Below are 72089 nucleotides of genomic sequence, written 5' to 3' on the forward strand. Positions count from 1 at the left end.
AGCCAGCACCGCTGCTCAGGGTTGCTGCCCCTGCACCTAGGAGCCGGACATGCTGGCTGCCACACAGAGCCAGGGCAGGCTGGGAGACTGGGCAGGCAGGGAGTCTTCCTTAGCCCCGCTGGCTGGACTTTTAGCGGCCCGGTTAGCAGTGCTGACCAGAGCCGTCAAGAGTCCCTTTTCAACCAGGTGTTCTGGTTGAAAACCGGATGCCTGGAAAACCTAGTTGCCCAGCAGCCTTAGTATAAACTGGCACCAGGTCTGTCTGCACGTCACAGCCTCCTCTTCCCTAACTTCATCCTCTTACACCCACTTGTACCACACTTTGCACCGTGTTCACAACCAGCCTTTGTTGTGGTGCTTGTTGGAGCTGGGGAGGGTACAAAGGTCTGGGCCCTGCTCTGCGAATATGCCCCCACAGGGGTGGTTGGGGCATGACGCGGCTCCGCTAGGGAGGGGTCTGAGCAGGCTGAGGGGAAGAGACCCGACATGCCCGCTGCGGGGCGGGGGGTGCGGGGCGGCGGGTACCGACCAGGCAGCACGCAGACTCCACCGCCAAGGCTGCGGGCGGGACACCAAGAACCTGGTGGTACGTGGCCGGGCTCTCCCCGTCCCCGCCCCAGGTCACGCGCAACAGGCGGCTCCGCCCGACCCCACCCGCCGCAGGCGAACGTGGCAGCAGGAGGTGGCGACTCGTGCCCAGGCGCGGCCATTTTGGATGCGGGAAGCGAGCGGCGGCACGGGGCAGGCAGGCAGCGCCAGGGAAGTGGCGCCCGAGGCCCGGCCACGGAGGAACCCGCAGCGAGGTGAGGAAGGATGGGAGAAGCCGCCGCCAGGCCGGACAGCGCGCGCGGGAGCTGCCCGGCCCCGAGGAGTGTGAGCAGAGCCGCCGGCGGGAGAGCGAGACGTGGCAACCCGGACCGGCGGCGGGCGGCATTGCGCATGTGCGGTGCTGCCCCAAGTCTCATGGGAGTTGTAGGCCCTGCACTGAGTCTGCGCCCCGTTCCTCGCGCTCTGACCCCTGCTCTGGGAGGCTGCCTGCGCGGGGGCTGGGGGCGGTGCTTCTTCTCCGGCGGCCGCGTCAGAGCCGGCAGCGGGGTCACGCAGCGTCGCGGGCCCGTTGCTACCGTTACGGGGGGCTTGTTTTACGGGGTCCTTCCCGCCGCAGGGCGGAGCTGCGCTGTAGGCAGCGCTAGGGAGTCTGGCAGCGGGGGCGCAGCCTGGGATCGGGGGGCGCTTCTGCGAAATGAACCGAAGTGAAACAGCAGCCTCGATTGTTTGACTAGTGTGTGCAAGGCCCCGAGAGATCGTCACGCCTCTGGGAGCTGTGGTGGCCGGCTCAGGAAGGCCTCCCTAGGTGGGTTTGCACTCGGGTTACCTTGGCAGGAGTTGTTTCTTTCCTGCATGGGGGGAGGAATAACTTTGAAAAACAAACCAATGCAAGCTTGGAGTCTGAAGGGGGCTTTTCTAGCAGGGCGTGAAATTCACTGCAAATGTTGCAGGTGGACGTTTGCAGCCTTGTTTTTACTGCCTGTGTAACCTGCTGTCACAGAGAATAACCTAGTATCCTAAATCCCAACGTTGGGTGGCTTTTTTTAAATTTAAAAATTGAGGGATTTTTATGAAAATTAATTAATTTACATTAATCATTTGTGCTATAGTGTCTCTGATCTAGATTGTAAACTCATTGGGACAGAGGCCAGCTCTTCGGTCTGATATTTCCTGCCTGTCCCTCTGGTATGTGAAGTCTTGTTGCTATAGTGATGATTAAATGTTAAATACTCATAGCAAATGTTTAGAAAACAGCTGGGCCGTGGGGTAGTCTGATCAATATCATCCATACTAGAAAAGTGAGAAAAGGACTGGTATAGAAAAACTCAAGAAGTTCTGATTTTGGTTTAACTCTTCCTCGGGCTTTGAACATGTCAGCGAGCATCCTTTCTTGCTGTTGACTGCATGTGCATGGTCTTTCCTGTGCCCACGTGGCACTTCATTTACATCAGCAAGGCTCTGTAACCTGAGGGGCCTGCCCATCTGCATTAAAAAAATGTGTGGGATCCTCTTCTGTCAAATGGAACTAACATCATTTGCTTAGCTTCTTCAGAAGGCTGGTCAAGATTAATTACTCAATTATAATACCTGACCTTTTGTTGAAGAAGCCACCCCATTGATTGGCAGATGGGTATCACAGCATGTTCTGATAGTTGCTGTTATCTTTTTTGTGTTGCCCAAGAATGAGCTGAGTGCCACAAAAGAGAAAGATAGGGTGGCAGAGCTTGAGTCTTTACCCCAGTACCTGTGAGCTGTTTCTGTTCTGTGGCCTTTAATGAGGTTGGCTGTCTGAGGTAAATAGGATGGATTTTATTGAGTCAGCTCCCCGCTTTATACGCAGATGAAACAATATGTTTACAGTATGTATAGGGTGGTATGAATCTGATGTCCTTCAGCTTTCCCTAGCCACACTGATCCTTTCCTCTACCCACACACTCCCATCCCCAAACTAACCTGGTGCCCATCTTGCCTGGGAAATAATGGTTTAATATCTATAAAAGACTTAGGCTATGTCTGCACTACCACTTATGAATAAAGCCAACCCCGAGAGACATAAGTTATACTGACCTAAGCACTGGAGTGGACAGCACTATGCTGACGGGAGAGCTTCTCCCATTGATATAGCGCAACTGCTGTAAGCTCTCTAGTCCAGCCATAGCCTTAGAAGGTGAAAAGGGCTACAGTTCATAAATGAGTATTATTTATATCTGTGCCTATATATCCCTTAATTAGAATGTGTATATTCAGGATGGCTGCTCATTTGGGGATGCCTCCTAGCAGTTAATTGGCCATGCATGAGGACAACTGCTGCTTAATCAGGAGATTATCAACAAAAATTCTACTTAATGAGCCTAACCAGTGCTTTAGGTGTTAACCCATATTACCTTTTCACACCTAGTTATAGAAACATTGCCTGTTACATATTAAAAAAAGTATTAAATAACATTTGAGTCTGGTATTTTAATTGATTACTGAGCTTATTCACTTCTCAGGTTAAGCCTGAGCCTCTCAAGATAATTCTACTGTGCTTTGTCTGTTAATGTGGATGTCTACTCAACTGTGGAAATCTGCTTGTTAACGGTTAACTGTTAAACAGCACCACTGCAAACTGTGATTCAGTTCTAGAAATTGACTTTATCCTTGTCAATTTTGGGTAGTCTTCATTTGTAAGTAGTTCATCCTTAACTATCAATTCCCATATTTTTGGGACATAACCTGAAAATGATTTTAAATTAAGATTATAGTCAGAAAAACAAATATATACATTATTTGGTTTCACATTTTTCAGTTACTTCACATAGCTTTTGATTTTTAAAAGTAAACTTTTTCTGATTGCCAACTCAGCAAGCTCAACTTTTGATCTCTAAAATGAAACTTCTTTTCTGCTTCTAACATAATCACCAATTAAAAAAAAAAAGTTGTGCAGTCAGAATTTATGATCTGATTTTTCTTAAGTGCTGAATATCCACACATCCTGCTGAAGCAAATGAGAGTTGTGGGTACTTTACACCTTGGAAAATCAAGCTGTTAACTGACAATTTGGGGGAAAAGGCTAACAACTGACTAGAATTCAGCTCCCTCTTCCTTGGCTGTATTGGCTCTGCACTCGGAATAAAGTAAATACAGGTCTGTCGCATCTTACGCGCATTTAACATGCGCGATTTCAACTTTATGCGGTCGGCAAAAACAAAAAAAGAGAAAAACAACAATTTTAATACTATACCTGTAGTGCGGGCGATTTCGCCCGCCATTGAATTCAATGGGGTTTTGGTTATACGCGGTTTTCGCTTTACGCGCTAACCGCGGAACGGAACCCCCGCGTAAGATGAGACAGACCTGTAGTTACACCTCAAAGAGGCACAGACCTTGTCTGTACTAAGTATTCTTCTTGTTAAAAGCTCCCATGATTGCTCTAGTACTGGTGCAGCTCTAACATTGCTGGACACAGTGGTAGCATTAGTATAGACCAGTTTTTTTTTCTCACCCCCACCCCCTTGTCATTTAGTAACCTAACCCTGCTGAGTTTTATATTAAACCCTTCTGAAAACTTGATCTATATTAATGGAACTTTTTAGTGGCAAATTTAAAAAAAAAAATCTCTGTGAATGTGCTACTTTTATGATATTAATTTAGTTTAATAAACACACTTTAATGTAATCGTACAGAATGCACTCAAGTTTGGGTTTTTTCCAAATTTGGTGACATGACCAGACTCATGAAATGAACTTTTAGTCACAAACCACTAGATGGCAGGAGCACAATTTCTTTTGGGCTAATTACACATTTGCTTGACTCTGCTTGTAATTCTTTGTCTCCTGGATTTTATATTTTTGGACTGGTTTGTGGGGCTTGTATTAGGTCAACTTTGACATAGGAAGTATAGGTTTTGTGGGTTATGTTCAGAATTTTTTTTTTAATCATCTGAGAAAAGGCAGCAGTAGGTGTGTGGAGGAAGTGACTAGAGGCATTTCTACACTGCAAATACCTCCCCCCCCCCCCCCCCGCTAACCCATACCAGCTGACTCGGGCTCCCCAGGCTTGGGCTGCAGGGCTGTTTCGTTGTAGTGTAGACTTCCAGGCCTGTGCTCAAGCCCAAGCCTGGAAGTCTATATGACAGTGAAACAACCCCTTAGCCTGAGATCTGTGAGGTGAAGTCAACTGGCGTAGGCCAGCCGCGGGTGTCTAATTGCAATGTAGACATACCCTAAAATAGACTTTACTAACTTGCATTAAGGACTGGGTAATCCACTGCTGATTGAATGTTCTTGTGGTAAATAAAGATGAAAATACCACAATGCACGTTGCTAATATATTTGGATAAACATTTTATTTTTGGTAGTAGGTTATAATGTAGTATGTTGTGTAGAAGCAGTGATGTCTTAGGAAGAGAGACTTCACTGTAGGGCTCTATAAATATGTAAAACTAAATCTTTGCTTGGAAGTGGGGTTTAACCTTCAAGGATTACTTGCTGAGAATTATGGGTTTGTGGATTGGAGCAGCGAGGAGAAAGAGAGGTTTTTCTGTAGATAAATAACTTTAATATGAGGTTGGGAGTAATAGTAAAGACAAAGGCCACTGCCAAAGCTGGTAGAGACTAAGGATTTGGGGCCTGATCCTGATAGGCACTTTACCTCTGCATTTTTCTTCAGGACATTTTTCAGCAGCTTAGTTGTGTGGTGACTAGTCTTCAAACCTTATTTGCCCTCTTTTGGTTTCTCTTACTCTTCCATACCTGCTTTCTTTTAATTCTCTAGAATTATATCTAAGGGCCTCATTCTCCACTGTCTTGCTCCTTTCATAATCGCTTACACCTGTGCAAACTGAGAGTGGATACTTTTAATTTGGAAGCATGTTATACTTGCAGTGTTGCCAATTCTTGTGGTGTTTCTTTACCATGAGCTTTGTGATATTTGGGTGCTTTTCAGTTTCCTATGATCTCACAGTTCCTGGCTTAAAAACTCATGACATTTGCCCTTATTCATAATGGCTTGATGGGTGGTATGTGTGTGTAGGAGGCAGACTGAGGGAGGTGAGGGAATAGAGGTTGGCAGAGGAAAAACATGAAGGGTAGGATACTCTAAAGGAATAAGAGGCGAAAAAGTGGAGGTAGGTGAACTTAAGGTTTGGAGACTGTAGGTGAGCGTGGAAGGGTGAGGGGAAGATTGTGTGGATTAGGAGGCAAGCAAGATGGAGTGGGGAAGGATACAGGCTACTGATAGTGGGGGTTGGGAGATGGAGAAGGGGTTAAGAAGGGGTAAGGAGACGTTCCCCTCTGAACTGCCAGTGGCGAAGCATATATATATATATATATATATATATATATAAAACTTGAAATGCTCTTACACACTTTGGGGCAGGCAGCTTCCCCTCAACGACTCAAGAACTAGAAGGCAAACTTAAAATCACAAAATATATTTTTTAGTCATGATTTTTAGGGGCATACCTATGATATGTGAACCCTTAGGGTAGGCAGTGCTGTTGCCCACTTGGCACTCATTCCACATAAATGTAACTAACTATATAGAATGCATGGTAGTGGAGAATCAAGATGATAGATTTCTATTTAAGTATCCTGTTTACACCTTATTTTCTAGATTAGATTGTTTGTTCCTTAGCTCTTGAGCCTATAATCATTCTGGAAAATATATGTAGTAAACCACTGAGAAAGTTCCACGTGGAACCTGTTCAGTCATTCCATGTGGACACTGTGTGTGTGTGTGTGTGTGTGTGTGTGTGTGTAAATATATTTAGGGGAGAAAAAAACTCCCTATCAACAGCATTTACTCACAGCATTATCTGAAATACTTCTGTTTAATGAATGTGTTATGGAGAGGAGTCCGGTGGCACCTTAAAGACTAACAGATTTATTTGGGCATAAACTTTCATGGGTAAAAAACCTACTTCTTCAGATGCATTTGTGTTATGGAGAGTTGCTCAAATAGCTTATGTGTTTTAGTCTTTTTGACCAATGACTTCTTTACTAGTCTTACTCCTGGGGGGAATTCTGTGCCACTACACAATGCAGAATTTGCACAGAATTAATGTTCTGGGCAGAATTTCATTTTTTCCTGCAGAATTGTTGCTGCTGGCTGCCCCAGCAGAGCCTAACTCGCAGTGAACCTGCACAGGTGGACTACAGTTCCCAGGTTTGCTGGCCCCACTTGGTCACCTGGTGTGGCTGAGTCCCCTCCCTGTGCAGCAGTTGCCAGAGGTGGCAAACTGCACTCCTCAGGGAGAGGCAGGAGCAACAGCTGAGAGTTGCAGGGAGGGGCCACTGCTTTCCAGGAGGGGAGACTGAGAGTAAAAGGGGAGGGTCTTGCAGGGGGACTAGGTGACTAGGGTTACTAGGTCCAGGTTTTCCCAGACATTGCCTCTTTTTTGATCAGGGTGGATTTGATTTAAATCATTAATCAGGAAGACTCGATTTAATAATGGTTTTCTATATAAAAGTGCATTCTTGTTGGTTGTTGTAACCTTAATACATATTCTCCACAACTCAGAGATAGATGTAGATTTCATTTTTAGAAGGTACACACTATACGTTTTTAAACAGTGATTTATTTTGTAAACTTTTCAGACTAGTTTTACAGCTATATCAGAAAACGAATGATTGTTTGGTTAACTGAAGCAGATAGTTCACCTCCCAATAACTTCATAAATATCTTAATCATTGATATTTGGAGGATATTCTTGCCAGGCTGCATTAGGAGGAGAACATCACCAGACATTTAAATTGTTTTATTTAACTAAAACAACAATGTTAAATATTCTGGATTTTTTTCTTCAGCAGCAAACATATAGTATTTTAACAAAACAAGCATATATCCCTCGCTTCTCACATTTATCTCCAGACTTCTTTTCCTTGTCCAGATCTATTACACCAGTGGTTCTCAAACTGGGGCCGCCGCTTGTGTAGGGAAAGCCCCTGGCGGGCCGGGCCGGTTTGTTTACCTGCCGGGTCCGCAGGTTCGGCCGATCGCGGCTCCCACTGGCCGCGGTTCGCCGCTCCAGGCCAATGGGGGCTGCGGGAAGCGGCGGCCAGCAAATCCCTTGTCCCGCGCCGCTTTCCACAGCCCCCATTGGCCTGGAGCGGCGAACCGCGGCCAGTGGGAGCCACGATCGGCCGAACCTGCGGACCCGGCAGGTAAACAAACCGGCCCGGCCCGCCAGGGGCTTTCCCTACACAAGCGGCGGCCCCAGTTTGAGAACCCTGTATTACGCCCCCAACAATCTTCTATTCATTGAACTTTTTGAAACTTTGCACTTTTAGAGAGAGGTAAGGGATTGACTCTGTGTACGCAATTTTGCAGAGGGACAATACGGTTGAGGTCTGTTATTTCTCATCTCTATATTTTATTTATTTATTTATTTAAAACATTTTTGCTGTTAACAAGCGTGTTACCTCTGGAGACACAAATCCACAGTTTGAGAACTGCAAAACTAAGCATCTCTGATGGTGTCTGCTAGGCTGAGCCCCATTGAGTAGATAGAAAGATTAACCTAAATAATCTATACAGAAGCCTGTAGAACCCCATAAAATTGGGTCCCTAATCCATGAACTATTGGAACTCATTTACAAAACTTTTCTTCAGCATTACATGAATATATTGTTTCATACTATAGAATTAGAATTTATAATCCCTATTCCATGATGAGATATTTTTGAGCTATAATGTATCTTAATTAAAACTATCTTTAGATTGCTTTTTTCCTCAAAAAGCATTTTATCAAAGAAATCCGATTTAAATTAAAAAAAATCTGATTTATTTATTTATTTTTAAAATCGTTGATTTTTATCCACTTTGTTTTTGATCCTCCACCCTCTGTCCAGGCAGATTTTTCTAATAAGAGACAATGTCCGGGTTTCTTGCAGAGCAGATGTTGCAGCTCAGAAAGAGCCCTGATTGGTCTGCTTTGCGATTGGTCCCTCCCCTGCATCCACATTTGATTGGTCCCTTGCAGCTGCTGGATCCTGCCCACCCAGGCCTTGGCTCCCAGCCCTGGGCAGGGGGAGAGCCCTGCAGGGAGGCACTGACTGACAGACTTGCTCTATGTTCTGGGTCTGCGCCAGCCTCCCTGCCACTGTGACAGGGGGTGACACTGCCCCCCATCTCAAGATTGAGGCCCCACGTACTCACTCCAGCACCCGCCAAATCCCCCCTCCCAGTACAAACACCCCTCCAGCACCCCGCAACTGTACCCCCCCCCCTCCAACTCTCCCCTCACCCATAGTGAAAGGCAGTGTCCTTTATTTGGAAACTGGAAATATGGTAACTCTTCGGGGGGTAGGGTAAAAACATGAGAATAGACTAAAAGACTGGAAGGGTAGAGTTTTCAAAAATAATTGAAACTGGTATGATATTGTGTTGTTTTGACAAATAACGTACGCAGAATTTTAAAATGTGCTCAGAATTTTTCATTTTATTTTGGTGCAGAATTCCCTTAGGAGTAAACTTGTCTGCTAGGACCTGAATTGAGAATTTCTTGTTTGCTCAAGAATAACTAATGTCTTCACAGCCGTAAAAACAATATTGGATTTTTGGCAGGTAATTGAAGGAAGAAGAGCTTTAGGAATGTTTTTATTGTGAAATATAAACTTGTGCTGGTAGCTTTTTAAAAACATGCTATTAAAAACAAATCCTTCAGCCCAGGTAAGTTTAATGGAAGGCCCTACCCAATGCTGTTCCAATGCAGGGGACTGGGGTGGATGCAGAGATTCTGCGGACAGGATCCATACCCCTACAGGCTGCAGAATGCTGCTTCAGAAGTCCTTCATCTGTTCTTGAATGGAGAGAGGTTTTGAGCTGGGGAGGAAAGGGGCTGGCTTGTAGGCAGTAGATCTAATGGCATATGGGGAATTCCCCCCATGTTGTGGGACCTCAGCCATGAAGAGTACTGCATAGTGGACATGGAATGGATCTGTTGCCTTTCTGTAACTTGGCTCAAGTATTCCATCTCCCTCCTTGTCACCTGAACCTTTTGTGCAAAGCCTTCTGTTTGTGTTTTCCAGGGGCGACAGAACTGTTCCTTGTATAATTTAAACTTTCATTTATTCTCAGGAGCTTTACAGTTCACCTGTGAGCATATGTCAGAATTGACTGTTGCTATACCTTCTCTTATCTGTATGTCTGTTTGTGTGTGTATATGAAGGTATATATTTTACCTTCCTCAAGAATAACAAGGTAACAAGAATGTGAACATTTTTAGTGTTAAATCAGTAGCTGACTATTTAGGCTTTTTTACATGGAATATGACTTTTTACTAGGAGGAAAAAAACCCTGTAATTTTCTAAGTGGAAGTCTCTATATGTGTATTGTATTGCATTTTTAGCACATTTTCTAAGACCTTCCCAGTGTGCCTTGTTAAAGGAATATGCTGGCAGAGCTTGATAGCTCCTGACGTAATGGATATTATGGACAATTCTTATCAAGACTCAGTCTATTTGTTATACATATAATGAGTTCACATGGGATTTGTATTTCATTATAGCTACCTTAGGAAACATTCTTCCAAGAAGCAAATAATAACTACCGGTACCTGGTTTACCAGACTTGAGAGACAAGACATTATTATTATTATTATTATTTTATTTTAATTACCTTTGTACTGTAGAATACAAATCAGAAATGGGAGAAAAGGAAAGTTGAGAATTTATTTGCATGTTTTTCTCCCATCTCTCTCTCCTGCTTCCCACACATTTTGTGCTACCTTTTTAATAATAAGGTATTTTTAAGCAAGGGTATGGTTTCATGTTTCTTGCAATAAAATGGATTTTCCAGTGTTTTAGCATGATGAAAGACACTCCTATCCTCTACTGATCCTGGTGGTGAAAGAAAACCAGTTTGTCATTCAGTATTAATCTTTGATGCTCTCATTAGATTAGTGAGGAAGAGATAGTGTGGTCTCATAGGGCTTGTCTGTTTTGGTAAACATCAACTGCTGCAGCTAAATCATTATAAAAATCCATCTGGTTACACCGGGGGTAACCCCCTAGTGTAGACACACTGAATCTGCTTTAAATTGTGCTTAAGCTTAATGCAGTAAGTCACTTTAAGTGCAATTTAAAACTGTTTTCCATTGTGTCAGCATTAGGGACTTGCACTGGTATAACAACATAGATTTTTATATTCAATTAGTTACATCAGCACAAGTTGAATATAAACAAGGTCATAGTTAAAGCAGAGGACAAGGACTCAGGATTTCCTGGGTTTTGTTCCCAGATGTGCCAATGGTTTCCTTTGTGACCTTTGGCAAGTCACTTGAATTTACAGAATTGCTACCACAACTTCTTTTGAAGTAAGTTGATGTGCTCAGCACCCTGTTGAAAACAGGTGCGCAGTCTGAGTGCTTTAGTTTATCTATCTGTAAAATGGCAATACGTACATCTGCTTTGTGTGGATTTTGTGAGGTTTAGTGTTTTGTAACCAGGGCCGGCTCCAGGCACCAGCTTAACAAGCAGGTGCTTGGGGCGGCCAAGGGAGAGGGGCGGCACCTGCGGCAATTTGGGGGCGGCAGGTCCCTCGCTCCCTCTAGGAGTGAAGGACCTGCCGCTGAACTGCTGCTGCCGATCGCGGCTTTTTTTTTTTTTTTTCCCCAATTGCCGCCGCTGATCACGATCGCGGCTTTTTTTATTTTTTGCTTGGGGCGGCAGAAATGCTGGAGCCGGCCCTGTTTGTAACATATTTCATATCCTTAAATGAAAGGTGTTTTAGAAGTAAGGATTTCAGAGAGAAGTTTTGAATTTGAAACATTGTCTCTATAGTATAAGGTGGGAAAAGAATATTACTGTATAGATGTGCGTGACACTGAGTAAATGGTTTGTCTAGGGCTCCTCAAAAGACTTGTTTTGGAACTGGTATTTGAACTGTCCTGGGCTCCTAAACCAGCATCTAGTCCACTATAGCATGCTCCTTTCTTTGTAATTCAGTTTGAAATAATTTTGTCTTATTTCTCAATACAGATTTTGTTTCTCTGCAGTTTGTTGTAGCTGAAGAAAAATGATGGAAGAGAGTGGAATAGAGACGACCCCACCTGGCACTCCCCCGCCAAGCACAGCAGGGGCAGTAGCTGCTGGTATCACCATTGCTGCCACCACCACACCTGTCTCATTAGGTATAAGAGGCTTCCAAGCAACTGGGTTTTGCTTGTTCATGTGTTTGAAGCATAGCAATTAGTCCAAGTGAAAGCAAAATTATAATCAGTATAATTGCAGTGCACTTCTCCAGACTAAACTGAAGAACTTAATTTCTTCCTTAATCCCAGTAGTGTGCTCCTTAAATGACTTGGTGCATCTTTTTAAGAATATGGCTTTTTAAACTTACACTTCTATAAGAAATTATGTGGGTGTATGTCTAGGGTTTTTATGGAGGAGTGGGTGCGGAAGATAGAGGCTTTGACTGCTGTGTAGGGAATAGTAATAGAGTTGACTAGCACTGTAGATAATCTGAAGATTTTGCAGGATCATGTGGGGAAATAACCTGCTCACTTGACCTGATTTTTCTAGTGTGTGCACCATTTTCTGTAGACCATATTTCCGCCCTTTTGGGTGCATATGCAGTCACAATTGTGCAACCTCAGAGTAACATCTGACCTTCCAGTTGAAACTTTTAGACTCTAGTGTACTTTCCAGTAGTTGTTTTGCCTCTGAATTACTAAAAAGCATAAAAAGTAATGAGTTATTTTTGTAAAGATTTTGAATTCACACAGGGATCAGAACTGTTGAGAAAGATGGTATCATTTTTACATAGGCACTCTTCTCTTAATAGCAGTTGGTGCCGTGGGGTATGCAATAATGTTGACGTGAGAACGTTAATTTAAGCATTTCCTAACTCTTCCCTTCACCCCCGCCACCTTATATCATTAAAGTATTCTTTTCTTGTTAATTTGCATTATTATGTATCTTAAACTCAAAGTACTCTCTACACTTTATACTGCCATCACACACAGCAATCATTTCACAGTACCGAAAGGTAACCGCTACTGAGGTGAAATGTGGAAGCTGTTAACAGTGTACAGCAGTACTACCCAAGAGTTTAGCCCAGGAAGTATAGCAGAATACATCATACCTGTCTAGTTAAAACTTAGGTGAAATTAAGGTAGTTGGAATTTAATAACTCAAGGTGGAATCTAGCTAAAGTCTTACAGAATCTGTAATGAACATTTCTTCCAGTAGCACAATTCCTCCTAATACCATGTTGGAGTGTTAACTGAGTAGTGACTCAGAAAGAAGATTGTCACCTATTGAACTGGCAACACGTGAGGCCACTTTTGGAAGTCTCCATTCAAATACTGATCCATCCTGCTGCTGTCTAGCTTGATATCTGATGGGGGTCACAGTGGAAGATGGGGCATCACTTACTTTTTTGGTGAAAGTTTACTTGTAACTGGAATCATTACTTCATACAACTAGGTTTTGAACTCAAACTTATTTTTTGGGGAAAAGCTTTAGGTATCTTATTCAGATATTTTGTAAAGAATTTTAAAGCTATGATAACTTTTTATTAAAGTGCCTTTTCTTTTTTCTGTTTTTTCCCCTCCTAGCTTTGTCCAGTTCTCTCACTGCTCCAGACATATCCCCTCTCCCATCTTTCCCTCCTCAATCATTCTCCACACCTCTACCACCCCTAGTGTCTTCACTTCCTCCTATGAGGTCGTCCGCGCCTTTGCCATTTGTGCCTTCTGCAACAGTTTCAACTATTGCACCCCCTTTAACTCCTGCCCCACCTCCTATTACCCCTCCAACCGCTTCAGCTTTTAGCGGTGCCATGTCCCATTTCTCAACACCTCCTCCCCTAAACTGTATTCCTAGCCCTAACCTTTCTGCACCTCCCACGGCACCCCCCATTTCAGGATTTTCCATTGCTTCATCCTATGACATTACCAGAGGTCATGCTGGGCGAGCACCACAGACCCCGCTGATGCCGTCGTTTTCTGCACCTTCAGTCACAGGTAGTATTTTGTTCTGTCTTTGTAAGATGAAGCAAGTTCTCATTAGTGACCTTATGTATAACATAAGGGGTAGTAGGGTGTCAGCATTTTTCTATTCAACCTGCCTCTCTGTAGAGAAATGCTGGCTGACTTCTGTATTATGTCAGGTGTATCTAACTCATTTTGAGTATAAAGAGGTGGGAGTGGCTCTTTTGGGGAGAAGTAGTCATGGTCTAGGATAGAAGTGTCATTTCAGGGAAACCCTAGGAACATACAAGTTTAGGGGAAAAAATGTAACTAAAACAAAAAGTTACTCAGGATAACCTGTGTAGCCAAACTCCACTGTACGTAATGTATGCGGGCTCTGTTCAGAACAGGGAAGAAACTCCACTTGCTGTACAATGATACTATAGTATAACATTTTGAATCCATAAATTATACTCTAATGCAGTAGTTTCTAAACTAGCTGGTGATATATAGAGAGCTGGCTGGTCATGTGGTGCTGGCTTCTGCTTTCTTATTTCCAGCCTCTCTATTGCTTTAAGACAGCTAAAAGAATATTGCTATAGCAAATTAATTGTGGTAAGATACATGAATGTTTGTGTGTGGCTTGTTTTTGCTTATCAGGTGTCTTGACAAATCCTGTTACTCAACAAACAACTTTCCCATCCTCTCTGATGCCTGGAACTGGAAGTGGCTCTGCAATAACTTTCCCAGAGGAGCATGAAGACCCCAGAGGAGTTGGCATACAGAATGAAGCATCTGCTGGAGGCCTCTGGGGATTTATAAAAGTAATTTTTTTTTCTTTTACCATTTGTGGGTTAAGTCTTTTAACAGACTAAAATGTATCATAGGTTCTTCAAGTATGTGTTAGTGTGGATCCCACTTAGGTGCACATGAACTTCATGCATGTGAGACCAGAAGGCATTAATGGCAGGAAGGCTGCATCCCTCCCTCAGTTCCCTCTTACTGCCTGTGGCAACAAGATAGAGCCTGGCATTTGTCAGACCACTAGTTCATAACTCAGGCTAAACTTCAAAACCTTACAAAGTCTTCAGCACTACTACTTATCTTTTATGTTCAACTACCATGAAGACTGCTCCGTGGGAAGATCTGGTACAGGCATTCTTGGCACTGAAGCTGCCCTCAACATCAATTTTGAAGCTAGCACCAAAACCTCAGGTTTTGAAGTCAAGTACCAAGAAGGGGTGCTCCAAATATAGAGGTAGACACTCAAGAAGAAGCTCACTGTCATCCCACAAGGACAGACTGCCGCAAAGCATTCACAGAGAAGTCCAAGCCCTGTACAGACTCAAGAACTGAGAAAGGGCAGGCTACTATGCAGCAGATTCTGCTGGCCGTAGTCCTGGCTCCAATAATGCACCACTCATTGTTAACCCTGGCCTTGGGGGATGAGACTAGGGCAGAACTGGATCCATCATTGATGCTGAGACACCTACTGGCACTGGTACAGACTCTGGTACTGCGAGCACCGTAGATGTTGGTGCTGCCCCAGAAGAGGCTTACTGCTTCTCACCGTCACTGGGGCATATGTTTTCCCATCATTGAGTAGAGAACTCTCCCCTGTGGTCTGCGATCAATGCTATTGGGATCAATGCTATCTTATAGATCTCAAACACCACCGGTCCATCAAGACTGGCATTAGACTGACCAACATCCAACAAAGTCCGCTGTACTCCTGTGTTATCCAGCCAGTATCACAGGCATTGAGAAGCCATTTTCCATAACTGAGGGAAAGAAAGAGCTCTCTCTTGCTAGCAGTATGCATGGCCAGACCACTAATACCTGAATACCAGAGATAACCAGATTTAGGGTCAGAACAACATCAATACCCCAACTCATCGCTAAAGAATCTCTTCTCTTTGTTGCCAGATGAAACTGTATCCTTGATATCCGTACTGGCACCAGATGACTTCAGGGTGTTCCAGGTGCTCCTTTTGTCGATTTCCAGTCTCAGCAGTCCTCAGATCAGAGAAATCTCACAAGCTGTTTGAAAACCTGTCAGCTTTTGGTCTTGTCAGGATCACCCTCCCCATTATTGAGGGACTGTTTGACCTCGCTAAAGCTCTGTGGCAGACTCCATCCATAGTAACGCCAATGGCAAAACAAGCTGAGAAGTACCAGGTGCCTCCCAGAGGATTTGAGGACCTTTGCGCTATCCCCAAGCTGGGGTCCTTAATTATGTGACTTGTACAAGAGAGGTAGAAATTGAGCTAAAGCACATCTAAGGACGAAGACCCTAAAATACTCAATTTATTTGAGAGGAAGTCATGCTGTTCAGCTTCGCTCCAGCTGTGTGAGGCTAACAGCCAGCCCTTTCTGCTGAAGTGTGATACTTACAAGAAAGGGTGTCACCCTGTTCAACATGAAATTCCTTTATGACAGCAGAGGATCTTCAGGACATAATTTAGAAAGGCCAGCACCAATGGTGGCCAAGACACAGCGTTGCAGGCAGCAATGGATGCTTTAGACATTGCAGATCGGTCTTTGGCCACTGTAGTGGTCATGCATAGAGCACTGTGGTTCTAGGCATTGGGCATCCTGAGAAAAGTGCATGCCATGATAGAGGACTTGTCCTTTCAGGGCTCAGGGCTGTTCAGCATGCAGACAGGCAGTGCTATGCACTGACTGAAGGACTTGAAAGCTACCCTGCGCTCTTTGGGGGCTTACACTTCTGCTCCATGCCACAAGATGGACCGTTCACAGTGCATGTCATCCTACCATCCCAGACAGATGGAATATCATGACAAAAAAGTGTTTGGAGATAGAATATGGTGTGATAGTCTCCTCTTCCTAAGCAATGCACCCCACTCCTATGATGCATTAGCAGATTTGACAAAGCTGTTGAGAGCCACATTAGACCTAGACTAGAGAGTACGATCTTTAGAGTTGCCTCACCTCTTTCCACTGCGTATTGTCTGTCATGACATCAAACAGTTCTTGGCTTACCCGTTCCCTGACTCTGTAGCAGGGTCTTGTGAGAAAAGTCTCAAAATAGAAGTGGCCTCATTTCTTTGTCTGGGAACCATAGAGTAGGTCCCAATAGAGCAGTGGTTCTCAAACTTTTGTACTGGTGACCCCTTTCAAATAGCAAGTCTCTGAGTTCGAACCCCCCCTTATAAATTAAAAACACTTTTTAATATATTTAACACCATTATAAATGCTGGATGTAAAGCGGGGTTTGGGGTGGAAGCTGACAGCTCGTGACCCCCCCATGTAATAACCTCGCAACCCCCTGAGGAGTCCCAACTCCCAGTTTGAGAACCCCTGCAATAGAGTTTGGGGGAAAAGGCTTCTACTCCCAGTGTTTTCTCATTCTGAAGAAGACAGGAGGTCTTTGTTCTATCCAAAACCTGAGGAGACTCAACAAATACATATTTCTCCTCAGATTCAGGATGATAACACTTGCCTCCATTGTTCTATCTCTTCGCAGGACTGATTCGCAGCATGCAGGATGCATACTTCCACTTAGCCATCCATCCAACCTGCAGAAAGATTAACAGTGGGGCCATTCATTATCCATACAGGGTTGTAGCCTTTGGACTCCTATTGCACTGAGAATATTCACAAAATGCTTGGTAGTACGAGTAGTACACTTAAAATGACAGGGAATTCATGTCTACCCATACCTGGATAACTCGCTGATCGGGGCAGTTCCCACCAGGATATTGCAACGGCCGTATAATATGTCCTTTCCCTATCGTCTCAGGTAGGTCTGTTGAACTACTAGAAATCCTGTCTTGCACCATTGCAGACTATAGACTTCATCAGAGCTTTAATAGACTCCAGATCAGAGGTGGGCAAACTACGGCCCACGGGACCGTTCTCCCCGGCCCCTGACCTCCTGGCCCAGGAGGCTAGCCCCCAGCCCCTCCCCCATTGTTCTCCCTCTCCCGCAGCCTCAGCTCACTGTGCCGCTGGCTCAATGCTCTGGCCAGCGGAGCAGCGAGTTCCTGGGGCAGCGCAGCTGCAAAGCCAGGGCCTAACCTGGTGCTCTGTGCTGCACGGCTGCCTGTCCTGGTGCAGCTGCGCCACCAGACACCGGTGCTCCAGGCAGCACGGTAAGGGGGCAGGGAGTGGGGGAGGGGGGGTTGGATAGAAGGCAGGGGAGTTCGGGAGGTGGTCAGGGGCCGGGGGTGTGGATAGGGGTTGGGGCGGTCAGAGGACGGGGAACGAGGGTTGAATGGGGGCAGGGGTTCCGGGGGCAGTCAGGGAGAAGGGGTGGTTGGATGGGGCAGAGGTCCAGGGGGAGCGGAGGGGGCAGTCAGGAATGAGAGGAGGGGTTGGATGGGGCGGCTGGGGGCAGTCAGGGGTGGGAGTTCCGGGGGCGGTCAGGGGACAGAGAGATGGGGTGGTTGGATGGGGCAATTGTCCTGTGGGTGCAGTCAGGGGACAGGGAGAAGGGGTGGTTGGATGGGGCAGGGGTCCCGTGGGTGCAGTCAGGAAGGAGGGGGGGTTGGATGGGGCAGCGGGGGGCAGTTAGGAGGGGGGGGTGTGGGGGCGGTCAGGGAACAGAGAGCAGGGGTGGTGGATGGGGCAGAGATCCGGGTGGGCAGTCGGAACAGCGGGGGTTGGATGGGGCAGAAGTCCCGGGGGGGCAGTCAGGGAACAGCGGGGGTTTGATGGGGCAAGAGTCCCGGGGGGCCGTCAGGGGCGAGAAGCAGGGGCGGGTCGGATAGGGGACGGGGGATGGGCCACGCCCGCCTGTTTGGGGAGGCACAGCCTCCCCTAACCGGCCCTCCATACAATTTCTGAAACCCGATGCGGCCCTCAGGCCAAAAAGTTTGCCCGCTCCTGCTCCAGATCCACTTCCAGGCACCAGAGAGGACAGGTTCCAGTCACTTCAGTCAGAGATGTATGATCTACAGCCTAGTCTGATGATGATAGTGCATATGTGTCTGGGGCTACAATGTCACATGTTAATGTGAACATATGGCGCCACTTGCCACATTTCATTTACAGCCCTTGCAAGTGTGGCTGAGGTCCATGCACAAACGGCTCACATTCCTGCCTCAAGTCCTATGGGAGCTTGCTTCATGGTTAGATCCAGTAAATGTAAGAAAAGGGATGCCCTTCTGTCCCCTCCCTGACTACTCTTATCACAGACTCATTGGGGGTGCCTACCTGGAATATCTGCAAATGCAAGACGCATGGACTTGGGAACTACACATGAACATCCTGGAAATGAGGGCCATCAGATTGGCCTACACAGTGTTCCTACCTGTTCTGTGGAACTCCATGGTGCAAATCCTGATTGACAACACATCTGCAATGCACTCTAAACAAGCAAAGAGGTACGCTATCATCCCCTCTTTGCCATGAAGCCATCAGGTTCTGGATATGGTGTTGTCACCATGGTAATCCCAGTGGCTCAACACTTTCAATGGGTCAGCAACCTAGTAGACTACTTGAGTACTTGAGAAGACATATAGTGACCAACCTTGAGTGGCCACTGCAGAAATCCATCCTAGACACAATATTCAGTCAGTGGGGGGGATTCCTATCATAGACTCATTTGTCACAGAGGACAATACTAAATGTCTACATTTCTGCTTCAGAAGAGGTGATGGTCTCAAGGACTCCTATACACTTTCCTATAATTTTTTTCTGATTCCCAGGATAATATCCAAGATCAGACAAGGCTGGGATTATCGTAATAGTCCCATACTAGTCAAGACTTTTTCAGCTCTCGAATGTCCCATACACCTGCCACTGTGCCTGGACCTAACTTCAGAATGGAGGTCAGATAATGCACTCAAACCTGCAGTTGTTGCACCTGACTGCTTTGATGTTGGCTGGTTAAGCACTGACAGATTGCCCCCAACAAGTTCAAGAAATTTTATATAAAACACAAAACTTTCCACTAGGAAGACTTATCCTTGAAATGAAAAAAGATTCTCTATATGGGCAACTCAGAATAATGTTGACTTAGTGGCAGCCCCAATACTGAAAAGATCCTGGACTATATGCTGCTCCCAAAATATACAAGGACACCCTTAAGGTTCACATTGCTATGGTATTTGCATGTCGCACTCTGGCAGTCAGATTGTCTTCTCACACCCTATGTATGATATCAACATTTTTCAAGAGCTTCCTTCGTACTTTGCCTCCAGTCAGGGACCTGATTCCCACATGGGATCTCGGTGTCGTTTTCCTACAGCTTTTATGGAGCACTGTCAGAATGCTCAGAACACCCCCTTACCAGCAAGACTGTCTTTATCTTGGGCATTACCTCAGTATGGAGTGTCAGTGAACGCCAAGCTCTTATGGCTGGATTGCCTTATATATGCTTCCATAGGGACAGGCTGGTGCTGAAACCACATCCCACGTTCATCCCTAAAGTGGTCTCAAATTCCACCTAAACAAATCTGTTTACCTGTCTTCTTCCTGAAGCTTCATTCAATGTTGGGAGAAGAACTGCCTACTCTGGATGTCTCCAGAGCTTTGCTCTATTACCTCAGGCTGTCGTGCCATCTCTTCGTAGTCATATTTGGTGCAGCAAAAGGCCAAGCTATAACACAGAGAATTTCTAAGTGTATCACACAGTGTATTTCCAGATGCTATCAAATGGCTGGGGAGCCTCTCCCTCTAAATGCCAAGGCATGCTCCATCAGGGCACATCTTCTGCCTGCTTCAGGAACATGCCTCTCGGAGATTTACAAGGCAGCTATATGGAGTAACTCACTAATTTGTGTTAAACTGCCACCAGGTTATTTCCTGGTGAGTTAGGATAACCTGACCACCACAAATAGTGGGGAAGAAGCCCGAGACTCTAGCAGTACTTCATAGAGGTGTATTGGTATTTATGTTATCAATTTACTTTTAGTCCAAATTCTACAAGTTTCTGCTCTGTGTTTCAAGAGCAATTAAACTCTCCCCCCACCCCCCCTTTTGGGAACTCAAGTCTTTAAAGCAGGGGTCTCAAACTCAATTTACCTTAGGGCCAGTGCCAGTCCTCAAATCCTCCCAGCAGGCCAATAATGTCACTGAAGATGGTGTTCAGAAAAGAAAACATTTATTGTATTTTTTATTTTGAATTTCTTAGAAATAATAAAACTGTCATACAACTTTATACAATTCTTCGCCTGCCAGAGTTTTTAGTGTTTGCCAGACACCTGGCAACACTTCAGTTCTGTCAGTTTGTTGTTTGGTCTCAGTGACTGAGCAGTTGAAACCTTCAGGATTGCAGCAAGGTGTGCATCAGATAGTTGTGTTCAGTATTTTGGCTTGTTTATATTAATTGTGGGGAAAAAAGTGACGCTGCCGCCATGTCTGACTCTGCCCGGCAGGGCCGGCTTCAGGCACCAGCTTGCCAAGCAGGTGCTTGGGGCGGCCACTCTGGAGAGGGGCGGCACGTCCAGCTATTCGGTGGCAATTCGGCGGACGGTCCCTCACTCCCGCTCGGAGCAAAGGACCTTCCGCCGAATTGCCGCCGCAGCTCGTGATCGCGGCTTTTTTTGTTTTTCTTTTCCGCTTGGGGCGGCAAAAACCCTGGACCCGGCCCTGCTGCCCGGCAACTAATGATGCTGCCTCCATGGGTGACTCTGTCCAGCAACTAGTGATGGTATCTCTGCCCCTCTCCCCCAGCCAATGGGAGCTGCGGTGGGGCGGTGCCTGCAGCAAACATTGGGCAGCGTGTCTGCATGCGTCTCTCCTCTGTGGGCCACAGTGGGGAGGTTCTCGGACCGCAGATGGCCCGCGGGCCTGGACTTTGAGACCCCTGCTTTAAAGGAAGCAGGCCCAGCCCATGCCTGCTGTTCCTAATTTGATACTTTCCTTTCTGAAGGTCTGTCGTGTTCCAGAATCTCTTGGGCTCCATTTTAGCCTTCCTGGGTTACTTGTCAGCCTCCCGACAAGTTTTCACTAGGCAATCCCTCTGGAAGCAATAGAACACCCTTCCTGGAGTTGACTATCATCTGCTAAAGTGAGCTGGGCTCCCTCCCACTCCTAGCAGTTTCTGTGAAGATTAGTGATTGATTAGCGTAGGCTGGATCACAACTCTAGTTCTGACTTCCTGGTGTAGGCCACTACATACAGCTGCTTCTCCAGGGACTTGGATTTCTTGTTTTCGCACCCAGTAACAGTTGACTGTGTCACACAAACATTATGCACTTGACATGGCAGCAAAGCCAGATGTCAAATTTTGGGAAAGCAATACTTCACTGTCTGACTGCTACAGCGAAAACTCCTCAGTGCTACCATCCAGGGAGGATACTGCTTGCCAGTAACCTGCAGCGGGATCTACACTGACACATACTCAAAGAAGAGAGAACAGTTACTTACCCTATAGTCACTGGTTCTTTGATCTGTTGTAATTAGTGTGGATCCCATGTCTTGCCCTCTGTCCCACTTTTTGGAGTCCTCAGCAATACAAACTTTGAATTACAAGGAACTGACAGAAGGTCATGGTGGGAGCACAAGGTAATGCGGGGAATGTGAGCACAAGCACAAGGTAATGTGGGGAACATGTGCATTCCCGACTGACATAACTATTAAAAAAACCTTTTTCGTTCATGCACACCTACAGTGGAAACTACATTGACTATAGCAGCTCAAAGAGCCACAGTTACTGTAGGGTAAGTAACTGTTTTATTTGCTGTATCTAATCAGACAGTTAGCTCATCAAGCCTTATACCTGTCTCTAGCAATGACCAGTGTGACGGTTCATAGGAAAGTGGAAGATGCCTTTCCTCACCCATCTCCCTGATCCCCAAATTAATGCACATGGTTACTTCTGCAGTGCTGCACAGGGTGGTGGAGGGACAGATTCTATCCTGATTCCTGTATCAAATATCTTGTGACCTGATGAATGAGAGCTGACTATTGTTGTTAACATGTAGCAGTCATTACTATTGTTTATAAATTATGTGGATTTATTTATGTGCTGCATCTGCAACAAAGAAATGGAAAATATCAGTATTTTGTGGAAAGTGCTTTGGTGGACAGCAATTTAAAATACTTTGATAACTTTTCTAAGTATTGCACATTTCCTCAAAATATTGTAAATATACTGAGCAACATAAATAACAAGCGCTTCACACTAAGAGAAAATTTCCTGGGCTGTAAGATGCCTTTCACTGTAGCAAAAATGTAGGTATATAAATGTGAATGACTTTTAAGTCTGGTTTTATACTTTATTGTATTTTTTTGCCAATTTTTGTGCTTGTGAAATGCTTTTGTCAAACAGTGTTACTGAGCTGACTCTTCATTGGTGCCTTCACTAAACTAAGTCTGATTAAGCTGCTCTGGAATGACACTGGCATTCACTCTGATTTGGGGTCGTATTTGCATTCATATTGAATAAGAATTGAATACAATTTGAATGCAGTAGAAAGCAGTTCCACCTACGATGATTTGGCAGAGGAACATTGGGCACATTGCCAATATTGTCTGGAACCTATATATAAACGACTTTCAGCTATGTCGCTTCAGAAATCTTTGTTAGTGGTGGACTATACAAAAATAAATCACATTGGCTTTTCAAGAAGGTAAAAAAAGAAACCCTCCGTCTTAATGTTCGTTTAAAATTGTTTCAGACAGTCCAATTACATGGTGTGAAAGCATCTATAGTCAATACTAGGGACCTATGCATAAATACAACCCTAGGATTTCTGGTCTCAGGGTAGTGGTACTAGACAAGCTACAGTAGGTAATGCTCTTGGTCACTGAGAGAGAGGGGTTGTTTAATGTACATCTCAATAAAGCCTTTCAGTAATGAATTTATGGAGTAGCATTAGTGGCAAGGTCAGAAAAGTGTACCCTAGTTGAAAAGAGTCATACTATGGTAGTGAGACTCCAAAATTCTTGTGGTGGAAGAGGAAAATTCATTGAGGTGTTTGCACTGCGCATGCATACATATGCGTTCTCGTTCTCTCTCTCTCTTTCTCTCGTGTGCACGTGCGTGTCTGTTAGCCAAGAGAAAAGGTAAAACTCAGTCTCTGTTCAGTGGCTAAAAATCATGATTTAAAAAAACTTAAATCATATATTTACATGTATTTTTGTTTTTGTTTTTGTTTTTTTACTTTTCATTTTATAGTCTTAAATTGTTATAGTAGTACTTGTTTCTTAGTTTAATTGCTAAATCTCCTTTCCCCCAACTGAGATCTGAAATTCAGTAGGAAAAATTTCACACTTAAATTGCTCATCTGTGCTGAAACAAATCCAGGGCCTCATTAATATCCTTAATGCACAACACCACAAACTCCAACCCAAAATTGATAAGCAAAAGAGCCTGAGCTGTGTTTGCAAACAACATTACTTTTCGATATATTTAATTTCTACGTTTCAAGGAAGCTTGAAATGCTTTGATCATACTGTCCTCTTTCATCAGGATTTGCAGTTTGAAGTCAGTGGGACCTGTGTGCCTAAATCACTAAGGTGCTTTTGAAAATGCCAACATTAAGAGCCTAAATTCAGGCCTAGAAATCTAACTTAAGGTTTCTATTTCTGAACTTTGGCCTGATTTTTTTTGTTTGTTAAGTTCACCATAACTTAAATAACGTTTAATTGTTAAAACTGAGGTAACTTTCATTTTGAAGCGACAAAGATTTCATGCCACTAAGATTTTTAATAAACATTTTAGCTTTTAATTCTGGAAACAATTATGCACATGCTTAGCAAGCACAGGGGTAGTCCCGTTGAATTCAAGAACTTATGGGATCAGGACCTTATTTTTCAATATTTAGTTTTTTGCATATAGCATTTGTGTAAAATTCAACTAAGATACACCAATAATGGCATTTCAAGAAAGCATTTATTCTGCATGGGAGCATTTAAAAAAAGCATTAGTTCTGTGTAAATTTTAATCTAAAATTGCAATGGCACAAATTTTTGCATCAGTTTTACAAAGCCTCAAACTGATTTTAAATCATTTCAGTCTGGTTTCTGCCCTGAGATGCATAATGTCAAAAAGTGTGGATTTATCTTCCCTAGATGCCTACTGAGTGTCTTGACTTTTATTTCAGGAGTTCTCAAACTGTGGGTCAAGACCCCTCAGGGGGTCACGAGGGTATTACATGGGGGGTCGCGCGCTGTCAGCCTCCACCCCAAACCCTGCTTTGCCTCCAGCATTTATAATGGTGTAAAATATATAAATAAGTGTTTTTAATTTATAAGGGGGGGTGGCACTCAGAGGCTTGCTATGTGAAAGGGGTCAATAGTAAAGTAGTTTGAGAACCACTGTTTTATTTGAATGGAAAATCTGAAGCAACTTGCTGTCCCAGGTTTGTTTCAAGTGTAATATTTCAAGGTTTAAGAAAAGGCCTAAAGGTTTGAGAATAAACTCCATATACAGTATTTACTTATTTATTTGTTAATTTTGTAGGGTGTAGCTGGGAATCCTATGGTAAAGTCGGTGCTTGATAAAACAAAACACTCAGTAGAGTCCATGATCACCACGCTGGATCCTGGCATGGCTCCATATATCAGTAAGTATTCGAGGCAAACTTCCATAGGGTAGTAAGTGTGAATCATACAGAACTTGTAAACTTAAAGTGGATCTTATACTCTTTAGAAGAACTTTTAGGTACTGTACAGGTTTACAATGAAACTGATAATTTAAAAGCAGTACTGGAGTGTGGTGTACACCAAATTTTGTACGCAAGACAGGGTTTTTTTTGTTGTTTTTAATGTTGGGCCATGGTTCAAGTTACACAACACTGACTTTTAGTGGTGTGGTAGTGATGGAATCATTACATTTGGAATGCTGCTATCTTTCTATGCCCCACTTTGCAATCAATTTGTAACTTCCCCAATTAAACTTGGGGTTGAAATGTCTCTAATTCGGCTCAGGAAGTGTGCCATAATTTCCAAAAATAGGCACTTTTTGGAAAGTTGTATAAAAATCCATTCTGACACCTTAATTGGATGTTTTGTCAGGATGGTCTTGTGGTAAAGCACTGGACTGAGACTCAGGGGGCCTGGATTCTAGTCTCAGCTTTGCCACAGACTTTGTGTGATCTTGAGCAAGTCACACAGCTACATCTACACTGTGAGCCACGGGTGTGATTCCCCTGCTCATGTACGCATACTTACGTAAACTTTTGTCAAGCTAGTGTGAGTATAAATAGCAGTGTAGCTGTTGGAGCATAGGTGGCGGCAGTGGACATGTGGCTGAGCTGTGCCGAGTACATATCCACTGGTTTCAGGTGGGTTTGTGCTCAGCCGTGCGTCTGCTGCCACTACCCGTGTTACCGCATCTGCACTGCTATTTATGCTTGGGATAGCTCAATAAGAGCTGGGATGAGCATGTTTACACAAGCAGGGGAATCACACCGCTAACTCACAGTGTGGATGTAGCCTTAATCTCTCTGTGCTTTAATCTTCTGCTTGTATGTTATATCCCTTTGTCCCTCTCATTAGACTGTAAGCTCTTCAGTGCAGGGACTGTCTGTTTGTATTACACTAGTGCCTAGAAGTCCTACCTGAGATTGGTGCCCCATTGTGCTAGGTGTGGCATAAACACACAGTAAGAGACAGTCCCTTCACTAAAGAGCTCACAGTCTAAATAGACAGGACAGACAAGAATGGGATGGGAAACAGAGGTATGTAAAGTGACTTGATGCAGCAGGTTAGTGGCAGATCTGGGAATAGAACACAAGTCTACAGTGTAGTCCAGGGGATAGGCCAGTACCTTATCCATTGGCCCACACTGCTTATACCAACGTTCGTTGGACTTCTAATGTATAGGTTGCTATGTCTGCACAATATGTTAACTTCAGAAAGATCACTCATGGTGTCTCTAAATATTTGCAGGTGCAAACTTTTGAAGGTGAGCAGTTATCTGGGCACCTACAGCTACCTCTTTATGGTGCAGTTCTCTGTCTGCTGTAGTCATCTGCATAGATGCATATGAAAATACAAAAACTGAGGAAAGGGAGAGGGAAGAGCTTGGAATGTTATTTAATAACTAGTAACTGAAAGTCCGTCCCCACCCACGGGCATGACATTTGGGTCAAGTAATTCAACATCCCAGCAGTCTGTAGAGTAAGAGTGGTGATTTGTTGAGTTACCTCTATTGTCACAATGATGTAAGACTTTGCATGGCATAGATACATGCCTTTATTGTAGCTGTTCACTGCATGGATGTAATTTGTAAAGTCACAATGGCTGAGAACTTAAATTGGATGGCAATAAACTCTGAAGCCCAGTGATGGTTGAACCTGGTGATATTCTGAACAAAAAGAGTTCTCAACTTTGCTTGTTGCTGTTTCCATTGCTTCACGCTGGTTAAACAGACATTCTAGACTTCAGAGTGACTCACAGTGAGCATCCTGGAATCTTAGAACAGACTGTACAGCAACTTTAAAATATTTTAATTAGAGTTATTCTAGGCTAAAAGGAAAAAAATGTAATGTTGTAGTTTAGTGCTAAAATGTGTTGCATGCCTCAAGTGTGTTGGAATTTGTTTTTGTCCCTTCAGTAATCCAATAAGTATGCTAATGGCCAAGGAATACTCACCCGGCTACTGGCTTATTTGTACTATAAAATGGTGCCTTTGTGGCAGACATGCCAAACCCACGAAAAAAATGCAGAAATTGCGCTTGTTTTTGGCTTAATTGGCTTGTGAGTTGCTTGTTGACTAGTGTTTGGCTTGTAGCTTGTTGCTTCTTTTTTTTGATCGGCTCCTGGCAAGGAGGGGAGGGAGTCAGGGATGCACAGCGGGCCCACCACAGTCCCAGACTGCACGCTGGGGGGATGTAGTCACATAGAGTGTTGGGGTTCTTAGGGATTGGCTTGTTTTGGCCTTGTTTTGAAATGGGATTAGCTTGATTTTTGGCTTATTGTGAAAGTCAGGGTGCTTTACTGCGTGAAAGTTGGCAACTGTGCTTTGCGGTAAAGTCCATTGGATTTCGTTTTTAACTACGTTTGAGGGAATTTCACTAAATCACACCCTTCTAGTATGAAAAAAATAAGAAGATAAAGTTCTCTTGTGTGCCACTTATATTTTAAATAAATGTTTAAGATTTTTATTTAAGGTTATGTAAATTGCTTATACGAATCTTCCATCCAGTATGCTTCCATTTAAATGTGTTGCATTTTCATGCAACAATGTCATTGTACAGCCACTTTCAACTTTGTGTAGTAAAACCTACCTAATGGGGTACTTAAATATCATCCAGCATAGTTCTGATACCAGAAAGTGAGAATCGAAAGTCACTAAAAGGCCACAGAACACAACTTAAGGGTTTGTAGAGGCATGAAGAGGAAATGCTAATACTTGAATGTTTCTCTTCTCTTCAAGACCTGCAGCTCTTCTGGGTTGTCAAAAGTTTTTTATATTTTATTTAAGAAACTGATTTGGGATCTTTACTCATAGCTGACTTGGGAGTTGTTTCAAAGTTAAACTTTAAAGCAGCCCAGCCAGTTCTGAAGCACTGTTGAGTATGGTGAGTGGGCTGAGAGGAAAAACACAACATTTGCATTGCTGCTTGAGAATCGCTGGCAGCAGAATTCAAAGAGAGACTTCATAGTACTCAGTACTTCGAAGGTGTTGGAATACATAATATGTTACTTATACTGGATTTGAGAGCTGCTTCATCCCAATTCATCTTGAAAACTACAGGAACCTAGGTGGAGTTGTGGAGTGGATGCAAACCTATAGACTCTTTATGTCTTTGTAGCTAAAATTCTTAAAGATGATAATTATTCAATAGCATTGAGAGCCTCACATTTAAGTGACAAAGGCTTAGCTGCTCATTAAGTAGGAGTTATTGTGTGGTATGAAATCACTTATAAGGCCAACCAGCCATGGAGAGAATGGCTTTGGGGACAGGGAACCCCAAAGCTCTAGTAAATGTTGATTACACACAGTTCAGGAAATCTAGAGTTAAAGGTTCCTACTTCAGTCTTAACTCTCTCCTCTTTCACAGGATCTGATCATGTAACTCTAGGCAATTTTATGTGGTATTCAGCATACAATACAATATTATCTAATGTAGTAATAAACTTGGAAATTTAAGATTCAGCTAACCAAATGAATGAACTTGCCCACGTTGGAAGTTATATCAAATTGTCTAAAAAACACAAATTGTATCAAAGGGGAAGGTAGTTCTTGGAACTTTAACTGTTGTGTATACTGCCATTTTTTGTATTTGAGGAACCCTGTATGTCGCAGGATCATGACATAAATTCGCAACCTTCCTGTTGTCATGAAAATAGCAAAAGGCTCATCCCTGGCATCAGGGTGATTTCCCCCTTCTTTGCAGAACTTCAAATCCCTGCTCCAAATCTGGGGGTGCTAGAGTTGCTCAGTGGAAAGGTTGTAAGAATTTTTTTTAGCATGGGCAAAAACAATATATTTTCCCTTATGTCATTCTTGGAAAGAGCTGAACTATTTTAACTGACATGTTCTAAAAAGAATTTAACCTAAGGCAGGCACCTGGCATGGAAAATTTCAGTCTGAAGTTTGGCCAGATTGAGAGCTGCTGAAAATGGGGTCTTATAATGGAAGGCGTTGAGCAAGCTTTACTATTGGTGGCGCTGCCAGCTCCGCTTATCATGTGAAGCATGTGTTATGTTTTGTAATCACGTAATGAAAGCCTCTGTTGTAATCTGTACATTAGAGGAGGAGAGCTAAACTTGACATGCTTACCTTAACTCTGAATTTCCTGACTTGTGGTTAAAACCTCAAATTTAACATAGCTTTTAGCACATAATCCCCCCCCCCCCCCCCAAAAAAAGCATTACATTATCTTGGCCTTTTTTAAAGAGGTTGCTTTAATTTTCTGTTTGTTCCTGCTGTCAGAGGATTTTCAGAAATGGCAGCTTAACAGACTAACAACTTTCCAGTCTTCTCTGTCTGTACAAAGTATTCATATTTGATACTTTGCAAGGGAAAATTAACATCCAACTAAACTACTTGAAGTTCAGCATTGTTGGCTTTAAAATACCAACATGTTATATTGAGGGGTTTTTTAAGCTGTTCTTAAGAAGTGAAGCATGTTGCAGCAAGGACTTTTGGAAGGTGCTGTGATGGATTAAAGCTTATCCAAGATTGGCTAGTGAAAATAAAGGGAATGTAGTATCTAAAATAGTCTTAGAAGCAGTTAAAAAACAAATGTGTGGAGGTGGTGAAAATGTGTCATTTTTAGGCTTCTTCCAAAAGTATGAATTGTTTACTATAAAAAGTTTTTTTTTTTAAATTCTTTCCTTAAAAATTATTTTCTTGATTAAAAATACAACCCACATTTCATAGATGTTAGCTGTCTAAGGAAAACATGAACTACAAAGATGCGGAACCATTAGAGCTGCAAACAAGCAGACACAGTTAAACAAACTATGTTGAAGTTCATGGTTCAAGAATATACTTGGAAAAAACCCTTTCTTTTGGGCTTTTACAGTCTTATAAGTGTTAACGAGTATGAGGTGTCAGTTCATTTGCTTGTGGACAAGTTTCCACATCACCAAAACATATCTGACTTTATACCTATGGCCAGGATTTTTAAAAAAAATGTGTTAACCAAAGTCAGGCTTCTAAATTCATATTCTGGCTTCTATAAGTTGTCTGATCTTTAAAAAGGGCTGAGCATCCATCAGCTCCCATTGACTTCCCTGAATGCAAAATTTACTTTAAAAAAAATCTTAATTTTAACTCTTCACCTAAAAGATTTCCTAAGTAGAGGTTACTTCATGAGAGATGGCTGGTGGGAACAATTTCCTTTTAACCAACACTCCTGTTTCCAGTACCCATTATAAGAAACTCAGCGTGACATGCGTTGTACATGTACAGTACATGAGGAAGTTAGGGAAAGAGAATACTGATTTTTATTGAGGCCTACTCTGAGATGTGAGTGTATTTTGAATTAGCTTCTATTAAAATATTTTGTCTTTGTAGAATCTGGGGGAGAACTGGACATAGTGGTTACCTCCAATAAAGAAGTAAAAGTTGCTGCCATTCGAGATGCTTTCCAAGAAGTCTTCGGAATGGCCACAGTTACAGGAGAAGCTGGACTGTCTAACATTGCACCACAACCTGTGGGCTATGCAGCTGGATTAAAAGTAAGGGGTTAATGGCAACGTAGAAAGTTTTGTGCGGAGAATATCACAAATATCAGTGATCGTGAGTGGAGCAGTTTGCCTAGAACAATCCCATCCTCTGAGGAATACCTTTCTGTCTCCCCAGAAAAATTAAATGGGGAAGCTTTCTTGTTCATTACTGTCTTTGTGTATAGGTGTCATTTATGCCAAGTCAGTCATTAGAAAGTGGTCTCAGGCATTTGTGTCCTTTTGCAAAGACAGTTAAAGGGCATAAATATTTTGTCAATTTTCTACATGGTCACTGACTGCAAATGTACCTAGCATATTGTGTCAGATCATGAGTTTCACAGTGTATCAATTCTTGGTCCCCTGTCTACTTTACAGTACCATTTTAAATAAATTACACTAGTTTTAAAGGAGAGAGTCTCCTATGATGTTACCAACTTGATAAAGTTTTAACACAATTAGGTGATTAAACAGCCAGAACATAATGCTAGAAAATATAGGTGAGAGTAATAGAAACATTTACAATCTTTAACCATGGTGAAACTCAGCACCATTACAAGTAAAGGTGTCTTAATTTTCTTTCAATATAAAGCTAGTTATTTTTCACAGGAAGTCAGTAATTTGATTTGTAATGAACTAAAGCAGTTTTGAAACTCAAAGTTTTATCACAGTTCCTGTAACTTTTGGGATTCTAAAGGAAGCATTTTTTACTTCAAAATGTTGTTTGTTATGCAACACCAAAGGCTTTTTGAACAATATCTGTGGTGTATCTTAATGATAAAAGTTACATTCGTCCATCAGTTTTATGCTGTGTTGTGACCTAAAGAGAATATTTTCTAACAACTTGTTACGTTGTCATCTAGGGAGCTCAGGAAAGGATAGACAGCTTGCGTCGGACTGGAGTGATACACGAGAAACAGCCTGCTGTGTCTGTAGAAAATTTCATCGCAGAATTGCTTCCTGACAAGTGAGAGGCTTAAACGTATTCTTTGGAAGAAAAATCATTCTGTATTGGGTCCAGGTGCCCCATAAAGAGTTGTTAGCAGTATTTTACTTGGGAGATGAAAGGAGAGAATCTGTCAGTGTACGGTATTGTCTTGGCAGGCTTTGCTTTGATGAAATTGTTCAGCTTCTTGTCCAAAAAATCTTGAGAGCTTAATAGCTAAATTCCATCAGGTTTATGAGACTCAAAGTTGAAAAACATGCCACAGTTGCACTTAAATCTACAGAAGTGCGAGACTTATAATAAAGTAAGAGTTGGAATTGGTTACTAGTTCTGTTCTAAAATGACAACTGATTTAGAGAGTATACTGGGTAGATACTGAGACTCTAGTAATGTTATGCTGAGGTAGTACCTTCATCTAATAAGGTATGATATTCTCAAGTCTGGTCAGTTTTCCTTTACTGTTCACACAAAATGTACTTCCCAGCACTGCTCTCAGCAGTTGTGACAGGCTTTTGTTTTGGAGTTCACATTAGCTTGTTTTCTAAACAAACTATTTTCCTAAGAAAAGATGGAACTGACAAATAATTGTTGAAGTAATTCTTTTCTTAATACAATTTGAGAAGTATTAGGGCCCATTTCTTGTTTGTCTTATATGATTTCTTCAGAAAATACTTCTTTTAAGAAGAAACAAAAAAACAAACAACCCTCCACAGCCTTGCCGATGTGCTGGGCTTCGATTTGTTTATTTTTTGAACCTACTCTGCTCCATTCAATTACACTTTTCAAAGCTACCTTTAATACTTTAGGTAGAAGATGGAGCTTGGATTTTAACCCTGCCAGAGTTGCATCATTGCCAGAATGCCATTCTTTAATTGGTTGATGTTCTTTACTGTTTAAAGCTTTGGGTAACTTGTGTGCCATTGCAGGTGGTTTGACATTGGATGTCTGATTGTTGAAGATCCAGTCCATGGGATTCATCTAGAAACTTTTACCCAAGCGACACCAGTGCCTCTGGAATACATTCAACAGGTGAGGTTTTTTTCATCTTTTATCAGGGGGTAGACTTATGGCCTGAGCACTAGGAGTCAGAACTCCTGAGTTCTAATCTCATCACTGACACTGATTCTCTGGGCAGTTACCTCTCCATTTATAAAATGAGGCTAAGGTCTACCTGAAAGCTGTTGTGAAAGTTAGTCAATATGTGTAATGGCTTTTTGCAGATAAACACTGTACAAGTCTCATTACTTTTTTAAATTAAAAAATCCAAAACAACTTGTGTAGACACATTTCAGTTTGCAAACATGATTTTTCATAGGTAAATCCAAGATGACAGTTGGCAAAAGCCATGTCATAAAGATCTAGATTGTGCCCAGGAAAGAAATTTAAATTTTAAAATGCTTTCAATAAAGAATAATGGAATGTTTGAAAATAATGAATTATTAAAACATGCTGTGCAGGTTACTGCTGAGTCAATATATTTTTCCATCAGTGAGAAGATGGCAGTTTCTGAATCCTAATGCTTGCATTTGTATTAAGTGTGACTTAATGACACAACAAGTTATTACCCAATCCTACAATATATTAGAGGGCCAAAATGCTGAGCCAGCATGGAGTCCTATTGCCTTCAGTGAACCTATATGCAAGTGCAAGGGTCTTCCCATGCATGGTGTTTTGCTGGGTTAAGACCTTCCGTTTAGCATATTTAATCTTGGTTTTAGGTTATTTTGCACATAACTTAAAATAATAAAACTGGTCCTTGTCTTGTCACTTTAAATGAAGTGTAGCCTTGCTCTAGGGGACTTGGGATTCACCACTCCTGGATTCAATTCCTAGCATTGCCACTGACTCAGTATCACCTTTTCTAAGGGCCTTAGCCTATTCCTTAGCTTGCCATCTCCACAGAAGTATTGAGAGTTTCAATTAATAGTAAAACTATTTGAGAGGTTTGGCTGAGATGAGCTGTGTGAGTGCAAATTATTGTTTGTATACATAAATGTTAGCATTTTAACAATGTGACCTAGACTCCATTTAGATCTTCATTTATAAAATATGTAGCTATCACATAAGACTTGAGGCAAAGTTTAATGACTTTTTAAAAAATTGAGTTCATAAATGTGATTTAAACTGCCAACAATTAGCAGCAAACAGACAATCCGAAGATTCAGTAGCAGCAACCACTATGGAGGAAATAAGAATAAACAAACAACTGCCCTGTCATTTCTTAATAAGTGGGAGGTATCTCCTATCCAAACCTGTGTATGGGTTAAAGCCCTGCGTAAACAGATTCTTTGTTCTGAGGCTGTGACCTTAGAAGATGTAGGCTGTGATCTTTCCTCTTTGGGCTGTGGCACTCCAACAAAGAGAGGAAATTTCAGAACTGACTCTCCAATCAGAATGCCCTTTGAAGGTTTAAACTTCAGAATGTCTGAGCTCATATCAGAGACACAAGGTAGGTGAGGTAATATCTTTTATTGGCGTAACTTCTGTTGGTGAGAGAGACGGGCCCTGAAGAAGACGTCTGTACAAGCTCCAAAGCTTCTCTCTCTTGCCAATTGAAGTTGGTCCAATAAAAGATATTACCTCATCCACTTTGTCTCTCCAGTATCCTGGGGTCTACCTGGCTACAACTACACTTCATACAATGTTAGTTTATCTCATCCACTTTAAAGGTCACAAATCAAATATAGCCTAACATCATCTAGCTTTTGCAAAACATAACCAATAAGAATTTTTTTTTATTGTTTCCCAACATTTTTCTGTAGGAACTTTCCAAAGAAAAATTGCTAAACAAAACAGTTTTTGTTCTGAATATAAACTTCAGTTTCAGTTTTTGAAAACCCAAAACACCCAGATGTGGATGTTTATCTGTTTTGCTACTGAATCCACTGGAAGACCGCCTGGATCTTTTTTTCACTTTAATTTTTCAGAACTTTGTCCAACTTTGGGGAATGTGCACATTCCAAAAGGAAAAATGTAACTTTTTCGGTCTCATGAGCCTTGTTGACTTGTATTCAATTTGTGATCCACTGTAACCCTGAGATCATTTTTAGCAGTACTATCGCATAACCAGTTATTCCCCATTTTATAGTTGTGCATTTGATTTTTCCTTCCTAAGTGTAGTACTTGGCATTTGTCTTTACTAAATTGCATACAAAAGTAAAAATACAGTTTGTAGTGGCTAAGACTTAACAAGACACAACCTTTGTTCAAGGCAGATTTCTTACCAATCTTTTTCTTTCCAGCCATGGCTGCCTTTCTGTCAAAGATCTTTACCTAAGCAGGTTTTTTACTTACATTCAGGTCCCAGAGACTTCAGCCCCCTTGGTTGAATTACTACCGATCTTTTTCAGCTTGCAAGAGCTCTGGCCCCTTGTCTCTGTCCAGTGATGGATGCCAGGATGGCTTCTTCTCTCTCCTTATATCTTCCCAATCTCATTGTTTTGTCCCCAGACTCAGGATGGACCTCTGGCTGTTCTTCCCTTTCTGTGGACTTTCCATCCCCATGCTGATTCATATGTAAAATGACTTCTTTTGTTTTGATTCAACAGTGCTACCTTCCCTCCTGTTTCTCTCTGTGTTTGGTCACAGACTTTAAAGCATAATATCATTGAGTATCCAAATTTCCTCATATAGTGTTAATACATACATTTCATAATGATATTAATCAACAGTGTGTTACTAGCTTTCATAAAAGACCTTACTTGATACACGTTTATAAAAAAATAATATTATATACAATCAGTTGATTCCATTACTTATTGTTTGAGGTTCAGATCCCCTCCAGAGGCTCTCTCCCGCACTCGCTGGGTTGATATCTTTGTTTACCTTTCTATATAACTGTGCCTTCGTTGTCTGCCTGACCAGCAAATACATATTTCTTTGTTTAGGTCAGACTGGCCTTATGCGTTGCTTTCCAGTGATATATTACATGCCATCTTTTGGGTATATATCATGACGGTGTGTCAGGTGTGGTGAGCATGTCAGGCCTGATAAGAGTTGCTGACACAGAGTAGTAAACCACCAATTGGTCTCTGTGTTATAGCATACACTCCACTCCATTACCTAAGTCATTAATGAAAATGTTGAATAGTACCAGGCCCAGAAGTGACCCCTGTGGGAGCCAACTAGATAAGCCCTCCCAGTTTGACAGCAAACTATAGATAACTACTGTTTGAGTAAAATCTTTCAACCAGTTGTGCACCCATCTTATAGTAATTTCATCTAGACCACATTTCCCTAGTTTGCTTATGAGAATGTCAGACTGTATAAAAAGTTTTACTAAAATGAAGATGTATCATGTCTACTGCTTCCCTCCTAGTCAGTAGCCAGTAACCCTGTAAAAGAAGGAAAGTAGATTTGTTTGGTATGATTTGTCCTTGACAAAGCCAAGCTGGCTATTCCTTATAACTCTGTTATCCACTAGGTGCTTACAAATTGATTGTATAGTAATTTGTACCAGTAACTTGCCAGGGATCTGTTATGTAATTTCCTGGGTTCTCTTTTAAAGATAAGTACTACCTTTACCCTTCTCCAGTTATCTGGGACCTTACCTGTCCTCCCTGAGTTCTCAAAGATAACTGCTAATGGTTTTAAGATTGCTGAAACTAGTTCCTTAAGTACCCTACTGACCTGAATACATCTAACTTATCTAAATATTCTTTAACCTGTTCTTTCCCTGTTTTGGCTTGCATTCCTTCTCCCTTGTTGTTCATACTAATGGTGTTAGTATCTTGTCACCCATCAACCATTTTGGTGAAGACTGAAACAAAATAGACATGAAATACCTCAGCCTTCTTGATAATCTATTATTAGCTCTCTTCCCCCCGCCCCAGGACTTTACCCTCAACCAAGTGAGTGGACAAGAATACAACCTGCACCCCCTGACTCCTTCACCCTCACTCCCAGAGCCCTGTGCTCATTGCTGAGCTGCTCAGGGTCATATCTGGAGTGTCATTCGTGACCATATGGGTGAGCAGCATGAAGTAGTGGTTGGAGGGACAGAGGAGCCTTAGCAACTTTTCTGTAACATTTCAGGTGTAGGCTCCAGGCTAGCAGAACATCTCCTGAAATATCATGTCAGGTTGGCAGATGGATTCCTCCATTCCCCTCGAAAGGGAGTCCCCGATCACCAACATTCTGCACTGCCTTTTTGGGGTTGGGGGTGGCCGTAAGCATCCTAGCTTTGGGCACAGGTGGCTCCTCCTTCTCAGCCATTGGGGTCTGCTCACATATTACCATCTGTCACAATTATCTATCCCCTTATTAAACAATTCTTTTGCTGCTAATTTGATTCTCTTGGGAGGAAACTTTGGTCTTGCATCAAAACTGTTGTATACTTTTGTCAATGACAAAATTCATGACAATGTTAGGGCAGAATTTGATTATATTCTAGCAAATGTCCTGGCATTTATTGTCATCTAATGGTGTATTGCTTCTACAGGACAGTAGGATCTGTGAGGCTATGCACACAATATGGGTATTTCAACTTAGGTAGACAGTGCACACACTGGATCTGATTGAGTCAGTGAGAATGTTGCCACTCAAGGAGCTAAGAATGTGACACATTGTAATTTTAATGAAATTAGTATGGTATGGTGATCTAAGGAGTTGACACCCGGTTCTGGTATGGACTCCCTCTAATTTTGGGCAAATCGCTTGGAGTCTGTCTGATTTTCCACATTGAGATGGGATACTTGTTTCACAGGGTTTTTATAAGGATTATAATATTTTTAAAGCCCATTGAAAGATGAAAATCACTAGATATATAAGTAACTTTATTGATCACATCTGTTTGGTAACTTTTTAATATAACATTCTGGTAATGACAAGGTGACTTGATTTTAATAGTCATGCTGTACTCCAGCTCTGGGAATGTCTAATGGTTGTCTAAGAATGTAATATGTACAACTATGAAAAATTGTTGGGTGGGCAGAGGTGTAACCAGTTATTGTGGGGCAAACTTTTAGGGTCAGATTCTAATACCCTTTCTCCTTGTATATGCTTATTCAGGAAGTTCTATTAAAACTACTGAGACTACTGACCAAACAAAGTGTTAATCCAGGGGAATATGGGTATTAGAACCCGGCCCTTTATCTCATTCATTTAATAACATCTCCTCAAATTATTACACAGGCTCAGAGTCTCACTCCCCAGGACTACAATCTAAGATGGTCAGGTCTTTTGGTGACAGTTGGTGAAGTGCTGGAGAAGAATTTACTGAATATCAACAGGACTGATTGGCATGTGGCATTCACTGGTATGTCCCGTCGACAAATGATCTACAGTGCAGCCAAGGCTATAGCAGGAATGTACAAACAACACTTACCACCCAGGACCATTTGAAAGAAGCTTGACTCATCACACTGAGTACTGTTTTTCTGTTCGGCTTGATATGAAGGAAAAGATTGCAACTTCTGCCAATATTCAAGTCCTCAGTGGATACAGCACAATTTTGTAATCTACCTGTCAACTGTAATTTTTTTCTTTTTAAAAAAATGAAGGTACTGTTCCAATAATGGAAATGAACAACTCCAATTTTTAGTAATCCAGTATAATTAATTAGAAGGGAATTAGATGCAAACAGATACATTTATAGCAGGGCCAAATAGCATTAAAATTTGTAAGGTGGAATGCATTTTCATTTCAGACACTTAACTTAATATTTTATTTACTCAAGTATAACTTTTTAAAAGGGGGTGAGGGTACAAATATTATCTTTTGCATTTCAGTCGAGGCACTACCCTGTATTTTCTAGATGTCTACATTTTGGAAGTATTTAGCACTTCATAGGGTTGGCCCCTATGTGTGCATGATCTCAGAACTGTTGCTGAGTAGTTCTAAAGCATCTTAAAAGTGAATAACCAAGGAAGGGCATAAGTCCATGCTCAAATATATCCAAGGTGTGGGCCAAAATAACTTTGAATTTTCATCTTCCATACCTCTTTTAAAAAATATACTTTTTCTGAAGTATGGTCCAAGACAACTCCCCTGGAAACCAATGAATTAGGCACTTCATACACATGAAAATGTGTCAACAACTCAGTATAACACAATTCACTTACTCCAGCATTTATTTACATACAGTCATCCGGGGTACATAACACAAGCTCTTATGTAATTTTCTTTTATCAGTTTTCATCTACCACAAGTTAATATAGCAAACTGTGACATTCATACGGTTTGCTCTGCCATTCTATATTTTCCAAAGCAGGAATAGACTCCTGCATGGTGTGATAGGTGTCGTTGATTCACTGCTTCTCCTATATATCTGTCCTTCATAGCTGAAGATACCCCATATCTATGCTCAAAGATAATCCTAAATCTCTATTCAGAAATACAGAAGTTATTGTAAAAGAACATTTTGATAATAGGTTTGTTTTAAAAACAAACAATGAATTCTTTGTTTGCCTTAAACACTAGCTTTTCAGCTTGAACTGCTCTGCCTTATCTTTTGTAGATGCTTTCAAAGAACATTTTTATATGCCATATACTGTCTAGCCAACTTCTTATATTTGTACCCAGTGAAAACCTGTCTTTTCCAAGTAATATATTTTGCCATAATTGGCTCAGTGTAAATTAATATTAAATAAACATTTTTCCTACAGAATTAAACCTTTTTCATTTAAGATTTTTTTAAAATAGTTTGCCTGAATGAGTGTAACTTTTACTGTGTCTTACACAGGCCATTTGTATAACTGGTATGTAGTGACACAGCATAGCTTGTTATCTGAAAATAGAAACCTACTAGTTCAATATTTTTGGACCAAGAGCTCAAAATAAGAGAGAGAAGTGGGCACGAACAAGCTCTTTATTTTCTTCGCTGCTCTGAGTCTCTAAACCATTCGATCTCATGCCCTCTTTTCTTTCTCAAATTTAGAGTATTTGACCTCTTCCCCAGGAAAAGTGGGGCTTGGATAATATAGTGATGAAGACCACAGAGGTATCTAGAAAGACTTTTCATGTGGAGTCCGAGTTGTCTCTTCCCTCTTCATGAATCTTTTGAAAATAACTGAATAATAAAAGAAAATCAAGAATCTGAGATAGTATCATGAGAAGAAAATCAAGCAAATGAAAATCACTCCAGAAACAGAGTCAGTTTTATGTCTTACACAATCTCTTACAGAATGAGTGTGTCTCCAGTCAATTTTATTTGTACCACGACTGTAGCAGGCAACATGTTACCTGGAAAATATTTTCAGCAAAGATGGTAAGCTGCTGCTATGTCTAATCCTGTCTGTAAGAGCAGCCTGGCCTTTTCCATCATAATCCAAAAAGATGGTACAGAAACCTCTTGTCTGCCAGTCTTCAGTAAGGGCATCTTTGCCCTTTCAATTTATGGATTTTTTTTTTTTCCTGAATACATGTTGTGAAAAATGTTTGTTGCTCTTTTTCCCCAAGGTGGAAGTAAAAGATTTCTAATACTCAATGGGGTTACATGTCCAGGCATGAATCAGACAGCCTATTTCAATTTTAATAGGCTACCTTGTTTTTCTCCTGGACCTTTTTGTCCTCTCTCCTGACAGTTGTCACCATGATGAAGTGAACCGCTGCTAATTTTTCAGCACCTTACTCACAATGACAGCTGCTCAAGAATGGGTGGCCGTGACATCTACTTCCTATGATCCTACTTGGTAGGATTGAAGTTGCCCAACTGCCTGACCCAGGTTATTTGTGTAGTGTATAGCACTGTTATAACTCTTTACCTCCGAGAGTTCATCACCATACAAAACAGTCAAGAGTCTGCTATGCCAGTGCGGTCTCTGAATCCCCAGTGTCAGTTGCTTCTTCAAATGTTCCAGGAGCATAGCTCCAAAATTCTGGGTAGATGGTAATTTTTTAAAAGGATGCCACTCATTCAGACTAGGAATTCCCTACTAGTGTTCTGGACAAAAAGTCAAACCACTAACCGTTTCTTCTCAAATGGGGTATTAAACTCTGAACAGTTGGAGTGTATGAGGCAGGAGCATATCTACTCTGTGGAATGCAAGTAGTTCCACAGTGAGATCAAACACATTCTCGACTGCTGCTAGAAAAAGGAAGCACTGAAACTGCTTGTCTGTAAGGCAAGCTCCCTGCACTGTGCTCTGAAGCCTGACAAATTAGGCTATATTGGACCAGCGTGGGAGCCCACTGCAGAGCCCACCTTGCTAGCTGCTCCAATTCCTCTGTTACATCAAGGGAGATCTATGATCAGCTCTTCTGCTGATGGTAACTGGGACTGTATCATGGGGGAAGTGAGGTGGTCTCTCAGGTGAACAATATGATGGCCCACAATTCTAAATTAACACAGTTCTTTAAGAATAAATGTGCTTGCTTATAAGGTAAAAGCATTACAGAGAAAACATTAAAAACAACATATCATAACTATAAAGGGAAGGGTAACAGCTCTCCTGTGTACAGTACTATAAAATCCCTCCTGGCCAGAGACTCCAAAATCCTTTTACCTGTAAAGGGTTAAGAAGCTTGGGTAACCTGGCTGACACCTGACCCAAAGGACCAATAAGGGGACAAGATACTTTCAAATCTTGGGGGGGGGGGAAAGGTTTTGTTTGTGCTCTTTGTTTAAGGGTTCGTTCGCTCTTGGGACTGAGAGGGGCCAGACATCAATCCAGGTTCTCCCCATCTTTCTAAACAAATCTCTCATATTTCAAACTTGTAAGTAAAAAGCCAGGCAAGGCGTCTTAGTTTTACTTTGTTTTCTCAACTTGTAAATGTACCTTTTACTAGAGTGTTTATCTTTGTTTGCTGTACTTTGAACCTAAGACTAGAGGGGAGTCCTCTGAGCTCTTTAAGTTTGATTACCCTGTAAAGTTATTCTCCATACTGATTTTACAGAGATGATTTTTACCTTTTTCTTTAATTAAAAGCCTTCTTTTTAAGAACCTGATTGATTTTTCCTTGTTTTTAGATCCAAGGGGTTTGGATCTGTATTCACCAGGGAATTGGTGAAAGGTTTCTCAAAGCTTCCCAGGGAAGGGAATTAGCTTGTGGGAATGGTGGCAGCGGACCAGATCTAAGCTGGTAGTTAAGCTTAGAAGTCCTCATGCAGGCCCCCACACTTGTACCCTAAAGTTCAAAGTGGGGATACAGCCTTGACATGGTGGCATAGCGGTGGAGATCATTTTAAACCCAAAAGCCAGTAAGAGATTTTTTTTTTCCTTCTAGCTGCTTGGAAAGCAGAGCGGAAGGTAGATGCATATCTTATCTCTTCTTGCCTGAAGGCAGAGGTGTTAAGTTTTTTTAACAAGAGCCTTTGTTAAGAGAAGGGTTCAATTAATCAGCAAACGACTGGTAAAAGGAATTTACAAGCTGAATTGTTTTTTTTTCTTTTTACATCCTCGGGAGTAGCTAGTTAGAAAGTCTCTGTTAACTCAGCAGCAACCTGAGCTGAGTACATCCCAGTTTCAGTCAATTGCAGAGGGGTGTGACCCAGCACAAGAAAACAGGAAAATGACTACAAAAGAAGAAAAAGCCAAAGAGGAGGCCCACAAGAGAGCTATGGAGCTGAAAGAAAAAGAGATAGAGCTAAGAGAAAGCCAAAGAGGGGGCCCACAAGAGAGAGATGGAGCTGAAAGAAAGAGAAGAAAAAGCCAAAGAGGGGGCCCACAAGAGAGAGATGGAGCTGAAAGAAAAAGAGATAGAGCTAAAAGAAAAAGAAAGGGAGGAGAGAGAAAAAGAAAGGAAGCATGAACTGGAAGTAGCAAGGGCTAGGGCGGATACAACAGCCAGTCCTAACAACCCCTCTCCAGGTACCACTTCCCATCCCAGAAAATTCCCCACCTACAAGGCAGGCGATGATACTGAGGCCTTCTTAGAAAATTTTGAAAGGGCCTGCCTTGGATACAGCATCGCTGCAGACCAGTACATGGTAGAGCTGAGGCCGCAGCTCAGTGGACCCTTAGCAGAGGTGGCGGCTGAAATGCCTAAGGAACACATGAACAGTTATGAACTTTTTAAAAACAAGGCCAGACTCAGAATGGGGCTAACACCCGAGCATGCCCGTCGGCGGTTCAGAGCCCTAAGGTGGAAACCAGACGTGTCATTTACCCGGCATGCCTACCACATTGACAAAAATTGTGATGCCTGGGTATCTGGAGCAAATGTTAAATCTCTGGAAGATCTGGTTTCCCTAGTAAAAATGGAGCAGTTTTTAGAGGGTGTTCCTGAGGAAATAGAAAGGTACATCCTAGATAGGAAGCCCAAAACTGTAACCGAGGCGGGGGGAGATTGGAGCCAAATGGGTGGAGGTGGCAGAAAAGAAAAAAAACTAGTAGCAGTTGGAGCGAATATCAGAAAGGGCAAGCCGAAACAAAACCTTACCACCGGGGACAACCCAAGGCCCCACCCACATCCCAAGGGAAACCCCAGACGCCTTCTCACCCCACCACACCAGTCTCCATCAACCAACATCGCCCCGGTGATACCTTAGCAGGGCGATGTTTTAAATGTAATGAACTGGGGCATATAAAGGCTCACTGCCCCAAGAACCCCAACCGATTACAGTTCATTACACCCCAATCACACCAAAGATCCCCAGACCCAGATGCCTCTCTCATACCCTCGGAGCGAAGGGAAACCTTGAGAGTGGGCAGAAAGAAGGTTATCGCTCGGAGGGACACTGGGGCACAAGTGTCAACTATCCACCAATCCCTAGTGGACCCCAAACTCATCAACCCGGAGGCTCCAGTGACCATTCAACCCTTCGTGTCACAGTCTGTAACCTTGCCTACAGCCAAGTTGCATGTCCAGTACAAGGGCTGGTCAGGAATGTGGACTTTTGCAGTCTATGACAATTATCCCATCCCCATGCTGCTGGGGGAAGACTTGGCCAACCATGTGAAGCTAGCCAAGAGGGTGGGAATAGTCACCCGCAGCCAGGCTAAGCAAGCTTTCACCCCTATCCCTGTTCCTGAGCCGTCCACCAGGGCCCCGTCTGTGTTACCAGAGACCCAAACAAAGGTGGTGGAACCGGATCCCCTGCCAATGACTGCAACAGCCGTAGTGGATCCAGTCCCAGAGACCCAGCCAAAGCCAGTCCCAGAATCGGAACTGGCAACGCAACCAGCACTAGAACCATTGCCAGCACTGAGTCCAGCGCTTGCAAACCCGTCTACAACTCCAATGCCAGAGGGCACCAGCGAGCCTGAACTGGCGGAAGCAGCAGATAACCCTACCCAAGAGGCTCAGCCAGAGCCTGAAATACCACATAGTGCACCAGCGGACAGCGGTCACAGTCAATGGAAACAGCCCCAGCACCTGCATCGCTTCCAGAGGGGCCAACCCCCAGTCCACAGTCCAAGGAGGAACTGATGTTTCCAGCATCAAGGGAACAGTTCCAGGCCGAGCAGGAAGCAGATGACAGCCTTCAGAAAGCTTGGCGGCGGCACGGAGCACCCCACCGCCTCTCAGCTCTTCTAACCGATCCCGGTTTGTTGTAGAGCAAGGACTTTTATACAAGGAGACTCTTTCTGGTGGGCACCAGGAAGAGTAGGCATCCTCAAAGACAGTTGGTAGTTCCCACTAAGTATCGGGTAAAGCTCTTGAGCTTAGCCCATGATCATCCTAGTGGCCATTCTGGGGTGAACAGAACCAAAGACCGGTTGGGGAAGTCCTTCCACTGGGAGGGAATGGGCAAGGACGTTGCTAATTATGTCCGGTCTTGTGAGGTGTGCCAACGAGTGGGAAAGCCCCAAGACCAGGTTAAAGCCCCTCTCCAGCCACTACTCATAATTGAGGTCCCATTTCAGCGAGTAGCTGTGGATATTCTGGGTCCTTTCCCAAAGAAGACACCCAGAGGAAAGCAGTATGTACTGACTTTCATGGATTTTGCTACCCGATGGCCGGAAGCTGTACCCTTAAGCAACACCAGGGCTAAAAGTGTGTGCCAGGCATTAGCAGACACTTTTGCCAGGGTAGGGTGGCCCTCCGACATCCTTACAGATTCGGGAACTAATTTCCTGGCAGGGACCATGAAAAACCTGTGGGAAGCTCATGGGGTGAATCACTTGGTTGCCACCCCTCATCACCATCAAACCAGTGGTCTGGTGGAGAGGTTTAATGGAACTTTGAGGGCCATGATACGTAAATTCGTAAATGAACACTCCAATGATTGGGACCTAGTGTTGCAGCAGTTGCTTTTTGCCTACAGGGCTGTACCACATCCCAGTTTAGGGTTTTCACCATTTGAACTTGTGTATGACCGCGAGGTTAAGGGGCCATTACAGTTGGTGAAGCAGCAATGGGAGGGGTTTACGCCTTCTCCAGGAACTAACATTCTAGACTTTGTAAGCAACCTACAAAGCACCCTCCGACACTCTTTAGCCCTTGCTAAAGAAAACCTAAAGGATGCTCAGGAAGAGCAAAAGGCCTGGTATGATAAACATTCCAGAGAACGGTCCTTCAAAGTAGGAGACCAAGTCATGGTCTTAAAGGCGCTCCAGGCCCATAAAATGGAAGCGTCGTGGGAAGGACCATTCACGGTCCAGGAGCGCCTAGGAGCTGTTAACTATCTCATAGCCTCCCCCACCTCCAACATAAAGCCTAAGGTATACCATGTTAATTCTCTTAAGCCCTTTTATTCCAGAGAATTAAACGCCAGTTTACAGCCCAGGAAACAGATGACGCGGAGTGGCCTGAAGGTGTCTACTACGAAGGAAAAAAGGATGGTGGCGTGGAAGAGGTGAACCTCTCCACGACCCTTGGACGTCTGCAGCGACAGCAGATCAAGGAGCTGTGCACAAGCTTTGCACCAATTTTCTCAGCCACTCCAGGACGGACTGAACAGGCATACCACTCCATTGACACAGGTAATGCTCACCCAATTAGAACCCCACCCTACTGAGAGTCACCTCATGCCCAAACTGCTATACAAAGGGAGATCCAGGACATGCTACAGATGGGTATAATCCGCCCCTCTAATAGTGCATGGGCATCTCCAGTGGTTCTAGTTCCCAAACCAGATGGGGAAATACGCTTTTGCGTGGACTACCGTAAGCTAAATGCTGTAACTCGTCCTGACAACTATCCAATGCCACGCACAGATGAGCTATTGGAAAAATTGGGACATGCCCAATTCATCTCTAGTTTAGACTTAACAAAAGGGTACTGGCAAGTACCACTAGATGAACCCGCTAAGGAAAGGTCAGCCTTCGTCACCCAGGCAGGGGTGTATGAATTCAATGTACTCCCTTTCGGGTTGCGAAATGCACCCGCCACCTTCCAAAGACTTGTAGATGGTCTTCTAGCGGGATTGGGAGAATCTGCAGTTGCCTACCTCGATGATGTGGCCATTTTTTCTGATTCATGGACAGAACACCTGGAGCACCTGGAAAAAGTCTTCAAGCGCATCCGGCAGGCAGGACTAACTGTTAAGGCTAAAAAGTGTCAAATAGGCCAAAACAGAGTGACGTACCTGGGGCACCAGGTGGGTCAAGGAACTATAAATCCCCTACAGGCCAAAGTGGATGCTATCCAAAAGTGGCCGGTTCCAAAGTCAAAGAAACAGGTCCAATCCTTCTTAGGCTTGGCCGGATATTATAGGCGATTTGTACCACACTACAGCCAAATCGCTGCCCCGCTGACAGACCTAACCAGAAAGAAACAGCCAAATGCAGTTCAGTGGACTGATGAGTGTCAAAAGGCCTTTAACCAGCTTAAGGCAACACTCATGTCTGACCCTGTGCTAAGGGCCCCAGACTTTGACAAACCGTTCCTAGTAACCACAGATGCGTCCGAGCGAGGCGTGGGAGCAGTTTTAATGCAGGAAGGACTGGATCAAGTATTCCATCCTGTCGTGTTTCTCAGCAAGAAACTGTCTGAGAGGGAAAGCCACTGGTCAATCAGCGATAAGGAATGCTACGCCATTGTGTACGCGCTGGAAAAGCTACGCCCATATGTTTGGGGATAGCGTTTCCAACTACAAACAGACCATGCTGCGCTACAGTGGCTTCATACCGCCAAGGGGAATAACAAAAAACTTCTTCAGTGGAGTTTAGCTCTCCAAGATTTTGATTTTGAAATACAACACATTTCAGGAGCTTCTAACAAAGTGGCTGATGCACTCTCCCGGGAAAGTTTCCCAGAGTCAACTGGTTAAAAATTGTTCTTGGACTGGAACATATTGTTAGTTTTTATATAATCAGTAGTATGTCTAAAGGTACATGTGTCTTATTAACTCTGTTTTCTCCTAGAGCTCCAGGAAGAAATCACAGCCAGTGTGGAATCGGACGTCCAACACTATCTGTGATTTGGGGGGCGTGTCATAACTATAAAGGGAAGGGTAACAGCTCTCCTGTGTACAGTACTATAAAATCCCTCCTGGCCAGAGACTCCAAAATCCTTTTACCTGTAAAGGGTTAAGAAGCTCAGGTAACCTGGCTGACACCTGACCCAAAGGACCAATAAGGGGACAAGATACTTTCAAATCTTGGGGGGGGGAAGGTTTTGTTTGTGCTCTTTGTTTAAGGGTTCGTGTGCTCTTTGTTTAAGGGTTCGTTCGCTCTTGGGACTGAGAGGGACCAGACATCAATCCAGGTTCTCCCCATCTTTCTAAACAAGTCTCTCATATTTCAAACTTGTAAGTAAAAAGCCAGGCAAGGCATCTTAGTTTTACTTTGTTTTCTCAACTTGTAAATGTACCTTTTACTAGAGTGTTTATCTTTGTTTGCTGTACTTTGAACCTAAGACTAGAGGGGAGTCCTCTGAGCTCTTTAAGTTTGATTACCCTGTAAAGTTATTTTCCATACTGATTTTACAGAGATGATTTTTACCTTTTTCTTTAATTAAAAGCCTTCTTTTTAAGAACCTGATTGATTTCTCCTTGTTTTAAGATCCAAGGGGTTTGGATCTGTATTCACCAGGGAATTGGTGAAAGGTTTCTCAAAGCTTCCCAGGGAAGGGAATTAGCTTGTGGGAATGGTGGCAGCGGACCAGATCTAAGCTGGTAGTTAAGCTTAGAAGTCCTCATGCAGGCCCCCACACTTGTACCCTAAAGTTCAAAGTGGGGATACAGCCTTGACACAACAAAAGAACCTACACCCATGCTAAAAAGCTTACCCCAGGTCACCCCAAGTCTACCTTCGGGTTCTAGTAGGTGTCAGTCCTTAAAAACCTTCAACTGGGTTTTCCTTGTGGTTAAAAGTTCATAACTGTCTTATGTTCAGAACCGGATCAACCATGAATAGTTCAGTCTTGACTTTATACAGCTTGGGCCTTTGATCCTGGCCTCATGTGATAGGTGATCAGCAGACAGGTGATCAACAGACAATGATCCCCTCTGCAGGTATAGCTTCAAAAGGCTGCATTTCACCTCCCTTCAGATATTCCCCTGGAGAAAACCCGTTTTGTTCCAGAAGTCCATTAGTGTCTGTCACATTGTTCAACAGAGTCCTTTGAACCCCTCCCCCAGTGTCTCAACTGTCACATCTCCTCCCTTGAGAGGTTATATACAACACTGGTTCACAGTAATACATAAACTATTCATTTAATACCATGGACCCCAAAGATACTTAAACTTAATTCAATAACGTCTTCTAACAACATTTTAGGAAACTGCCATCTGTGACTTCTACTATGCTGCCATTAATTACAATTAATTGATAATGAAAACTTTAAAACAAAGACAAAAACAATGTGTGGTACTTGTGAAAATGTGACCATCACTTTGCAACTCCCAGCTCTCTCGTACTAGTTACGCTGTCTCAAAATGGAACAGTTCCTGTTATCGCTAAGATTCTTTGTAGGGATTTTCTCTGTACCACGGTTGGATTCCCCAGTTTTGACCCTAATTTTCTTCAAACTTCTTTAGCAAGAAGCACAACATGAGATTAAAGTCATTGCCTCTGTTCTGATGACATCTGATTTGCTCTGTTTTTAACTTTCCTTTTTTAGTTTCCAGTACTTCTGTCATTCCGTTTTGTCTATATTTTTTTCTCCCCATCTCCTCCCAAACAGTCACTTCTCTTATTTTGTTCTTCTTTAAACTTTTCTTTATATAACTGATCATACCATTCTCCATTCAACGGAAGTCCTGTTGCTGTCACTATATCTTCCTCAGACCTTTCATACTCTCTCAGGCTGCCATTCTGAACCTTCTGATATCATCACTTCCTCCTACTGTTGACATGAACCCAGTCATTCCACTTACTCATTGAAGCAGGGGCTCTATGTATCAACTGAGAATGCAAGTTGCCCCTCCCCTCTCTGTTTTTGCATTCAGCATTTAACATCAATGTATGTGGATGTAGCATTCAAAGCAAGATGTTAAATGTTTCCTATCTTGCCTGGTGTGTTTTTTCCCCCTCTGTCTGATTCTTTTTATTATGTATTTGAAAAGGTATTCAAGGGCAGAAAGGAACCACTGACACTCCTAGTGAATTCTACCTACTCCTATTTAATGCTCCCAAACATTTGGAGCCATAAATCAAAGGAGTATTTATGGTGTAATTTTACCATAGATGGGACTGCAGTCTGGGATATTTTCACATTTGTGACGTTTTCGGTGAATTAAAGACTTAGACCAAAGGATGCACCCTCTGCTTCTAACTAACATCTTTTTAAAAGGCAATTTTTAATAATCTCATCAGATTGTCTTGCTTACATGTATTAAAACTCATTTGTATTGTTTAAGTGTAACAAATCCATGGCTACCCAGAACTTTATGGTTGTCACTAATGCTACAGACTTTTTGATTGTTTAGCACTTTGCAGTGCCAGAGAAGCTAGGATTCATGCTCTAAAAAACACAGGCCCTTACCACATAAACGATTGGGAAATATTCTTCAGCTGTTTTGAGACACTGCAATAATATAAATAGTAATAATAATAAATTATCTATGGCCCTCATTAAGCATTTCTAATTGTATCCAGAAGGTGGCAATGTTATATGTATATACACACTAACCAATTCATTACAGTATTAACTGAATAGAATGAGACACTCGTTTAGAAAATTCTTTGTTCCTTTGAAATCTCATTTTTCAATTGTGTGTGATGTGCAGCAATTTACTGCTGATGATTGGCTGCTGGCTTCTAAATCTGTCATGTGAACTACTATACACAAAAACTGATGGACAGTCAGTCTTGGGGTTTCCAGGGCCCCCATGTGTGCATCATCATACAGATTTTTTTTAATCACAAATAATTTTGTATTCTTTATTAGTCACTGTAGGCATAAGCAGGCAGCCATAACTTCGTAATTTTTTGACTTGCTCCCTTTGCTACCATAACATTCTTTTACTGTGGGAGGTGGAGTGAGTACAGAATATCTAATGTTCTTCAAGTTACAGCCTGTCTAATAAGCCAGCAGAATTATGAGTCCAATTGCAGTGAACCCCTCTTTATAGCACCGCCATTTTTCTCCTCTCAAAAAAGTGTTTGTCACAAAAGCCAAATTCTACTTATATGATTTTAAAAATATAGTTTCATATGTATTTTTCCAATTCATGAGGAGCATCGCAGACAATAGCCCTTAAAGGGAAACATCAGGGTACAAAGTGTTGCATGTTTTATTGAGAATGGGCTGACAGCTGCTAATCTTTATAAAATTCTAGTACCTGACAGGATCTCATTAAATACTATTTTGCACTAGTCTGAAATCTATCATAAATGTGGCACATCATTGATTGCAGATAAATAGAATTTCAGGAGCAGTAGATAGCTGAATTGGAACTTGCAGCCCGAGTCTTAATTTGCTTTCTCTCACTAACATCTTTATGCTCCCCTCTGTTTGTATAGTGTGGAGGGGAGCAAAGGAACCACAAAGGGGAGGAGAGATCCCACTCCAGTGACTAGTCCATGGGACTGAGTTAGGAGACCTTGGTTCTGTCCTCAGCTCTGTTACTGGCCTGCTCTATAATATCTTGGGCAAATCACTTCACACCTCTGTGCCTTAGTTTCCCCACCTGCAAAATGGAGAGCATAATATGTGTCCTCTTTTGTGAAACCCTCTGAGATCTCCAGGTGAAAATTACTGTATGAGCTAAGTATTTTTATTATCTACCTTTGGGAATTCAGCCAGTGGGATACTCTCTTCCCTCCTGAGGAGCCCATGGAAGCATTGCTGTATGGGCTTGATCCAACTCCGACTGAGGTAATGGGAATCTTTCCTTGATTCCAAATTGATTCCTTTTTAAGAGTCTACTTTTGTTACTGGAGGACAAGAAAAAAGGCACTAGGACATAGCCTTAATGCCACTAAAATGTAGCCAAACTGATTTAAATGCAAGCCTCTTTAAAAATGTTTTTCTGATGGAGGTGAAAATGCTAGTGTCTCCTTCACTGCTCAGCCTCTAGTTATTAAAACTTTTTATTCAGTTCACATATAAATACCAGCTTTTTTGCCAGTATTAGTATTTGACTGAAAATTGGTGAGAGGAAATAAAGCAGGTGTTTCCCAGACTAAAAATGGCTAGCTCCATTCATGAGTTCACATTTTGAGGGGAGGAAGATTTTAGCTTGGTAGTCTGTTGCTGGAGCAGATGTGGTGTTTAATCGGTTGTGTCAGGGATCCAGCAGGGAGTTGGGAGTTTTAGCAAGCCTCTTATTTAGAAAATGTATGCAGGACAAGGTGCCATGCTTAGTACCCTCACTGAGGACAATTACAAGAAAAGATTGATTGCTTCAAAGAGCCAGCATTTGACACATTGGTGAAGTCCCTAGAGCAGGTGAGATTTTACGTTTTCCTGAATGGTGTCTCTACACTTTTAACAGTGGGGTTGGCTAAGATGATTAATCAGTGGGATGGTAATATTAGAGGAGTGCCTGTCCAATCAACATGCTCACTGCGTGGATATCATTTTACTGCTGATTCCCCCATTTTCATATGGGGAATTTCTGACAGAATGATGTTTCTAAGAGGGGTTGCTGTATTTATTTAAACAGAACTGTTGAATATGCATTAGTTATCAAAGGCCTGGCGTAGGAGGACATACACTACCTGATTACCATGATTGGCATGTTGTGCCTGACAGCTCATCTGCATTGTAGAAGCATTAGGGCCTATCTGTGCAGCACCCCAGGGGATGTTATTACACAGCTCAGCTTTTTTATAAAAGTAAACTACCTATTTTGCCTAGCACAAAAATCTCAGATGCTTGAATGGTGAAATATATGTATTGGCATGACTGGACTCCAAAATATATTTTCAGATATTTCCAGTGGGCATTTCAAAGCCAATTAATCTTAGTGACCATTTTGCTGACCTTGATGACTAATGGCTAGAGGGGTCTTCACAGAACATTTCTCTAGCTTGACAGGAAGCACTGCCTTCAAAAATTGTCAGGATTTTCCTATTCCACACTGGGACAAACAGGGCCCTTTTGAAGTGGGAGACTCAGCTTCAAGTCGGTGCTCTGCCTGATTCTGAGTAGGGACTTGAACCCCAGTCTCCTGAATCCCAGGTGAGTGCTATAACTAGGCTATAGACTCTGGAGCCACTCAGATTAAAGACTGTTTAATTTATGATATACCCTTATTGTAAAGGGTACCTCTTTCTAGCCTAGTATTTGAGCTGAACTTGGTCTTTCTCTTTTCTCTCCTTTTACTACAGAAGTTTCTTGAGAGCTGATGGCACTGAGTGCAGGAATTCACCCAGGCATTTTGTTAGCTTGGGCATATAATTGGATGAACCCCATGAAACGATTCATTTCTCTGTAAACCTGAGACCAAGAGAGATGGAAACTGTATTGATAGTCTTGTATATTTTGTTTATAAACCTGAACAGTGCTTGCCTATTATAATTATAATAATATATAATAATAGTTGTAAAAATAATAACTTGTGGAAAGTAACACAAAATTGCTCCTTGTATGAGAAATTATATTGTCCTGGAAATACTTTCCATGGCTGAATTTTTTTTAAAAATGGTTACTTCAACTCCCACCAGGGCTGGGCCTGGTATAAACAGGTTAACAAGAAGCTGTAACTGGCTCCCTGGTGACCCACCACCACCCAACCACTCAGAGGAACTTGAACACAGAGCAGAATCTGGCCTGTAATCTAAAAAACTAGAACATTTCTCTCTCTCCTTTTGTTGTTGTTGTTTGTTCAATATGTCCTAGGGGAAAAAACAAACTCTCTTTCATTTGAAATGTCCTTTCTTCCCCCACAAACCATTAGAACATTTTGAAGAGTTTTATACTGCCTAATAACTTAGAACCTTTCAAGAGTCTCCTGGCTGTAAGAAAAATTCATTTTCTGGTGATCAGAAAGACAGATAAAAGTAAAACTTGCAGTAAATATATCTAAGTGGAGTTGCTAGCACAGGCAAACCAATTGTATTTTGGTGCTGCAGACATTACTTGTCCTGAGTGTGTCATACTGGGTTGCATAAGATTCTTTGCTAAATGGGATGTTAACTGGCCATTGTTGATTATGTCTGAGATGCAGGATATTGTTAATATTTCCATAACTCAGGAACAATATAGTGAGAGGACAAATACAAAACTACCCCTTTGCTACTCCCATAAATATTCTGGTTGGTGGTGTGTCCACCTGTAAAAGGGTTTGCGCCGGGGCTCGACCCTTCAGGACAGGAGGGGAGCCACACCGACTCCCTACTGCACGAATTAAACAGTCCGTTAGCTCAGGACTCAGCCCCTCTGGTCCAGGGGGCTGAGGAAACCACAGTCAAGAACCCAGGCCCTCTGGAACAGGGGCTGGGCAGGCAGGCAGTCACTAAGCTCAGGCCCTTGGATGCAGGGCTGAGCACAAACAGTCAATAAGCCCGGGCCCTTTGTAACTGGGGCTGGGCGAGCGAGTCTATAAGCTCAGGTCCTCTGGAGCAGGGGCTGAGCACAAGTAGGCTATTAGCTCTGGCCTTGGGTCAGGGCTGAGCACAAACAGTCAATCTAGCTCAGGCCTTCGGTAGCAGGGGCTGAGCACAAGCAGTCAATAAGCTCTGGCCCTTGGAGGCAGGGCGGAGCACAGATAGTCAATTTAGCTCAGGCCCTCTGGAGCAGGGGCTGGGCACAGATAGTCAATTTAGCTCAGGCCCTCTGGAGCAGGGGCTGAGCACAAGCAGTCAATAAGCTCAGGCCCTTTTCAGCAGGGGCTGAGCACACACAGTCTATAAGCTCTGGCCCTTGGAGGCAGGGCGGAGCACAAATAGTTAATTTAGCTCAGGCCCTCTGCAGCAGGGGCTGAGCACAAGCAGTCAATAAGCTCAGGCCTCTGTAGCCGGGGCTGAGCACACAGGCAGTTTAGGAGCTCGGGCCCTGTGTCAGGGCGGAGCACAATAGTTAATTTAGCTCAGGCCCTCTGCAGCAGGGGCTGAGCACAAGCAGTCAATAAGCTCAGGCCTCTGTAGCAGGGGCTGAGCACACAGGCAGTTTAGGAGCTCTGGCCCTGGGTCAGGGCGGAGCACAAGCAGGCAATTGGCCTAGGCAGGTAAGGGACTCAGGTTCCTACCTGCGTTGGGTGAGGGGGAAGCCTGCCACCCGTGTGTAGGGGTGGCAGGGGGGGACACAGGCCCACCCACTCCACTGTGTCCCAGCCCGGGGCCCTAGCAGCGATTAGTGTCGCTGCCGGTCAGTGGGGTATCCTGACCGAAACACACTGCCATGGGCTCATAGGCCTCTGTAGCCTGACTGGGGTCGGCTACCCCCGGGCTACTTCCATTATCCCCCTCAGGGCCTACCTCGTCTGTGGCACCGGCTGCGGTCCAGTCCATCAGTGGGGCCTCCTCTCGGCCGGGGCTTGGCGGCAGGTCTGGTAGCTCTGTAGGGAAATCCGGCCACTGGTCCTCGGGCGGTTCCTCCGGATAACAACAGGGCGGGAAGGATTCTGGCGGAGCCTCTCCTTCAGGGTTGCTGTGGGGGAGTTCCACGGGCGCTTCCCAGCGACGGGAGCGGACGGGCTCTGGCGGCTCCTCCTCGTAATGAGCTCGGGGCAGCTCCGGCCAGCTACGGCATCCACCTCGGGCCTCCGAGGTATCCTGGCGGGGAGCTCCCGACCGCACGTCTGCTCCCTGCGGTGGCCGGCGCCTGACTGAGCTCTGGCTGCCGGCCTTTATACTTCCTGTCCCGCCCCTTGACTTCCGGGGGGCGGGGACAGGCGGCGGTGGCTCCGCCCACTTGGGTGTTTGCGCCGGGGCTCCCTCTTCAGGACAGGAGGGGAGCCACACCGACTCACTACACCACCTAATGAAACACAGTAGAGTATACCATAAAATTAGACAATTAATATGATATGATGAATTTCATGATCCAAAATATTGTTTCTCTATTTGACAAAGATGTTTACATTTATTGCTCCACTATTTTATTGAGACAAATCTTTCCCCAAAAGGTGTTTCATATGTAGCAAATTTTGGCTACTTTTTGTTTCTTCAGACTTTTGTTTAAGATATTTGATGAAGCATAAACATTCATTCCCTTCAGTTCAGATCTTCAGGTTGAATGTTTGAGCTATACAGTGCTTGAGTCCTGCTGGAAAATTCTAGGATGCCATTCCAGAACTTTCTTGAGGAGCCAGAATGGCATCTGATGGCACTTCTGGTACTTGTGTTCAGGCACTTCTTGAGTGCAGCACTCACCTACTGGACCTCTAGTAGGCATGCAAACGACAGGCCATCTGCTTGAATAGAACTACATGTTGTGCTCAGTGATGCATTCTGAGAAGGAAAGCTATTTTGAATCAAGTTTTAGAAATACTGATTACTTGCTTGTTTGAAGGTTCATAGATTCAAAGGCCAGAATGGACCGTTGTAATCATCTAATTTGACCTCCTGCATACCACAGGCCATAGAACTGCTTTTGACTTCTCTTGGGAAATGCCTTGCACTGCCAAACCAAAATGTATATATTCTCTGCCATAAAGCGTGTGGGTCAGAAAATATAGTTCATCCACATTACTATCTCTTTGGTGTTTGCTAACCAGTAATGGAATCCCCTACCTTTCCAACCGGTTCACGAACCTGTCCAAGTGTGTTCTCTTCTAGGTGTGGAGAATTTGCTAACCAAACAATTTACAACAAGAATTTGGTGGCAATAAGTTAAATATTGTTATTTATTCATTTTTTATCTCTTCTTTCTTGTATAGCGTCAGCATCAAATAATTTATATAAAGTTAGAGGTGAAATCCTGGCCCCATTGAAGTCAATGTCAAAACTCCCATTGACTACAAAATAATATCTAGTTCTTATATAGGCTTTTTTCATCCACATTTTGCAGATGGGGTAACTGAGGCACAGGGAGCTGAAGTGACTTGCCCAAGATCACCCATTAGATGCAGTGGCAGAGCTGGGACTAGAACTCAGGTCTATCCATTAGGCTACCCTGCCTCCCAATGGGGTCAGGATTTTACCCAAAGTCTGTTAAAGGCAGTAAATACTATATAAGGAAGAGGTAACTCCATGTTCTCTCCCTTGAAAGAGGTGAAGCTTGTATCATTCTGGCTTCTGCAAAGAGAAAGCGACTTTGCTACTCTATCTCTCCCTTTGCCACATGCCTGCTGTGTGGGGAGAAGGTTTCCTATGCTCTACTCCTCTCCCAGCCTCAGTCTTCGCAGCTGCTTCCTCTGAGTAACACCAGTGCCTCAACAGACAAGACAGATGGAAGGAAACAGAGGTCTGCTGCTGCTTAGAGATTTCTCAAAGAGCAACACAACAATGAAATTGAAATGATTATTCACATTTTCCTGCAGCCAAATTCCAGATAAGAGCAGAGAAACTGACCAATGCTTTATTAATTTCATTTTGTTACAGCTTGACAAAGCAATGAACTGCAACTTGCTTTCGCTCCAGGGAGCTGTCCCTTCATCTCAACAAATGAATGCACTAATCTCAAACTTCCATTGCTTGGGGAAAGTCATTGAAATAGTGGTGGCTGGGCAACACCAGAGAGCACAGTGAGGTTTTTTTCTAACCTTACAATCTTGTTTCAAACCAGGAAAAAAGACATGGATGCAAACCATGCAAGCCACAGTTTATACAGATAATAACATAATGTAAGAACAGCCATACTGGGTCAGACCAATGGTCCATCTAGCCCAGTATCCTGTCTTCTGACAGTGGCCAACACTAGGTGCTTCAGAGGGAATGAACAGAACAGGGCACTTTTTCAAGTGATCCACCCCATCATCCAGTGCCAGCTTCTAGCAGTCAGCTGTTTAGGGACATCCAGAGCATGGAGTTGCATCCCTGGCCATCTTGGCTAATAGCTATTGTTGAGCCTATCCTCCATGAACTTACCTAATTCTTTTTTAAATCTAGGTATACTTTTGGCCTTCACAACATCCCCTGGCAATGAGTTCCACAGGTTGACTGTGTGTTTTATGAAGAACTTCCTTATGTTTGCTTTAAACCTGCTGCCTATTAATTTCATTGTGTGACCCCTGGTTTGTAGATTATGTAAAGGGGTAAACAACACTTACTAATTCACTTTCTCCAAACCATTCATGGATTTTATAGACCTCTATCATATCCACCCTTAGTCATCTCTTTTCCAAGCTGAACAGTCCCAGTCTTTTTAATCTCTCCTTGCTTGGGAAGCTGTTCCATACCCCTAATCATTTTTGTTGCCCCTTTCTGTACTTTTTCCAATTCTAATGTATCTTTTTGGAGATGGGGCAGCCAGAACTGCATGCAGTATTCTAGGTATGGATGTACAATGGATTTATATAATAGCATTGTGGTATTTTCTGTCTTATTACTTATCCTTTTTGGAACGTTTCCTATTCTGTATGGACGCAGTATGTCTACACTATGTGTTTGCACCAGTGCAGCTATGTCAGTGTAATTACTTCCAGTAAAACCAACAATGTAGCAACTGATGAAATAAAAAGTTATCCCAGGGCATGTGCACTTCACTGCCTTCACTGACCTGAAGATGGAAAGTGACCTCTGACACCAAGATTTTGGCTCTTCCCAATGGATTTGTGGCAACATTTTCTACAGATGAGCTGAAACGAGCTAAATCCTCAGCTGGTGTAAATCAGCATGAACTCCAACTGATTTTAGTGGCACCATACTGATTTAAACTAGTCAAGGATCCAGTTCACAAGCTCTAGTTTCTACAGGCTGTTAAATCTGAAATTCAATTATGACCATTTCTATTTACTTCAACATTGAATAGAGCTTTCAGGAAGCAAAGCAAAACTGACCACTTCAGCTACTGTCACTGACAAATACTCCCATCCTGCCAGTTCCATGGAAACACAAGGTACAGTTAATAAACAATCAAGATACAATCAATGATGGCAGTGTTGGAGAGGAAACATCTGGATCCAAACGTGGCTGGTGAGGAAACACATGGGTCTTGTCCATTCCAAGGCAGTTTGATCTAGGAGTGGTTAGTGAGGAAACACCATTTACTAACATCTATTTTAAATGAAAACTGCAAAATGGTCAGATGCTTAAGAACTGCTTTTACAGAGGAAAAACTCTCTATAGCATACAAAATTCAGTGGCAGAAAAATAAAATGGTAATCTAAAGCCTGTTTTTTCAGTGAAGGCAGTGAAGTGCTGTTGTCCTGGGATAACTTTTTATTTCATCAGTTGCTACATTGATGGCTTTACTGAATTTCTGCATCATGCCCTCACTGCTATCCAGATGAAACACATTGACTATGCATCTGTCCTACATCAAAAGTCTGGACATAAACTGTCAAAGAGAATTTATTTCTCTCTTTAAAGCTATGAAAATGATTGCATGAGGGTTACAATCATATTCCCTGTGGATGTTTCTCCACAATTTTATCATTAGAAATAAAATATTGGTGGCTTAATACGAAGCTGGATAAGATAAACTCTAATCATAGGAATAACATTATAAAAACGTTGGTTTAAAACATTTTAACAGGAAACAAACAACCAAACCTGAAATGAAACATTTTTAACAGGATTATTGTGAGAATGGAAGGGGGAACAATCACATATTCCAAAATGCATTATCATTTTAAAAAACACAGCACTCTTCAGAAATTGCAACTATAGGCCATAAATGCAACAATACATTCAGCTTATCAGTTTGGAAACTGGTATTTTGTCCTGTGAAACTTAGCAAAATATTTCAGTTAAATAAATTCAAGAATCAAATAACATTTTATCCACATGTGATTTTTAAAGGTAATTTTGATTGATACTAACCAGTGAATGTACTGGTGAAGAAAACACAAGACAAAGAGGTAGCAGAAACAATAATTTATAATTTTGTAAATCCCTGACAAAGAAATTGTGATAGCCTCCTTTTATTAGTTCACAGTTTAAATTCTCACTCTTTTTTATAGTTTTGTGATTTCTTCAAGGCTGTACTGACATTAATTCAACCTTATAAAGGAGTAGATACTTCTTATCTTTCTTCACCTTTTAGTGAATTTACTCTTTTCACAGGAGAAATTTTAGTATAAAATGAATTTCAACTTGCACACTTACAATTCACTGAAAAATTCAGGTACTTATTTTGCTTCAATATAAATAGTTTCCTGGTGTGTAAAGTTCCTAGATATTATGGTGAATGGCATTTCAGAGGATGCTTATAATAATCATGTTCACTAACATTTTTTAACCAATAGTTTTGCACCTACCATAGATGAGACAAGTGTTTAAAAATGTGTCAGCTTCTCATGGTTAACTCCACCTTAGAGTTAACTATGTTCAGCTAGGACCTTTTTAAACGTGACTGTCCTTGTCCACAAAAAGTATAAAATCATGTTTAACTTGGTATTAGTTGACATGTTTCTTAACACGATGGATTTCTCCAGTGTAGCCAACATCTGAGACAGTTGATTTGTTCCCTCATTAATCTCTCTCATCCTTGGATTTTTGGGACTTTGTGCTCTTAAATCTTTTCCTCCAACTGCTTCTTTTCACAGCTCACTTTTCTGTGTCAAATCTCCCCCCCCCCCCCCCCCAATCTCTCTCTCCCATCTAGAGCTGGTCAGAAAATAGGTTTGTCCTCCAAGCAAAACGTCTCTGAAAATTAAAAAAATTGTTTTCATCAAAATTTTCCATTTTGGCAAAAAATCAAAACCTGGAAATTTTTGTCTGAAAACCAAAAACTTTGATTGGGAAATGCAATTGTGGTGTCTCATGATAATTGTAGTTCAGGTGCTTCATGCCCCCATTCTCCTGTATGGGCCAGCCCCACTGGCCAGCCTATTTCTCCCAAGATGCACCATAGTCTCATTTATTGGTGAGGTGCTGTGGTGCATCTTGGGAAGCCCATATCTGTGTTGCACCATGGGAGATGTAGTCCAGCTGAGGAGCACCCAAAATCTATTACTATTTTAAAATCTCATATTTTTGCATCTGACTCATGATTTTTACATTCTTGCAATTGGCAATACTGGGAAGGGGGTGACATCAAAGTAGTGTTTGGAGCCCATGTTCTCTGGGGGAGATAGAAAAGAGGGATACACGGAAAGGGAGCAAAAGGCTAGAGAGTCAAGCATGGTGACTGAATGGGATGCACAGGAATGGAGAACATGCAAAAAAGGTCAAGGAAGGGTGGCAAGACACTGGAGATCATGACACGGGGTGCAAATATCCAGGGAAAACATGGAGACGAGGGGCAGGGGACTGTAGGAGGCGTACTGGGGACAGAGAAAGGCAGAGTTTTATGACTGTTAAACTTAAAACATTTAACGTTTTCTAGCTATAAACCTTCAAGTCCCCAATTCTACAAAGACTGATGCACATGTTTAACTTTATGAGTTGTAGACACATTTCTTGAAAGTCAGTGGGAGCTGAGCACTTCATTTCCTTAGGCTGCTTTGAAAATCCCGGTAAAAAGACATGCTATTTTGATGTCAAGTATCAGGGGGTAGCCGTGTTAATCTGTATCTACACAAACAACAAGGAGTCGGTGGCACTTTAACAGATTTATTTGGGCATAAGCTTTCGTGGGTAAAAACCTGTTTTTACCCACGAAAGCTTATGCCCAAATAAATCTGTTAGTCTTTAAGGTGCCACCAGACTCCTTGATGCTATTTTGATGGAGATCCTTGCAGCAATCCTTTAAAGCATGTCAGACACAGTAATCAAGATAAGTATTCTTCAGTTTCTCTTTAAGGAATTCTGTGAAGTTTTCATGTTCTACTGTGGAGGCTGTTTGTTGTGAAGTTCAGAGTACTTCAAAGTAAACTTATGTCTGAAGCAGCTTTGTAACAGAGTTTCAGAACTTTTACTGTATCTCACAGTGATTAGATTAAATTATAACAGGGATTAAACAAGACTGTAACCCTTCTCAGAGCCATATGAAGCGTATGGTATACTTCAAAAATAATAATACATTTGTCTGTTAGGCACCCACCATTTAATATACAAAACAAATAAAAACATCATAGAAAATAAAATTAAGTATGCTGCATATTATAAAAGGCAAGAGGACAATCAGATAGTGGTCATGAAAGGTTAACATTGAAAATACTGCTGAAATAAAAGTAGGTGTTCAGATGCTTTTAAAATAAAATGTGAATTAGAGATAGAAAAGAATATTAATGTATGATGTACTGTGTTTGCTTTCAAGCCAACACCCTGCCTGTCAACTTTTTGGAAGAGATATACACATTTCCAGTTCAGTATTATAATGAAAATGTATAAATCCTATTTTGGGTGAGAAGTCATATATAGAAAGAGACTCTTTAGATAATACGTAATGGGCACTTGTGATGCTTTCTTGGGGTGCCAAGGGCTCAATGTCACCTTATTATCTCCCTGCCTCCAGCTAGAGAGAGAATAATTTGTGCTTACCTGGGTGTTAGCTCCCTGATGCCTCCAGTGCATTAACCAGCCAAACAATCTCCAATGCTAGCCTCACTTTGCCTTGCAGATAACGATCATGCACTCCAGTTCTCGAGCCCTGAGAAAGCATCACAGCAATATAAACCTAGGGGAAATTTTTTCTCTCAATTTGAAAGCATGTTGATGCAATGTTATGGTATAATTAGTGTGAGATATATTTGCAGTGGCATGAATTATAAATGTTTGCAACTCACCGTCTTTTATAAACCCCTAATTTCACTTATTTAGTTTGGCTTCACCCAAAACTTCATCTTTTTGTAAAGTTTGCAGGAAATCCATTCAGTCATTGGAGTTAGGTGAATGACAGGGTCAGGCAGCATACACGCGAGTTAGTCTATGGTTTTAAATAGAGTTGTAGTACTAGGTCAGCTATGGATATCTTCTAGGGATAACTGAGGTTGACGCTAGAAATCTCTACTCTCTGTTTTGTAGCTTCAGCTCAGTGTGAGTTCAGACAGCAAAAGAGATGTAAAATTTTCTAGTCCACTACTTTTATTTCCTTCTTCCAAAATTCAAGCTGATGGGACAAGCCCTTTTGCACCTAGCATCTTCATGGGTGTGAAAGGGCAATTAACAAAGAATTTGTATTGTGATGTCCCAGGATGGCCCATTTAGTTTTGATAGGCCGCCTTAATGAGCAGGAGATGATCCCTTCTGACAGGTTGACAGTTTCAGGGCAAACATTTTTTAAAGCAAAAACTTGAATATTACCTTATAGCATGTGATAAAGATATTATAAGTAGGATTAATACATATAGCACCTTAGGAGCATTTCATAAAGTCTGAACACTACATGCATTGTTATAAGTCCAATAACCATCTTAACCATCCTAACACACAGGTGAGCTGGACTGGTTTCCAGCAATTAATCTGTCAGTGCTTGGCTGAGGCCTAAAGTCTTGGCAAGAGTCTATATCATAAGCAAGGTAGTTTCAAATTATGCATAAGGCACAGTTGATTAATTCTTTAGTGCGATACCTAGCATTTTTCCTTTTGTTCCCCCCTCAAAAAACTGGGGTGCAGGTGGAACTATGTGCAATTATAGTACAATTATAAGGAAACAAAATAAGTCAGCAAATGCAAAATGAAGATTGCCATAGCGATAATAGCTTGCATATATTGCCCACAATGTGTTTTCTGGATTATTATTTTTATGTATTATTGCTTATGAATTGCCCCCATTCTACAAACCCCTGCAAGTAATTTTACTTATGTGTGTATCATTGACTCAATTACTGACATGCTACAAATCAAAATAAAGACATAGTCCCTGCACGGAGGAGACTACACTCTAGGGTCCTGATCCTGCAAACATCAAGTTCTCAGTGTAGAACTTAAAATCATGAGCAGTCCCATTGTCTTCAAAGGGACGACTCATTGTAATGCACTTTAATACACCTGGTAGTGAATTGCAAGACGGCCCTAAAAGAGATGAAATTCTCTAGGCTTGATCCTACAAACACTTATGTGATTAATTTAGCTCATGTGAATAGTCCCATTAGGTTAACTCATGCCGCTGAAACGAATGGGGGAGGGTCTGCTTAAAAAGCGATGGCATGTTATGGGACTTCTCACATGAGTGAACATTGAGCCTTTCATTATTATTTACTTGTTCAATGCTGACTTTATTAAAACTGATGGCACAATAAGGCTGATTGACGTCAGTTGCAGGACGAGGCCCTAAGGTTATGTATTTGTTATGGCTGTCACTAGAGTCACAGATCCTGTGATTTTCATGGTTTAAAATAAAATTTTCACAACTTCCACATTTTGAAGCTCTTGCACATGGGAGGGTGTGATGATGGTGACAGATTTCCTAGCGAGCCCCAGGGCTGCCCCCATTAAAACACTAGGCTGTCTCATAATTAGTGCTAGTGGTTGGTCACAAGGGGAGTCACAGATTCTGTGATTTCTCTTTGAGCAGGTATCAGGGGGTAGCGGTGTTAGTCTGTATCTACAAAAACAACAAGGAGTCTGGTGGCACCTTAAAGACTAACAGATTTATTTGGGCATAAGCTTTCGTGGGTAAAAACCTCACTTGCATCCGAAGAAGTGAGGTTTTTACCCACGAAAGCTTATGCCCAAATAAATCTGTTAGTCTTTAAGGTGCCACCAGACTCCTTGTTGTTTCTCTTTGAGCAGGGTTCAGCAACCTTTCAGAAGTGGTGTGCCGAGTCTTCATTTATTCACTCTCATTTAAGGTTTTGCCTGCCAGTAATACATTTTAACGTTTTTAGAAGGTCTCTTTCTATAAGTCTATAATATATAACTAAACTATTGTTGTATGTAAAGTAAATAAGGTTTTTTAAATGTTTAAGAAGCTTCATTTAAAATTAAATTAAAATGCAGAGCTCCCCGGACTGGTGGCCAGGACCCGGGCAGTGTGAGTGCCACTGAAAATCAGCTCGCGTGCCGCCTTTGGCACGCGTGCCATAGGTTGCCTACCCCTGTCTTTGAGTGTGTGGAAAGAGTCAGAATGTTCGTAGCTGACTTAAATGTTATCTGCACAGTGCTGCTGCTTCTTCTGCAGAGGCAGAGAAGCTGTACTGAAGATGCAGCGTGGGTCTCTGCTGCTCAGGTGCATCAAAATACAACAAAGTGCCACCCTTCTTCCCCACCACACCCTACTGCTCCTGGAGAACTAGGCCTTACTACACTTAAAACGTTGCATTGGCGCATATGCAGTGATGCAGCTGCACCGCTGTAGCGCTTTACTGAAGAGACTGCGCTGACAGGAGAGCGCTCTCCTGTCAGCGGAGTTAATCCAGCTTCCCAAGAGGCAGCAGCTATGTCGACAGGAGAAGCTCTCCTGCCAACATAGTGTTATCTACACGGGGGGGAGCAGATTAGGTTGGTATAACTATGTCGCTCAGGCATGTGGATTTTTCACACCCCTGAGCGACATGGTTATACCAATATAGGTCTGTAGTGTAGATGAGACCTATGAAATATGAGGTTGGGAATTTTTTTCCTGTCATCCAAGGAAATAACCTTATGCCTTGAAATACAGGTTTAATTACACTTGTTGCTTTCTTTAGCTTGAAAGCTAACTGTGAGCTTGAATACTAAAGTATTTGTGCCGGATTCTGGAAGTGGTATATTGTATATGGGTTGAGACACTGCTTTGCACAGAAGATAGATGGTACCCACCCCCCGCCAAAAAAAACCCAACGCTCATCAAAGTGCTAGCATGGAGTCTGTTAAAGGATCTAGGCTGGGTCTAACCATACCCTTCACTTTCTGTGACTGTGATTGGACCATGTTAAATTTAAAATCTGGACCCAACCCATGAACGTTAGATAATCTTTTTGAGGAATGATGCTTCTGTCAAATCTGTTTGGTCCAGCCAGGAAAATTTTTTAAACATTTTAAATTTGTGGTAATCACAAGATCTGAATGCTAGTTATCTCTATAAGGGGTTGTCTTCATTGCAAAGTTAACTCAAGTTATACCTCAAGTGTTGCTCTTAACTCAAGTCCATCCACACACAAAAATCCTTTAACTTGAGTGTGGTGGTGCTGTTAACTCTCAAGCTGGCTGACTGCTCAGTGGGTATAGACTAAGGCCATGTCTACACTACAAAATTAAGTTGACCTAACTTACGTCAGCATTACATCATTTGTGTGTGTCTAGACTTTGGTCCTTGTGTCAGCAGTGCATGTCCTCACCAGGAGTGCTTGTATCAATTGTACTGTCATTGTGGGGTGGAGCCTGAAAGCCAGTAACAGTCGACATAAGCAATGCAGTGTCTACACCGACACTGTACCAAACTAACTACATCAACCTTGACTCTATGCTACTCCTGGAGATGGAGTTATTAAGTCAGCGTAGTGGGATGCTTACATTGGCAGGAGCGACATTTAAGTGTAGACACTTCTATAGTTAGGTCAATGTAAGCTGCCTTGCATCGAGCTAACTGTGTAGTGTGTAGACCAGACCTAAGCTTGAGTCAGCACAACTCACCAGCTGCTAACACAACCAATTTGCAGTGTGGACGCAGGCTAACTCCACTCAAGTGCCACTTGTCCTCCAATGCCTCCCCTCAGTTTGCCCCATATGCCCAGAAAGGATGGACACCTCACACCCACACCTCACTGGGAAAGAACTCGTATGGAAGATGAGCTTTACTGCAGCACACAGCACCAAGGGATATGTTTTAATGCTATGCAGAAGTAAGTGCAGCACCACTATGGACACAGCAGCTCAAGTGTTATTTTACAGCATGGCTGCTTTCACTTGAGAGATGTAACTGGAGAGTAGATAACTTGAATTAATTCTGCAGTGAAGACATAACCTGACAGAGTGGTAGGGTTATTCTGTTGACCATGTTGGCAGGTGTTAGAATCCTGCAGGGAGACTGATTCCTGCTGACGCATTGAGTATGTCTAAACTGCAATTAGCCACACATGACTGGCCTGTGCCAGCTGACTCAGGCTTGCAGGGCTCGGGCTAAGTGGTTGTATAATTGTGGTGTAGAAATAGGGTGACCAGATGTCCCAATTTTATAGGGACAGTCCTGATTTTTGGGTCTTTTTCTTATATAGGCACCTATTACCCCCCACCCTCTGTCCCGATTTTTCACACTTGCTGTCTGGTCACCCTATGTAGAAACTTTGACTCAGGCTGCAGCCTGAGCTCTGGGACCCTCCCACTTTGCAGGGTCCTCGAACCTGGGCTCCAGCTCGAGGCCGGGAATCTACATAGCAATTAAACAGCCCTGAAGCCTGAGCCCCATGAGCCTGAGTCAGCTGGCACGGGCCAGCCACAGGTTTCTAATTGCAGTGTAGACATACTCATCATGGCAAATGTAGCACCATTAACTCAACCTGGACAATGAGAGAGGTGGGAGTAGCCTCTTTAGACAGAAGGAACTAGAGGGTAGGACAGAGATGTCTGTGCAGGGAAACTTTAGCCATGGGAGAGAGTTTAGGTTGTTGTTTTGATTACTGACAGTAAACACCAGGAAGGTAATAGGTTTTGGATTAAATATAGTGTGTGTAGGCTGTACAGAGTCGGGTGAGATGTCCACCTATGCAGCCAGTGTCTTCTTCAAGTCCTCTTCCTGAGTTATGGTAACTGGTATTTTTAATTCATATACTATTTCCCCAAACATTTTATGTATAGAAGAGATAACATTTTGCCATTTTAAAAACTTATATTCCTTAATTCTTCCCGCTATGGTCTCCTCATCTCTCTCACTTGCTCATCCTCAGTTACAGTTTGGGTTTCTTTCTCAATTCTCCCTCCTTTACCACTTAGTCTTTTTCCTCCTCCTTTCAACCCAAAGTTCTTCTGCACTCTAGCACCTCCAGCTCATCTGTAACACCTATGACCACAGTCCATCTGCAACCCCCAGCTTACCTGTTACCCAGTCCCTATGAACGCCAGTCCATGTGTTACCTGTGTATCTGTACCACCCAGCCACCCCAACCCATCTTCACAACCAGATCCTCCTAGCCCATGTAAACCTTTCTTCCTAAGGCTTTAAGAGTGAGGGTTTGTCCCTGGTGTTTTTTCTCGTCTGCAGACAGAGGAAGCACAACAGCCCCTCCTGGCTGGAGGCTAGAAGAGTAGGATTAAAAAAAAAAAAACAACCAACAAGCCTGCCAGTGATGGGGGCTGAGCCTGAGGAGGCTGTGGGAGAGAATTGGGGAGGTGAAGGGCATGCTCACATCAATGGTCCTGACAGGAATAACTTTGTAAAAGTTTGGTTATTGAAATCCAATGTAAATGTTGTTAGGTTCTTTGCTGGTGATTCTGTATTATACATTGTACTTCAAAGCAGGGCAGGACAGACTTCAGCTAAGATGCAGCTTGACTTCATCAAGGGTGAGTGAAGTGGAATATGCTAACACGGGAGAAGGCTGGAAAAATGACTGCTGCTCAAAATAGAAATGTTTATGAATTTCACTTTCATCCTAGTGGTTATAATGTAACACCGGTCAAAGGATATAAATATTTAGATGAACTTGTAATGGATTAATTATGTTAGCATATAAAAAACAGAGTAAGGCCTAAAGAAACTTTCTTATGTGCAGTACCATATAAGATTTGTTTATACATTTGCTGGCATACTTTTCCTTGTTCGTGTCATTATATAACATCCGGCTTCTTTATGGGACCCTTCAAATTAATTTTTAATTAATACATTAAGGACCATTTAAAGAAAAGCGTATCAATATATATAAATAGAATCAAACGTTTTACTCAAGTTATGGCAAATGTTAATAGGTTTCTCCTGCGTTGACACAATCAATGGTGTTAAATATCTCTTTCATGTATATAATTTCATCTTCAGTTGATGGAACTAATTCTGTTTCAAAGAATCAGAAATTCCATGAGACTGGATCATAAGAAGATGTAGAATTATGAAATACTGGGAGTTTAAATATTTTTTTCCAGCTAAGATAATAACTGAATATTTTATCACCTAAGGTTAACTCTGCTAACTCTGTTCACATTTGAAACTTATTCAATAACTGTTTACAGCCTATTATTTCTGAGGGATTAAAATGACACAAATTTCTGTCTTCATTTTTTACCTATGTAAGCAGAGTCAGAATGAGCTCTCCCCTGATATCCAGTGGTGAACTGAGGAAAAGGACTTCAGGGGCTGATCTCGTTTGCATGGGCACACCCACCCTGCCTAGCATGATGGACAGCTTGCCCAAATGGTCACTTTGGCTGCTGTGGGATCCCCAGTCCCTTTGTTATTGGGGTAGGAGTATCCTGTGTTGTTATCCTGGTTATGTGAATCAAGGACAGTAGAATTGTACTTGGTATTTTATGACTGAGGGACTCGCCCTGGACTAAGCAGCACTCGCTAGGCAAGGGACATGGGTTCCAAAGCCCAGTGAACTGAGAGAGGTTGGGGACAGGTATTTGTATCTGGTAATATGGGTGCCTTCTGAGGGCCCAAAACACCACAGTGACCCTTCTTCTCTCCACTGTGTAATAACAGAGCTAAGTTTGACTCAATTAGGAATCTTGTTATATGCTGCAGAGCTGAAATCACTGATACCTAGGGCCTGGTCTACACTATGAGTTTAGGTCGACTTTAGCCGCGTTAAATCGAATTAAGCCTGGACACGTTCACACGACGAAGCCCTTTCTTTCGACTTAAAGGGCCCTTTAGACCGGTATCTTTACTCCACCTCCGACGAGGGGATTAGCGATAAAATCGGCCTCAGGGGGTCGGAATTGGGGTAGTGTGGACGGAATTCGACGTTATTGGCCTCCGGGAGCTATCCCACAGTGCTTCATTGTGACCGCTCTGGACAGCACTCTCAACTCAGATGCACTGGCCAGGTAGACAGGAAAAGCCCCGCAAACGTTTGAATTTCATTTCCTGTTTGCTCAGCGTGGAGAGCACAGGTGACCACGCAGAGCTCATCAGCACAGGTAACCGTGATGGAGTCCCAGGATCGCAAAAGAGCTCCAGCATGGACAGAACGGGAGGTACGGGATCTGCTCGCCATATGGGGAGATGAATCAGTGCTGGCCGAACTCCGAAGCAGTAAACGAAATGGCTAAATATTAGAAAAGGTCTCCAAGGCCATGAAGGAAAGAGGCCATAACAGGGACGCACAGCAGTGCCGCGTGAAAATTAAGGAGCTAAGGCAAGCCTACCACAAAGCCAGAGAAGCAAACAGAAGGTCCGGGGCTGAGCCGCAAACATGCCACTTCTACGCGGAGCTGCATGCCATTCTAGGGGGTGCAGCAACCACTACCCCAACCGTGTGCTATGACTCCGTCACTGGAGAAACACACAGGGAAGAGGGTTCGGAAGAGGAGGATGGAGGAGATAGCTCACAGCCGCAAGGAAGCGGAGAAACCTGTTTCCCCAACAGCCAGGATATGTTTGTCACCCTGGACCTGGAACCAGTAACCCCCGAACTCACCGAAGACCCTGAGGGCACACAGGGGACCTCTGGTGAGTGTACCTTTGTAAATATTACACATGGTTTAAAAGCAAGCGTGTTTAATGATTAATGATTAATTTGCCCTTGCAATCGCGGCCAGTACAGCTACTGGAAAAGTCTGTTAACATGTACGGGGATGGAGCGGAAATCCTCCAGGGACATCTCCAGAAAGCTCTCCTTCATGTACTCCCAAAGCCTTTGCAAAAGGTTTCTGGGGAGGGCTGCCTTATCCCGTCCGCCATGGTAGGACACTTTACCACACCAGGCCAGTAGCAAGTAGTCTGGAATCATTGCATAACAAAGCATGGCAGCGTATGGTCCCGGTGTTTGCTGGCATGCAGACAACATCCATTCCTGATCGCTCTTTGTTATCCTCAGGAGAGTGATATCATTCACGTTCACCTGGTTGAAATGGGGCAATTTTATTAAGGGGACATTCAGAGGTGCCCGTTCCTGCTCTGCTGAACAGAAATATTCCCCGCTGTTAGCCACGCGATGGGGGAGGGGTGAAGTGATCATCCCCGAGAATTGGGTGTGGGGGAGGGGAATTAGTTGGGTTTGTGCTGCATGTTAACCCTGAAACTGCAGCCCCTCCTTTTACATTGCAAACCCATTTTAAATGGCCAACCCAACGGGTGCTTGGTATGGGAAATGAGAGCACTACTGTTTGAAACCATTCCCACATGTTAAGAAGGTTAAAAAAGCCAAAAGACTGTGTCTTACCATGGCTGCCTGCAAGCTGAAATCTGTGGCCTGGCACTGCGTGAGTGATCTCTCACACCAAACCGGCAGGCCCTCAATATAAGAGGAAAAATGCGACCTTGTAACGAAAGCACATGTGCTGTGTAATGTGAACAGCAAAATTTAACGTGAAAGAGTGTACCTATTGTTCTCTAAAATGTGTCTTTTTTAACCACCTCTCCCTTCTCCTCCACCAGCTGCAAATGTTTCTCCTTCACAGAGGCTAGTGAAGATTAGAAGGAGAAAGCGAAGGACACGTGATGACATGTTTACAGAACTACAGATGTCCTCCCACGCTGACAGAACACAGCAGAATGCGTGGAGGCAGTCAATGACTGATTATAGAAAAGCCCAATATGAACGAGAGGAGAGGTGGCGTGCTGAATCGCAGGATGAACAGAGCAAGTTGCGGGCTGAAGATGATAGGTGGCGTCAGCTTGCAGACAGAAGGCAAGAGTCGATGCTCCGGCTGCTGGAGCATCAAACTGATATGCTCCAGCGTATGGTTGAGCTGCAGGAAAGGCAGCAGGAGCAGAGACCGCCGCTACAGCCCCTGTGTAACCAACAGCCCTCCTCCCCAAGTTCCATAGCCTCCTCACCCAGACGCCCAAGAACACGGTGGGGGGGCCTCCGGCCACCCAGTCACTCCACCCCAGATGATTGCCCTAGCATCAGAAGGCTTGCCTTCAATAAGAGTTAAAGTTTTAAACTGCAGTGTGTCCTTTTCCTTCCCTCCTCCCCCACCCATCCCGGGCTACCTTTGCAATTATCCCCCTAGTTGTGTGATGAATTAATAAAGAATGCATGAATGTGAAGTAACAATGACTTTATTGCCTCTGCAAGTGGTGCTCGAAGGGGGGAGGGTAGGGGAGGGTGGGGTGGTTGGTTTACAGGGAAGTAGAGTTAACTGGGTGGGGGGGAGGGGCGGAGGGTTCTTCAAAGAGAAACAAACAGAAGTTTCACACCGTAGCCTGGCCAGTCACAAAACTCGTTTTCAAAGCTTCTCTGATGCGCACCGCGCCATGCTGTGCTCCTCTAACCGCCCTGGTGTCTGGCTGCGCGTAATCAGCGACCAGGCGATTTGCCTCAACCTCCCACCCCGCCATAAATGTCTCCCCCTTACTCTCACAGATATTGTGGGGCGCACAGCAAGCAGCAATAACAATGGGGATATTCTTTTCGCTAAGGTCTGAGCGAGTCAGTAAGCTGCGCCAGCGCGCTTTTAAACGCCCAAATGCACATTCCACCACCATTCGGCACTTGCTCAGCCTGTAGTTGAACAGGTCCTGACTACTGTCCAGGCTGCCTGTGTACGGCTTCATGAGCCATGGCATTAAGGGGTAGGCTGGGTCCCCAAGGATCACGATAGGCATTTCAACATCCCCAACGGTTATTTTCTGGTCCGGGAAGAAAGTCCCTTCCTCCAGCTTTCGAAACAGAGCAGAGTGCCTGAAGACGCGAGCATCATGTACCCTTCCCGGCCAGCCCACGTTGATGTTGGTGAAACGTCCCTTGTGATCCACCAGGGCTTGCAGCAGCATTGAAAAGTACCCCTTGCGGTTTATGTACTCGGTGGCTTGGTGCTCCGGTGACAAGATAGGGATATGGGTTCCATCTATCGCCCCACCACAGTTTGGGAATCCCATTGCAGCAAAGCCATCCACTATGTCCTGCACGTTTCCCAGAGTCACTACCCTTGATATCACCAGGTCTCTCATTGCCCTGGCAACTTGGATCACAGCAGCCCCCACAGTAGATTTGCCCACTCCAAATTGATTCCCGACTGACCGGTAGCTGTCTGGCGTTGCAAGCTTCCACAGGGCTATCGCCACTCGCTTCTCAACTGTGAGGGCTGCTCTCATCCTGGTATTCTGGCGCTTCAGGGCAGGGGAAAGCAAGTCACAAAGTTCCATGAAAGTGCCCTTACGCATGCGAAAGTTTCGCAGCCACTGGGAATCGTCCCACACCTGCAGCACGATGCGGTCCCACCAGTCTGTGCTTGTTTCCCGTGCCCAGAATCGGCGTTCCACGGCACCAACCTGCCCCAGGAACACCATGATTTCCAAATTGCTGGGGCCTGTGCCTTGTGAGAGGTCTATGTCCATGTCCATTTCCTCATCACTCTCGTGGCCGCGCTGCAATCGCCTCCTCGGCTGGTCCTGGTTTTGCTTTGGCATGTCCTGGCTCTGCATATACTCCAGGACAATGCGCGTGGTGTTCATAGTGCTCATAATTGCCGCGGTGATCTGAGCGGGCTCCAGGAT

General features: G+C 43.1%; 1 protein-coding gene across 2 annotated transcripts; it reads left to right on the plus strand.

Annotated features, from left to right (window-relative positions):
* The first annotated feature begins 1069 nt into the window (after window positions 1-1069).
* Window positions 1070-39029, plus strand: PRRC1 (proline rich coiled-coil 1). 2 transcript variants are annotated; one of them, XM_065405988.1, is made up of 9 exons: window positions 1070-1354; window positions 11511-11662; window positions 13091-13498; window positions 14105-14268; window positions 24822-24924; window positions 30333-30496; window positions 31345-31448; window positions 32354-32456; window positions 37560-39029. In XM_065405988.1, exons 2-9 carry the CDS (start codon window positions 11548-11550, stop codon window positions 37767-37769), a joined length of 1371 nt encoding a protein of 456 aa, XP_065262060.1. In that variant the 5' UTR covers window positions 1070-1354; window positions 11511-11547; the 3' UTR covers window positions 37770-39029. The 2 variants fall into 2 exon arrangements, with proteins under 2 accessions (XP_065262060.1, XP_065262059.1); XM_065405987.1 differs by having other exon boundaries at window positions 11528-11662.
* The last annotated feature ends 33060 nt before the right edge of the window (window positions 39030-72089 follow it).

Source organism: Emys orbicularis, chromosome 6 (assembly GCF_028017835.1).
Source record: "Emys orbicularis isolate rEmyOrb1 chromosome 6, rEmyOrb1.hap1, whole genome shotgun sequence".
NCBI classification, from domain to species: Eukaryota; Metazoa; Chordata; order Testudines; family Emydidae; genus Emys; species Emys orbicularis.

Bases quoted from the DNA above. Each gene is read 5' to 3' on its own strand.
- PRRC1 (XM_065405988.1), top strand. From the start codon at position 11,548: ATGATGGAAGAGAGTGGAATAGAGACGACCCCACCTGGCACTCCCCCG. The intron at 13,499-14,104 runs GTAGTATTTTGT...TTTGCTTATCAG, and splicing joins TTCTGCACCTTCAGTCACAG to GTGTCTTGACAAATCCTGTT. The intron at 32,457-37,559 runs GTGAGGTTTTTT...ATTATTACACAG, and splicing joins CTCTGGAATACATTCAACAG to GCTCAGAGTCTCACTCCCCA.